At 44.9% G+C, this 70,655-nt stretch overlaps 2 protein-coding genes across 2 annotated transcripts; both read right to left on the bottom strand.

Annotated features, from left to right (window-relative positions):
* Positions 1-3,400: 3,400 nt before the first annotated feature.
* SIGLEC15 (sialic acid binding Ig like lectin 15) lies at positions 3,401-11,575 on the bottom strand. Its single transcript, XM_026865999.1, has 4 exons — positions 11,524-11,575; positions 8,449-8,832; positions 5,969-6,328; positions 3,401-3,522 (listed from the first exon to the last, which is right to left on the bottom strand). Exons 1-4 carry the CDS (start codon positions 11,573-11,575, stop codon positions 3,401-3,403), a joined length of 918 nt encoding a protein of 305 aa, XP_026721800.1.
* Positions 11,576-31,199: 19,624 nt separating this feature from the next.
* On the bottom strand, positions 31,200-64,198 carry LOC113489825 (urea transporter 2-like). Its single transcript, XM_026865851.1, has 13 exons — positions 64,110-64,198; positions 61,496-61,688; positions 60,497-60,644; positions 59,259-59,393; positions 58,257-58,306; positions 38,779-38,935; positions 37,861-38,050; positions 37,374-37,502; positions 36,070-36,262; positions 34,589-34,736; positions 33,839-33,973; positions 32,845-32,894; positions 31,200-32,178 (listed from the first exon to the last, which is right to left on the bottom strand). The coding sequence occupies exons 1-13, from the start codon at positions 64,181-64,183 to the stop codon at positions 32,002-32,004; spliced, it is 1,779 nt and encodes a 592-aa protein (XP_026721652.1). The 5' UTR covers positions 64,184-64,198; the 3' UTR covers positions 31,200-32,001.
* Between the last annotated feature and the right edge of the window lie 6,457 nt (positions 64,199-70,655).

The following is a 70,655-nucleotide window of genomic DNA, read 5'->3' as shown; positions in this document are numbered from 1 at the left end:
CTTTTTGCTGTATGTGTTACCCACAAACCAATCTTCTGCCTGCTTAGTGAGCATGTTAGGGGTAGGAGTCTGAACCGGCGCTTTCCTCACATACAGGGGAGCACTTTCAGGAGCTAACAGATCCACTGGCAGTTCTCTGTCGCAGATGTGAAATCGAGCCTGGGGTCGTCTTCTCCAAATGGTGCCCAACAGATTGAATTTTTGTTCTAGTTTTACTGGAAAGACTTTCACGTTCCCAGCATCTCCCACCCTCCCTCCTACCCTCAACTATTGTACTCTTGTTCACATCATAAATGCAGCCAGGTAATCTCAGAAGGAAAACTGAGTTTTGTGTTGTGTTTAGCATTGTAGATTGCAGTGGAAAGAGATGAAATTGGAATGTCAGGTACGTAATAACAAGTGTGCTGTCTGGGTAATCCCTGCAGTTTAGTTGGAGACTGAATAGCTGTGGCATTTTGAATGTCTGACTCGCACAGCAGTTGTTGAATCGGTATGAATTGTTGCCTGTGGATTTCAGCTGAAATATTTATCAAGAAAATAATGCCAAATAGGGAAATGGACATAACAGCTGAATGTGGCATTAACTTAAGTCAGTGGTACAAAAAAAACGTAAGATGCATGAAATGTGCAATCAGTGCTTGCTAGGCAGGCTGACTACAGCATCCTGTGGAGGCCACGGTGCTGTGCTGGTGGGAGTTGGTAGTGTTTATTCTGGAAGTTAAAGTGTTCAAGAGAGCAATGGCCAAACCCTGACTATGCATGAACTGGGAGGAAAGGAGGGGAGGAACTGGAACACACTTGTCAGGCCGAAGGTCAGTACTAGAAACCACCTGGCGTGTGCCCTGCTGCCTTTTGTCCTTCCAGTATATCCTGGTTTGAGTGCTTGGTTTGAGACCCCTGTGAGGACCAGGGCCTGCCAACATGGAGATTATTCCTTATGTACCTCCTGGGCCTGCATTGGGTACCCACCACACCATCACCAGTGTCTGTTGGCCCACTAATGCTGACCTGTAAGTTCTCAGCTGTCTCGTCATCCAGCCTGACCAGTGCCCTTTGCCTTCCTGCTGTGCTCATATAAAGGACAATTCCTCATCCTTACTGTCCCAGCTTGTCACAGAAACACAGAATCAATCAAGTTGAAATGATTGGGATCGAGTCCAACCCTCAGACCGACTCTACAAGTTCTCCCCTACCCCACAGCTCATCCAAACGGCTGTTAAACCCCCCGAGGGATGGGGACTCCCCCCTCCCTGGGCAGCCTCTTCCACTCTGACCACTCTCGCTGGGAAAAATTCTTGTCCTTCCTGAAGGAAGCACTCCAGGTTTGTGAGCTGTCCCACAGCATCCCATTACCCCGGTGAGATTGTAGCCCTTTAACTTCATGTGGACCTCTTAATTCCTCCTGCTTGTTCCCCCACTTGAGACACCTGGTTGTGCTGATTTCTCAGAAAAGCTTAAAGACATCCCTCACGGGGGAGAGGGGCAGGGTTCACAGGCCATCTCATTTCTGTGCCTTTCCTAGTGTCCAGGGGTGTGGTGGGTTCCTGTACCTGCACATCCTTGTTCTCCCATTTGCTGCGCTAATGTGGGCTGTGCACTGGAAGCCAGGTGAGTAAAAGTCAAACAGTGCCAAGCTGTGAGTTTCCTCACGTCTAAATTGCTGCAGCAATTTTGTGATGTGTGTTTGCTGGCAGCACTTGGAGCATAGGGTGCTTCTCGGGTGGTTTGGGGGCATGAGGTCTGACTCTTCCATTTGGACCCAAACTACTTGAGGTAAACAAGTAGTTTTTAAGAGGAAAATCATGTAAACCAAGCCTCAATGGGTTCTTGTTGCTTTAATGTATGTTTACAAATCATAAGGGCTCAGAAATTCAATTTAGTTTTGTCCAGTTAACATTTCTGAGGTCTCTCTCTTCCTGTGGCACCTGTGAAACAGCTTACTGGTCTGTGACTACGCTCTCTGCTCTAATTTCCTTTTTCTCTTTGCTTCTCTTCCTCTTTTTATTAAACCTGGCTTTGCCACTGATGGGATTTAGAAGAGCAGGTTCAAATATTTCCTTGCATTTTTTTTTTCTCCTTGTTATCCTGGCCAAGTTATTTAAAATTGTGCTTTAGTTCCTCAGTGCAGATGTTATGGAGAGGTGGGTTTTTAAAATTTCCCAGGCTGGGGCTGAGCTTGCAGGCAGGACTCTAATGGTAATTCAGTAGCAGCTTGGGCTCCTGGCCAGTGGTGGCTGTTAGCAGAAAGCAGGATTGTTAGGGGAAGAGTTTTGGAGCTGTTGCACTGGAATGATTGCACAGAGCATTGAATCCAGTGACACAAACCTGAAAGCAGGTTTTTCTCTTTTCATTCCTTCTCCTTATCCTCTATGCCAGCCTGTCGCTCTTCACAGCCCCCTCCTGGACCTGCCTGACCAAGACTCCAGGTTGATTTGCATCGTCCTGTACCATAAGCTGGGTCTATTCACCTGGTCTTGGAGCACGTTCATGGCTGGGTTAGAGACTTGTCTTGGAGCACTGGATGGCCAGTGACTTTACTGTAGTAGTGACTCCATCTCAGAAGAGTGTAAGAGATGGGTAGTCAGGCCTTAAAGGAACGTTTTCATGTAATACAGAGATGGAAGCTTAAGAAATAATTTTCTTTTTTTTTTTTTTTTTTTTGGTAAGAAAAGCCAATTTTGTTAGAACACTTTCACAGCATATTTTATCACAAAGCTCTGAGATTCTGCTCACTTGCACACATGGGCACTAGGAGCTGCAGGAGAGTTACAATACAGACCGCCCTTTACATGTCTTGCTTTCAGCTCTACCAGCTTTTGGAAAACCTCTTTTCCTTTCTGCTCGGAATCCTCTTGAAAGTTAAGATTTCTTTTAAACTCTTAAATAAGGAGTTAAGGAGTAATAAGAATAACAAAAAACACAGCAGAAATTCCAGTAGTGCTTTTTTTCACAGCCGGTATTTAAAACACAAAAATAGTTCACTTGCTGGCCCTAGCAAGCTGCATGTGGTTTGACAAGTGGAGTGGCGAGAATCGCTTTGTGAAGTAACATTTGAAAAATGCCAAAGCAAAAATATGTGAGAAAATGGTAGATTGTTACCTGCTTCTAAGCATTATCTGACAGCACAGAGGTTGGTTAGAACTGACATCCTGTATAGATCCTCTTCTGCTCTCCCAGCTCCATCCCTCTTTGTTTTCTCTTTTTTTCTGTTTTCCCTTTAAGGGCTTCTCTTGCTTGTAAGCACGGCAGCAGGGATGGAAGTCATGCACCTGCAAGGCCTGTTTGACCTTGAGTGCATCAGTCATCGTCAGTCTCATGTTCAGTGGGAAAAGGCACCCTTGAACAGGGCGGATGGGAATTTGAACTGTGCGAGCGGGTGTGGATGAGACCGCCCAGGTCCTCAGCTGTGTCTTGACGCTCGTCTTTCTGTCGGCAAAGTCTGGCTGCCGCCGTGTCTGCGGTCAAAGTTCTCGTAGGTGGAGTCCTGCAGCTGTGGCCTGGCAGTAGAAGGAGACGAAGACTCTTAGACTTTTTGAGTGGCTTCAGCTAGTAGTTAGGAGTGTCAGAGTAAGTGTCTGCAATTCTGGCTGACATGGATCCTCCCTTCTGCAGCAAGTAGCTTTTAAGTGTCTGAATTGCATCTAATGTTTTACATACTAAAGTATCCAGAATGATCTACACTGTTAGCATTAACTACTAGTCCTGTCCTGCTGCCCAGAGCCTCAAGATTGTGACAAACTTCCCTTGAGAAGGATCTTCTCACCTACAGCATGGAGGATCTTGGTTTTTAAGCTTTCATCTGTGTATGTGTCTATACAAATACAGTCAAGGGTGTGGTATGTTTTAGACACTGTTAAATCAGCAAAACTATGCTTTTACAAATAATTATTACAAATGTAAACTGTAGGATTAAATTCATCGTTGCCTCTTTGGCGGTGTCCCAATGCTGTGTGCTTGACTGTTCTGCTGAAATGATCATCTTTGGGTAAGGTGAGGGAAGAGGCATTCACATAAGGGTAACTCAGGTTGGAAGGGAGCAGCCCTGAGCAGGTGTCATTATACTGACATATTATTATAGTATATATAACGTGTGTATGTGTGTATATATATATATATATATATATATATGTGTATACAGTATTACACGGCTTCTTTAGGTTTAGCCTGAGGTTTGATTTTGGTTTTTAGTTTGATTCCACCCCTTCCTCCCTCCATCTTTTTTTAGCTTGTCCACCACAGCTGTCAGGAGTGTCCAGGATTGGTGATGTGCTGGGCAGTGAGAAATGCCAGGGTTACTGTGGGAGTGTGGGATGGATACCAGCCAAAGAATGGGGCTCTGCCACACCTGAGGTGGCTCTGAGGTGGGCTGGGTACCTTCTTCCACACAATGTAGAGCTCATCATCTTTGGTGTGGGCATTTTTACTGCCCCATTACGAGGCTGGAGTGCAGAGGGAGAAGATTTCTGTGGCACAGGTTCCCCTCTCTCGTTCATCCTTCCTCAGCCTGTCCCAGACCCCATCCCAGCCTGTTCCCCTTGCCCGTCCCTCGGGTGGGTGGTTCTTTTGCTAGTTTAATGTGGCTTCCTACCACGCTCTGGGCCTACAGCCCACCTAAACTTCTGCTAGCCCTTTGCTACTACAGTATCTGTGGTCTCTCCACCCTGCTGCCCCAGCCCCTTGTCCTCAGGTTGGTGGGGTCTCTTCTCAGCTGTACCCAAGGCAGAGCCTCCTCTCAGCCCTCACCAAGCCTTGGTCCCTCACACTGTCTTGCCTGGCCATCAGCCCAACCCTGTCTTTGTCCCAGGAGCCTGCTCTCAGGCCGGAATGTTGTTGCCAAGACCAAGGGCACGTTGCATTTTTCTCCTTAGTCATATCCACCTTCCTGCTGGATAACATAAGTGGAAGGTAAGACCTCCTTACCGGGCCAGGCTGGGTGGAGCAGAGGAGGGACCTGTGAAGTGGGAAGGAAGATGTGAGTTAGCAATGTGGTTGGAGTGAGCTGTGGAGCCAGGACTGACCTAGAGCTGTTGGGAAGCTGCACTGGAGGGTGGTTGTGACACTCCAGTGAATGGGGAGAAGACCTTTCATCAGGCATGTGGTCCTCTTCATGGGGGTGGGAATTAGGCCCTGGAATATAAGGAGCAAAGCATTTTTGGTTGGTCTTACAGGTTCTACAGCAGAAGAGGTGACTTTTGCAAAGTGTTGTCATCAGACTGCCCCTACAGATGAGTCACAGTGATGTGACATCTCACCCAGCCTGAGAGGCAGAGCCCAGCATCCCTCTTGGTCCCCTCCTCCCCATGCCATCACATAGCAGGGTGGTGGGCTGGGGGCCAGCAGCCTCTGGGTTTCTTGGGATGTCTCCTTCCTCGGTTCATGAGCTGATTCTCATCTCCTATGAGCTGTGGTTTCCTTGCTCTCATGGCCTTGGTGTGGTTGGGAGGTGGGATTTCGCAAACGATGGGGGAGCACCCAGGTAGCAAGGCTGGGGGACTGAGGCAGGTGGTCAGTAAAATGAGGATGTCCACCCCAGGAGATTAAACTGTTGTGTGGGATGCAGTGAAGGTAAATCCTGCCCATGGCTACAGGGGAAGAGGCAGAAACTAGTCTGCTTTAAGAAAGAAAAAAAAAAAAAATCTGGTTGTGTAGGCAGCAGTTTCTCTGCTAGTTGCCCATCTGTTAGTTTAACCTTTCTCCTCGGGTGCAAGGGAACTCCTCTCTGTGTTTTCCAAGGTCCCTTCCCTAAAGAGAACTCCTGACTGCAGACTGAGACCAGCTAGCCAGGAGGTCCCTCTTACTTGTTTCTAATGGTGAATCTAAGAACATCCTTCTAGAGTGGGAAATCATAATCATTTAACCCCCCCTTGCAAACAAACCCAACCCCTCCTTCCTGACTTTCTCTGCCACATCGCATTGCTGGTTACCGGTCTGATGGAGGAAGACTACCAAGGGAAAGAGTGATACGCACCTCCTCTTGAGAAAACAGTGAAGCTCAGTATCACCAGCAAAATGAGCACTTTAATTCCCAGCGGCACAAAGATCAGGATCAGGAAGAAAGAGGTGTTGGATGCTTTGAATTTATAGAAGTACACAGCCCCCTCTGCTCTCCCGTGGCTGTTGACAGCAGTACAGGTGTATTTTCCGTCGTGGGTCAGGTACCGGAGCTCCTTGGTGACACGGTGGTTCATGCTGGTGATGGAGGTGAGGTTGCTGTAGGGTGGTCCGGTCCAGGTCAGAGCGGGTGCTGGCTCACCCTCGGCGGTGCAGCGTGCCTGGAAGGTGCGATCCCCGTTGGAGCTGACGGTGATGTTAATGATCCTGGGGGCAGCTGCAGAAATTGCAACAGGGGAGGGAAAATGAGTCAGGCTTCAAAGGCAGATCTAATGCAAAACACCTTGGTCTTGGTGGACCCTCAACATGTTACATCAGGGTAGCGTTGGGATCGAACCTCCCCTTCCTTCTTTTTCTTGACACTTTCTTTCCCTAGATTTCCCCACCCTGCTGTGTTGGATAGAGGAGCAAAGGGATTCACCCAGCAAAGCCTGGGTGCAAGGACGTGTACGCTGTGTTTTATCCCTGTACTGCCTTACGCTGTTTTCTGAGTTTTGGTCAGCTTCAGCTGTTGTGACCTTCTGTGGTGGCAGATGGCAAGGCACTGTGCTGCGGCAGGGTGATTACCTTTGAAGATGGGCTGCTGTCTGCAGTTGCACCGCGAATCGCAGCCCAGTGCTGCCCGTGACGTAGGCACAGGTGCAGCTGGTGACCTTTTTGGACTGGCTGCATCTTCACATGGTCCAGGACAAGGCAACCACAGTGCTCTCCTGACAGCTTCTTGTGGCTCTTCCTTCAGATGGATTGATCTGCTTGTGTAAGCCCTTTGCTCAGTGCCTGAGACTTGCCAGATTTGGGGAATTATTGTCAGGGAACATCGGCATTCCTTGCTACCACCTATTTTTGATTTTTTTTTCCAACCCTGTAGCGACCACCCCACAGTTGGTGTAGGTTCCTGGTTACTTTGGGGTAGCACACCCATGCCAAGATACGGTATGCTGAATTTGTAGCGATTGTGTGACTGAGTGAACGGTGGTGAAGATCATTTTTAGGGGTGTAAAATGCTGAGAGATGTGCTGTTGAACATGTCATCTTTGGCCTAATCCGCTAAGGATATGACCAAGCTTCTCTTACCCATCAATCCTCTCTTCTTGGGCCTGTTGTCCCATTTAATGCATGTGGTTCTGAAAGGCATTGTGAAAACTGAAGGGAACTAACAGAAGAAAAGCAGGAGTTCAGTACTGATTTCATTTTTTGCCAGGCAAGACAACAAATACACAGCTTGCAACCACCTACTGCATATCTTCCCCCTTGCCTGTGTAATGCAGGAGGAATTTGATGCTGGAGGACTGATCCACAAGAAAGATAGCTGTGTTAGTTGTGTGTCCCATGGCTGTGTTTTGGTGTCTAAGTTAACATTTTAAGCGTTATTTAACCCCTCCCATTCATACCGCCAGGGCCCATTCCTGAAGAAGGGTGCAGCCTGGGTACCATATCTGTGTGTGTTATCATTCCTCTGGTGTTAAAATCTAGGCAGGCCCTGAGAGACAGATCTGCTGCCATCCTGCCCTGGTCATGCTGTGTATGTGGGTGTTTAGGAACTGCTCCAAGTGAAGGAGAGCCTCAACTACACAGAACTTCCCAAGCAGTAACCGAGCTCATCCTTGGGTCCCATCTGGATGCCCACAGTGCAGAGCAGGCGTAAAGCAGTTTCAGTTGACAACCGAAATCATCCAACACACGGGTGTGCACTCACGGGTAAAGTCTGAGTCTGCTTCTGAGACCACTTGGGTCTCCCAGCGCTCCCTTGATCTGGGAGATGGGAATAGCATTTGACTTTTGTTTATTTGAGCTGTTTTTTTTCAGGTTGTTTGTAATTACTGTTTCCTGCTCCAGAGAAGTCTGGACCTATGGCACATCAGTACCAGGTATCCTGGCTTTCCAATCCCCTGTTACCATCCAGGCCTTCTCGTGCTTGTGTGTGCTAACGTGTGCTCAGCACCCAGGCTCTCCAGTTTAGGTTCTGTTGAAGAGGATGTCTTTGACCCCACCAGATGGGCTGCTGACCCTCCCGTGCCTCTCTGCTGCCTGCACAGCTCCTGTGCTGCAGGGGCGGAGTGGGATGTCCAGAAGTTGGTTGGCTCTTACCCCAGCAGCCAGAGCCTGGCTCTTTCCTTACCTTCCTTGCCTTGTGCTCATCGCCTGATACTGGAAGTCTGTGGAAGGCAATGAGTATTCCCTGCCCAAATGTTATAAACTATCCACAGAGCAGGGAAAGCCAACCTTTGGAAGACCATCTCAGGTCAACTTCTGTTACCATCTCATCAGTTTTCACATCCTGTGGCTCTCGTTTCCCTACAGGAGGCTTTGCCTTGTTTGCCTCTCACGCCCTCTTACCAATCAAATGCAGCTTTATCCCATTCCTGCTTTCATACTTGTCGTGGATATCTCCAGACAACTCCACCCGGCAGAAGTATCTCTCACTGTCATTCCAGGTCAGATTGTCAATCCTGATGGAAAGGTCCTTGTGCCGGGGGTTGCCAAGCAGTTTGTATTTGTTTTTGTAGCTGATGGCAGTTTTACAGAGCTCACTGGCACTCTGACTAATGCACTTGAAAACTACCGTGCCATTGTAAGGTTCCTTGATCCTCCAAATGGCAGTGAGGGTCCGGTCAAATGTTTTGTAGGGGTGTGTGAAAGTGCAGGGCAGGATAGCCATCTTCCCAAGTTCACCAGTAACATCGGATGGGACGTGAACGGACCAGCCATTGGACAGCACACCTAGAAGCAAAAAGAGATGATCAAGGCTGATTTATCTGGGGTGTTTCAGAAGGAAGTTGGGGCATCCTTCCTGCATTTACTCTCTTGTTGGTCAGAAAAGGGATGCTGTGTGCCCGTGGTGGGCCCTGTGCTGCTTGATGTTCTCGCTGAGGACTTGCAGATGATGGAGCAGCCCAGATACTGCGTTTGTTACCAGGCTGCAGCAGAGCTCAGCAGACTGTCTAACTCATGTTGGAAGTGATTTAATTCCTAATCAGGCCTCTGTTTGTCAAGTGAATAATAACACCTTAAGTTGTGTAACAGTCTTTTGCCGTTAACAGATGTTTGTGTGCTTGGAGGAACAGACTTCTTTTTTTTTAAAAAAAGAGAAAGTTAAGATAAAAGTTTTGTATGTATTCAGAAATCTGGTGGCTTTATGCACTGAAGTGCACAGTAGGTGAAGCAGCCCCACATTTGAGCGCTCGCACACACACTCCTACTTTATAATATTTGTTACACTGATGCATTACCCCTGGGGAAGGCAGCAACAGCTGATGTTTCTGATGATCAGTGCTGCTATCATCACAAGGTGGCATCTTACTCGTAAGCTGAGACAGGAATCTCAGTGAAGACTTGAAGATACTCATCTTACAAAGGCTGGTGAGAACAGCAAGTTCCCTGTATCAGCTCCTGTCCTAGGAAGGAGGATGCCCTTGACAGTGCAGAAAGCATCTCCCCATTAGCAGAGCAGGTTGTTACTGTGTGGACTCTAGCTGACAGTATCTTCCCAGATAGTGAGGGAAGTCCTGAGTTTTCCAGCTGAGATGTTACCAACAGTTGGGATTTTTCTCTCTTGGCTAAATTTGGACACAGTAAATCCTAGTGCAGTCTGAGGAGCTGAACCTCACTGCCACCAGACCCAGTCTGATAATTTTTGTCCAGTGACAAAAATAGCCTTCGCCTGAATGGATGCTCCCCACCTTGAAGTATATAGGGAAAACTCAATGTCTCATCCGTTTATCTTTCCCAGGAACCAAGATCATCAACAAACAACACCTGTAGGCAGTACTTTCCATACTGGTATGTGTAGCTATCCACTGTCTTGCTAATTACAACAGCTGCAGCACCAGGTTGTGGCCTCAGGAACGTCTGTGGCTATGTTCGTGTTTTATAAAACTCAGTTGATGACTTCACGAGATCAGGAGCTTTTCCCTCAATAGCTGGGAATAGCTGCAAAAAAAGTAAAGGTGTCCTGTGCATCATTGCCACCCATCCCTGGTCTGTCTGGCTTCACTGTGGTCTGTGGGCATTGTCAGCTGTTGGGTTACTTGTGTAAACTCCAAGATAAGACTTGTTGCTTGTTCGTATATCTGGTCACCATGACTTTTGACAAATACTTCGGTGGCGGTGCAGCTTGTATTAATCTGTTGTGTGCTGCACAATAGACAAAAGCCAGTGTAGGACCTGTTCTTGCCATTAAGTTATTCATCTGGAATCAGTGCCAAGCCAGTATTTTGATTACTGAGATCTGGAGTGTCAGGCTGCCTTGTCGTTTACTGTAAGATATGAGTACTTTTTGCATCCTAGGTAATCTATATACTATAGATAATCTATATACTGAAGCTCCAGGAAGCTCATAGACTTTGAGCACAAGGACACCTGGCAGTAAAAACAGAACATGCTATTTCTTTCTAGTTTATTTAATGTTATTTTACAGCATGTCACTCTAACCCTTACTTTTGGAGAACTACAGATCATGTGCTTTTGAGTACATCATTTGCTTTTCTCTGCCACCTTTTTGGTTTGCATCTAAAAAAAATACAATCTTTAAGAACATTCTTTCTAGCACAGAAACATCCCCTTGCCTTACACATGAGAAATAATTTTTAAAATAAGTGCTTCTGATGTTATCAGCTCAACTAATTTCTGTGGAAACACAGTTTGCCTAGGTTGAGTGGAGGGAGTTGGCAGCATCGTGTATAATTTAACCTTAACCTTAAAGCTTCAGCATGGTAGGTCTTCCATGGCTTCCTCTTGCTAATATGCAGCCTCCATTTGTTCCTGGAATTGAAGCTCTCACAAGAAACAGAGAAGGTCATAGGAAAACAGCCTATGCACCTTACAGGAGGTAACTCCTGAAAGGAATTGTCAGGTCAATGTATCTGCTAGCTGTCAATGGAAAGGTCATGAAGACAAGATCAAGAGCTGGAGCCCATCACAGACACTGTCCTTGCTCTAGCAAACACTGTTTGACAGTATATCTAGGCAAATCCCATTGAGTTTAATGGAATTTAAGTGCATACTTGAGGTTAAATGTGACCTTAAGTGCTCAGTGCACTTAGAGTCTGTTGCATAGTAACTCCTAGGAGTGCAAAACATCACTTGTGGGTGGTGAATGGAAATGCCGCATCCAACTGACAATGCAGGGGGAAAGTTAGATGAACTCCCTGCACAAGTTTAAAAAAAATAAAAAATGAAAAAAAAAAACCAAACAAACCCAAACAGAGACTTCTCTGATAATTGCAGAGTCAAGCCTTTTGAGTTTTTCCAGTATTCTCACATGTATCTGGAATTTCAGGATTCTTTTAAGCAACATGATGGATGTGAAGTTCTTGGAGAGTTTATTATAGCTGGTCCTTCCCCTGGAATTTTGACTAGAGTGAGAAGAAAAGTCCTGATCAGACAGGGATTCATAGCAGGCTCAGAACTCACCCTTCTTGGAGATACGAAGGAGGCACAGGAGAAACAAGCTGAACTCTCTCATGCTGGTTGACGTTCTCCACTGAGGTGTCTCAGCAAACCAGACCCTCTCTACTACATCTGAGCTGCTGGTCTTGCCGGTCACAAAAGGTTTTTTCCAGGCATGGAAGAAGTTGTGGTTTTCCTCTCCTTGGAGGGAATGACTTGTCTAGCTGAACGAGCTCTGGATTCAGATATTAATAGATCTGTGGTCAGTCATGTGAAAAATACACCAGAGGGAATCAGGGTATTACCGTTTTCCAGCTAAAGGAAGGGGCCTGCAGCTTGGGGCTGTGAACACCCATTCCATATGTGTGATGGGGAAAAAGGGGGGTGGCTTTCAAGTGTTACCAACTCGCCAGTCTCGAGGAAGTCCTTGCCATCTGCCTAGGGAGGTGGCAACCGAGACCCTTGCTCTCCTGGCTTGAGGCAGTTCCTCCTCCCGAACCTGGAGTCTGCAAGCCGGCTTGTGCTTTAGCCCTTATGCTTACTGGTTGTTGTCACCTCTAGGTGTAAAAAAACAAAACAAAACAAAAAAACCCCAAACCCCAACCCCTCCTTTTTGGAAACCATCTGAGCCCTTGTGCCAAGGCTCAGTGGTGGCAGAGCGCTCTGGTGTCCCCTGGTACCCTGCTCCGTCTGGACTCCCATGACCCTGAGGAGTCACAAGTCGTTCTCCTCCTTCTTAACCCACATTTGAAATAAGCTGAGCTCCGGCTTTTGCTCAGAATCCTTGAGCAAGTGCTTGCTCTTTCCTTGTGGTTTTAGCGCGATTTACTGTGCAGTCTGCTGATCTGCAGAGCCTGGGGCGTGTGGAGAGCTGACCATCCTACACGTCATCTCCCGGACAGCGATCCCGTGGTGCTGTTAAATTTACCCTCGGAGCATGTATTCCCAATCTGGCTTTAGCCTGAGGTTTGCCGCTTTTGCTTCTGGCCAGAGGATGCCTGACTCCCTCTTCTCATCTCGGCAGCTGTGCTGCCCGCACGATTCCGTGGGCACCCGCGCCGTGGGTGTGCAGCCGCTGGAGGGCTCCCAGAGTCAACGTAAGGAGATGCTGCCGCCACTTGCGCTGTGACAAGAGCCAGCGCCTTCCCCCAGCAGAGATGCCAGGGCTCCCCCTTTGCTCCTCACCTCTTCACCTTAAACTTTCCACCTATGTTCCCTTCTTAACAAGAGGGACGTGGAGATTTGGTAGTATTAAGCGTGTTTGCTGCTTTCTGAACCCTTTCTTTGTTCTGGTCAAAGAGTGTCTGTGAAAGGAGGGATTTCTGTTTTCCCAGGCTTTTTGGAGGAGTCTCTGAGAGTACCTAGCTATTATTTACGGTGGCTCAGACCTGTTGCTACTCAGCAGAAGGTGTTATTATTTCAGCTGATGACTTAGACCCCCGCTCAGTCCCTGTGCATATCTATGCATACCTCAAGCAGGAGGATGAGGACCCAGCGCTTTAAATCCTTTGCAAACTGTCCTTAGTAGCGATAAAAATTAGTGCAAGCCATTGCCAGCAGTGAAGCCTGAGCTTATGGGTGGTGGAAACAACAAATAAAAAAACCTTATCCTTATCCCATCCGTGTTGTGTGCCTTTTCTGTGTACCTTCCCATTTTCCTCCGTTTACTGTCTGATTCTATTTGTGATGTAAACTTTTTGGTGTTGTGACTGTCATTAAGCATTTTGCCCCTCGTGGCACAGTGGGGCTCCGTGAATTGAAGTAAAAGATTGAAGTGAAATCCGTGCTAAAAACATGTTGTTAGAGTGAAGCAGAAATGATTAATGCAAAGAGTGGCTGTGGTGAACACTTAGCATGAACCTCTTCCTCTCAAATTTTACCCCAGCGTGTCCTAGACAAATATCTGGTAAATCAGTGCAGAAGTATAAATCCTTTGAGTTCTATCTCTGGAATGATCTTCTTTTCAGACAATGAGATGGCTATTTGCAATGAAGCATTTTAAATGTTTAAAATAGAGTTGAAAATGTATAGCTGAAAATGTTTATAACTATTTGAATCAGCCAGAAAATTTTATAAACAAAACTGTCTGCGGCTATATGATCCACAGTATCTCTTATCGGTGACTTCTTCCATTTTGTGCTTATATAGTATCTAAGATTTCTGTAAAGAAGGATGCTTCTGGTCCAACACCAAAACCAGGATGCCTTCCGTATTTGCTGAATACTAGTTTTCTTCCTGGTAAATCTTTTTTATTAAGGGCTGTAGGTAATGACAGCAATTATTGTGCTATTTTAATATTTTCCCTCCGAGCTTGTACAGAGGAAACAATCTCAGATCTGGCCCCAGAGACACCCCAGTTTCTGGTGCTTTCTTGTGCTATGAAAATATATGGAATCTGGAGAAGGAGAGGAGAATGGAAACTCGTAGGTTTTCACAATCAGAAAATGGATCAACCCATTCAAATAAAAAGAACCTGTAAATAAAAACTAGAGGAACCTGTAGATACAAGGAAGTAGCAATCAAATATAGGCCAGAAGCAAATTTTCAGCCAAAGACATGGAGACATCTGCCCTTCCTACCAGTGGTACGGCCAGCTCATGCCATGCTCTTGGGCAGCTTGAAGGGGAGCATCTCATATACCCCTCACCTTTATGGCTGAGTCTGGTCCTGTGAACAGCACTCTTGGGATTTTGAAGATTGCCTTTGGAAGATGGTACCGACTAAATCAGACTGCCTTCAGCAAGAGCCAACATCAACTTTTCCTTCCTGGGCTTTGCCTCCTCTGTCTGCCCAGAATACAGGTGATGGCCTCATGGGCACTGAGAAAGGCGAGAGATGTACGGTGTCTGGGTGTTGCTTTGACTCTGTTAACCATGTGTTAGTGGCACTGTAAGGAGTTATGTACCATACCCCATATAGGCTGCAACTTAAAAGCGCTGTCTGATGGAGAAAGCACAGAAGAAGGGGTGACTGGTGTTGAAATAATCTGATCGAGATGGCTGTATCTCGCTAGTGTGAATGTTTTACACGGCCAGCAGCATTTCCCAGTTCTTTTTTGACTTTTCCCAGCTGCCAGGCTTCTTGTAAAGGTGAACCTCTTGTCGAGTGTTCATCTCTCCTAACTCCCTGAGAAATTCCTGCAGTGTTTTGTGATAGGTGGTTCACAAAACTTGGAGGGCAACCCAGAATCGTGCCAGGATGATTTCTTAGCAGATGTGCCCTCCATTCGTGATACCCGTTGCACCACATGTGTTGGCAGACAGCAACTTGTTGGCAGAGCCCTTTGGACTTGTAAGAAGCTGCTTCATGGAACCTTGTGTCCTTCTCCATTGACCACCGTGTTAAACTGCTGTGATCTGAGCATCTGTCTGGTCCTGGGGGGTGGTGATGTCTGCCCAGGTTGCAGCATGTAGATGGAGATGAGCATGGCAGAGCTCACGCCTCCTGGTCCCAGGTTTGTCACTGAGAAACTAAGCAGTTATCTTTCCTGTGTGACTGTACCTGTACAGATAATGCACCCTCTTATTCAAGGACCAGAGTGAAGCTGGTTGTTCCCCCTCCCTCCCTTTGGGTCTTAGTTTCAGCTCCAAGGTTTTCTACTTCAGTTACTTCAGTGGCATGTGTAAGTCCTGCCCCTAGTCCTTTGAGTGTGCCAATCTGCACATGTTCGACGCAAAAGCCTTATGTTTTGTCAAATCTGGCACTCTTCCCTGAAGGGATTGGGTCTGTGAAGTAGCTGGGAGGTGAAGCTAGGAGGGCAGAGGAATTTTCCCTCTGACTGGTCTTTGCCAGTTGAGCAGGAGAAAGCTGAACCATGGTCCCCTTCTCGGGGACCTGCTGTGGGCTGCTGTTCTCCCCTGTGAATTCTCTTGATCCTCACCAAGCTGGACGGAGAAAAAAATCAACGGGTACACCTACAGTGCAAGGAAAGTAGGAGGGGTGGGAGGGATGGAGGGTGTCAAAGCCAGACACTATTCCTGTAGGTGACACTGATCCCGCTTGCTGGCATTGGAGGTTGCTACAGAACATGGTCACCACTGCGTCAAGCTCCTGCTGATCCAATTTGAAAGTACAGGTTCAGGCACTTGCCTGTGGTGTTTGTTCAGCCCCTTACAAATGTTCCTGACCTGGGAAACTTTCCTGGCTGCCGTATCATCTGGAGCTGTTCTACCACCAAAGCTGCAGTGGCGAATTGATGGAGCAGCAATGGGGGTGCTGGTGAGCCCTTGTTGCCTCTGGTGAATGTCAGCTAAAGAAAGTTAAATGAGTGTTAGGGTAATTTTCTCCTAGTGGGCAATTACTGTATGAAAAACATAGCTTGCATCTTGTTACGGGTAGAAAGGGAAAGTGGAAGCATCTCTTTAGTAAGTTGTTGTTTGTTGACTTCTGTGGTCACATCCACATACTGAGATGAAGGTCTGATCTCCCAGACCCGTGTGTTTCTGCCCCTGTCGATGCCTGTTCAAAGTCCAGATCTGCTGTGACCATGAAGAACTGTGTTTGGAACACCTGCAGACTCACAGTGACACGGTGTGCTTAATTTTGCCCACACCAGGGTAGGTCAAAGCCTGTGAGAGAATGAGCCTGTGGCCATGATAATGCCAATGTCCACCTCCGGGCAGCAACAGAGCTCAGGTAGGGCACCTGTTTACAACTATCCTTGCAAAGTGGTGTTGTCTAATCTCAGCACTGGACTTGGTCCCAGGCTTAGCCAATAGTGTAGATACACCTCATTTAATCACTGTTTTGCCCTAAAATGCCTGATGTGGCCATTTAGAAAGGCAACCCTGAGAGACCTTTGACTCACAAGGGATATATATGCACTTGCTTCGTGACAGCAATGGAAAGTTTTAGGACTGAACACAGTGCTCCTTGGACCCATGTGAACTCACCAACCACTGACTGTCCTCCCCTACCCTGGTCATCCTGTCATACAAATAATCACTGAAGGTCTGGTCTCTGTGTGACGCTGGGATTAGCCTGAGCAAGGGGCTGAGCCAGCTGGCAAAACAGAGATGCTAAACCTCTCCTTTAGCCTAATCCAAATGACGTGTCTGATTAAGGGTGCTTGAAATGCCAACAGAAGAGAAGACCCTGCCTACCCTTCCTACTAAAAGTGAGCATGTGGAGATTTATGTGCTCTGTCTTTCCCTGCTGAATGAGCGCAGCTGGTGATTTAAGAGATTTATGCTCTTTTAGCTGTAGATTTGATGGCTCTTCTCTGGGATGAGAGCTGCGCTCCTTTAAGCTGCAGCTTGGAAAGGAGTGTGTACTGGCTGTACCCATCAGTCCACATGGTATTTGAAGCAAGTCCCGAACTTTCCTTTGACACAACGCTCTCAGCCCGTGAAGCAGTGGGACTGAGGGCACGGTCTGAGCTGTGGTCACCACCACCTCTGTGGTGTCTCACTTCGCAGGGTCAAAGCAGATTCAAAAGACCTTAGATTTAAATCTGCAGCAATGAGGAGAAGCCCTTCTCTCTAGGATCTATCTCTGGAGAATACCTCTCTGCCTCTTGGTTTTGCTCACACCCTGCCTTGCCTGAGATCCCTTGGCCAACCTCTCTACAGTGAAGTTTATTGTGGCATCTTCGCCCAGAAACATACCATTCTGTTGTCCTTTGTCCTTCCTAATGTCTGACAGCCTATAGTGTTTCAGTGCTGCAAATACGAAACAACCATAATGTTGTTATTACTGGCTTGGGGTTTTGGTTTTGTCTTTTTAACCTTGGTGCCCGAAGCTTTCATGCTCCTGAAATGTGATTAAGCCTACACTGCTCAGCCGTTTCCCCTCACTTGCTGGCAAGCTCCAGCTGAATTTCTCCCCATGGCATTATCTGCTGCTGTGCAGCTCCAGGAGTGCTTTGACTGCTCCTCAGCTCACCCACCTATAAGCATCAACCACAGGTTTTCCATCCTGCACGGGTATCTTGCCACCATACCTGCTCTTAAATATGGTCCAACATGTGTTTGAAAGTGATAGCTCTCAAGGGTGGGTTGAATGGCCAGGGGAGACCACTGCACCATCTAATCCAACCTGGTATAATAACTTCTAGTATAACATAGATTGTTTTCATCCATTTTCCCCTGAGCTGAATTCCAATACTTGGATTTGATGTAGGTACCGAGTTACCATGTGTGGTAGGAAGGAGTGAGGGAGGGCGCAGTGCCCACAGCCCCTGTCCAGACAGGCTGGGCAGGTGTGGGAGGGAAGGTGAGTTGCAGAGATGAAGCCAAGCTGCTGAGGTAATGAATGAGGCAAGGCTGAGCAATCACTCTTTCCAGTGAGCTGTGTCCAGAGGCAATGTTCTTGACAGCCTTGACCTGATTGTCCCAGGATTGTCTACATCACAGTTAAATCTGCAACTGAGTCATAGGCAGAGGCAAGTGTATCTTAAAGGCATTGTAGACACTTTGGCCTTTAAGGGCTGCAAATAATTTCTGTAGCTAGCTCATGACCTGTATGGAGGGCAAGCAGTGTGCGTACTATGACAGAGGAGACCTTTACTTGACATCTTGGCAGAGCCTGTCAGTGCAAGATCAGCTCCTTTCTAGTTGGGACAGGAATTGGATGAAATAAAGGCAGCAACTCTCTTTGTCCTGATGGAGTGACCGGCCCCTGGAAGAGCCAGGAGAAGGGATCATTTTTGCTCTCTATGGCAATGGTTCCCCAGAAGGCAGATTGAAGATGGGATTGTGTTCCTGTTTGATCTTATTTGGGGTTGTTCTTCTAGAGTTTGGTTTGCTCAATGGGTGTGGTGTTTTGATCCATGCAGGCAACAGGGCTGGATAGGACATACTGATGAAGTATTGCTGCCTGTGTGTTTACTCCTTACCTTGAACTCCGGAAATATTTCTGGTTGTAAATGGAACATTTAGGGGCAATAGATGGCAAACCGTTTTCGGCACTTCTCCCGCACGCTCAATCCTGCCTCCAAACCACACCACTCCGCATGCCTGTGTTGGTGGGTGCCCAAGGCTGGCAGTTTCTCTGAGACTGAGATCTGCGGGGTTGGAAGATCCTAGCGGTAGAAGTGCCAGGGAGAGACATGTGAGTTGTAACATATAAAGTCATTTACTTTTGCTTCCTCTGGTCTCTGATGAATTGTTCCCAAAGAGCCAGTCCTAACACTTCCAGGCCAACGTAACCTTTACTTAATTGCACTATTGCCATAACCTCCTATGGCCCTTTAGATGCCAAGTGAGATAAGGCCCCTGCCTAGGGGAGCTCACGCTCATTAACAGTGATGGATTATGACATTGACTCCTGGGATTAAGATCAGAGGCTGATAACGTGGAGGAGAAGTGTTATGGGGAGTGCATTGTTCTTATCAGTTCTCACCACTCACAGGGTTGAAGCAAACAATAGATCCATTTACATCACTTAGTACACCCTGCTACAACCCTGCGTGCAAGTGGCTGTTGACTCACCGGCAGGACCTTGTTGAAGCTCAATGTTCCTGACCAGGCAAGATCAGAAGGTGAAGTTGAACCAGAGGAAGGAACATGCTTGACACAGAGGTCGCAAAGTGAGGGAAGCTGAGGAAACATGGTGGGAAAGTGGGGTGAAGATGACAACTTGGGGTTGGGCAAAGATGATGCTGCAGTGTCAGAGAACAGCAGAGCCTGGGAGATGAGGGCAGGATGGCCCTTCTGTGAGGTGGACAGTTACATACAGTCATTTCTCTGTTCTCCAATCCTGGACCCCCTTTATGGGTTGTGGCCTTTGGCCATGGTCCCTTTTGCAAATAGATTTCATTAAAGCACGGTAGGATGGAGCCAGGGCATCAACAAGATGAAATTTGATCACGCTGCAGGGTAAATAAAATCCCGGTAGTGTAAAGCTGAGAATCTGGTAAAGCAGGAAGGGAGGGGAATGTGCTGGTTAGGAGTGGACATGATGAATGGAAGGAGCAGTTAATGGCACTTCTTGGCTCGCAGGGCAGGCGGGTTTCTCACAAATTTCTGCTTGTCACATGACGTCCTAAGAGGCCTTAGCTACATGAACTAGAGAGGTTCTGCTGTCCTTGAAGGCCAGCACTTCCCGGGGTTTCCACAATCCACTTGGGTTGAGTATGAGTTTATCTTGACTTGTTTAAAAATCTTGGTGTGCCTTGTTGCAGCGTGCCCTTAAGTACCTAAAGGAGTAAAAATACATGACCCTAGGTTGCCCATGTTGTAGTTTTCAGTAGTAAGAGGCAAAGGAGGTTTCTGTTTCTGTTAGGGAGCTGAGTGGCTAAGTCCATCAGCTGGTAGGCTCTCAAGGAGTAGACTGCAGGTGACTTTGTCATAGAATCACAGACTGGTTTGGGTGGGAAGGGACCTCTAAAGGCCGTCTAGTCCAACCCCATGCCATGGGCACGGACATCTTCACTAGGTCAGGTTGCTCAGAGCCCCGTCCAACCTGGCCTGGAATGTTTCCACCTCTCTGGGAAACCTGTGTCAGTGTTGTAATACAGATTTTTATCTAGCCCATATTGATGAAACAGAGCCAAGTTCTTGCAGGCAAAAGACTTTGTAATAGATAATCATACAGTAGAAAGATTAGCCCATGGTTTAACAAAGGAAGGAAGAACAGGCACGTGTATCTTCTGATGTGCCATCACTCATGTGACTGTCAGGGTTGATTATTTTGAATACTCCAGGTCTTTAGCCCTTTTTCTCTGAGCATATAAATGATTCTCAGTTATCCTTGAATGCTTTTGGATAGGTTCCCAGAAGAACTTAAATCCCGTATGGTTTTGTGACATGTCTGTAAGCAACTGTCTTCTCCAGCACTGGTATGTGGTTGCCTCTCCCATGATCAGGAAAAATCTGGCTGTATGTATTTGGGGAGCATATGAACAACTCCATGCATCTGAAGTCAGAGCTGTTTGGGTGCATTTCTTTTGTTGCTGGCTCACAGCTTGATCTAAAAGCACGGGTTACTGCAAGGGTTACAAATAGCCATCATTCTTTGAAAGGACAATGGAACAAATAAACGTGCAAAACTTGCTGGCATGATTATGGGTCACGTCTCAAATGGGGCCTCTGTTACCTCCTTAGCTTTATGACGTAAATCTGCGACATACAGGTTAGCACCCTCCACTGGGAAAAGGATTGTTGTAAGGACAGTGTGCCTTTCCTGCACGGCATTCTTGCTGACATTCTTCCTCTGCTATCGTAGGCTTCAAAAATCCTTGGCCTGCCATGTGCTCTAGCTTGAAGGGTGGCACTGGTTTCGCCTGGCTGGTCTATGTGAGTTCTTGTGGATTCCTGATTGTTTGCAGGACTGACACCCCGGGAGGCAGTGAAACGCTCACAGCTATGGGTTTCAGCTGTACTGGAAAGGAGCTGACGGGTGGTTTAACATTCTGTGAAGGACCATTCCACATGATCCCAGCAGAGTTAAAGCTGGAGCTGTGCAGACTGCATCCCTGTTGTGTAAATCCTTCTTTGGCACCGGCTGCTCCTGAACCTTGCTGGTGCTGAAGATGAGAGTCAACTTCAGCTTCTGAGAGCTATCAGTCAGGGGAAAGATGTTTTCCTGGAATTTTCACTGCAGGCAAAGTATAAAGCAATAAACATTTTTTTTTTAAAAATTTTTTTTTTTTTTTTTTACTAAAGAATAAAGCTTTTGATATTCAGTGGAGAACGTCTGGATGTCTCAATCTAACTGAGCCCATATCTCAAGCACATTAGATGTAATTTATTCCTGTAACACCCCTCTGCTTCTTTTCAGCACATCTGCAAACATCTCAGGGATAAAGATAGATCTTATTTTCTGCTGTTCCTGCTATTCTGCTCTTAATCCGGAGCACAACTTTTAGTTCACAGCATCTATCATTTTCTATGTTAGTGGGCATTTGCCCTTTCAAAACTAATCTCATTCTTCTCTCTCTGCTTTGTATCAGCTTTCAGCCTTTAACTTTGGCTCAGTAAAATAAAAAATTGTTACATGGCAAATTCTTCCCAACGCTGTATCACTCATGTTTTGGCTAAATGTAATCTCATGCTCCATTATGTATAAAATCCCCACTACGTTTTGGATGGGCTGGTCTGTCTTCTGCACTGCTGTGTGGATCCTCTCTTTCCTGAATCCGTTTTTGGGTCTTTTCCAGTTAAACTAGTGTAATCGAACAGTTGTCTTCTGTATCATGTAGATGACGGGTGATCAAACGGTATGTAATCTGCCCACATGAAGCCTTTACTGAATGCCTCTGTGATAGTTTTTTTTGCTGTCCTAGCCCTCTGGGAATGCTGCTCCTGTACCTGGACAGAGTACATCTCTGGTGCTGTGGACTCTTTTGCCAGGTCACATGTCTTTCATCATTCTTCACCCCACAGAGATGAAATCCTATGCCTTTAGGTGTTTCGGAAGAGAAATGAATGGAATGTACTTTCCTACAAGCTGCTGAGGGCAGCAAGGGTTGAGTGAACTCCAGCAAGAATCCTGCTCATGGATGCCTTATGGATGGACACTGCTGTGACAGGAATGGGGGTTGAGGGAGCCCCAGAACAAGCTCTAGTAGGAGGGTGTTGTGGCTAAGGATATTAAAGAGTAAGTAAAATTCAAAGTGTTTGGTGGTGGTGGAGAAGATAGAATGCTTCCCCGGAGGGGTGCGTGCCCATGTACATCACCATCAACAGACTGCAAGCAAACCGGGAATGGGAAAATGAAAAAGGGAGGGAAGGCTCAAAGAGCCATTCATGGTGGGATGGCCAAAAAGGGAAGGGGTTGGTTGGGACAAAGAACAGAAGCTTTGGGACAATCCCTATGGGCTTGTTTAATTGACTTTTAATTGTTCCAAATTATTGCTGTGTTCCTTGTCTCATGGGAAAAAAACTTGGGTTCATTACACATAGCAAACCTCCTAGCTGCTCACAGTGCCTGGCAGAAAAGTTACACACAAAGGTGCACCTTGTTGCTAAGCCGCCACCACACAACACTTGCTGTTAAGTGGGATTTATCTCTCCGGGGAGGGACAGTTTGTATTTTGAAGAAATTCTGTGCGTAGGTAGGGTTGAGTCACCTACACAGTCTAGATAAGGGTAAGCTGAAGATAAGTGATCTGTTGGGTTATGCTGAAGTAAATTGGAGAGATGTGTCAAGGGGTTTATTGTTCTGGATCTTCCTATTCAGGTGAAAATTGCTGCTTTATGTGCAGCGAGTGCATGAACATAGGAAAGGGTTGTATCTTCCTCTGGCTGAGAGTAAAGTCAGGACATTCCAGGGAGCAGGAGGTGGCTGAGGATCCTGCATTTGCTGTCAGATGCTGCCACTTATTGTAGGTGTTCACTGTCGTGTGAGTAGAGGAAACCAACAGAAAGGAAAGGCAAGATGTGGATGAGCTGGGAATGTGTAATGAAATATATATAGGAATTCCAAATATAGGAAATTTTCTTATATTCTTGTCCTGCAGACAAGAGAAAGTTCAGGTCAGGGGAGACAGGTATAACACAAACTACTACTTTTGTGGCCTGTTTGTCATCACTAACAAAACCTCATCTATGTTTTTTACCCACACAAAAAGTGTTGAGCATCAGGATAGCTAATGAGATGAATGATCAGTTCACTGGGGCTGGCAGGTGAGGTGACATTTCTATAGACAAGCAGTGAAGAGGCCTTAGACAGATTCCCCTTGACTGCTTGCTGAGAGTCTTATTTTGGTTTTTAGCATCTCAGCACAAATAAATCAATGTTGTATTTGTTCTCCCATGAAAAGTTAAACCCCAGAAAATGTTGCAATTTGAGCGTGTAGTTCCATTCTGTATTTTCAAGAGCAGTAAAGACCCACTCGCAGTTTTATTTAGAGAGGAGGCATTTTCCACTTACGAGTGATGTTTTTGCTTTCTCCAAAGTAACGTGGCTTTCCACCTCCCTCTCTCTTTCCTTCTGTGAGAAACCAGGGTTCAGAATCACAACTTGAAACAAAACTAGATGGATTCTGCTCTCCTCTATAGGATCTAACTCTCTGGAGTGTGGTGCTGTATAGCATATGAAGGGTCTGTTCCCAGAGAGCAGGAGTGCTGGGATCCTTCAGTCATCCATCTCTTAACCCCCAAGTGTTTTGCTCATGATTCACTGGCATGACCAGCGAACCAAGAGAGCGTCATGGTGGGCAGGGAGTTTTCTGGACTGCCTGGTAGAAAGGCTTTGGGGAGAGTGTGGCATACTTAGAGTCTTTGCCTATTTCTTAAGCTACCACCTAGAATTAGCCCACTAGGCTGTTTCAGTGTTTTCTCAGGAGCCTTCCAGTGCTCATGACACAGTAGGGTAGAGAATTCAGTCTCTGTCCAAATGAGTACACAATGTGAGATTATTAGAGCATATAGCAAGGTAGATAAGGGTAGTATCTGCCTATGTGGTATGGTGCTGAGTACAGGTACCCGTTCAGGGCAGAGAAAGGAACACCACTCCTTCCTCCTCTTGTGTATGTGGGTCAGCGAGCACGCTCTGAGATGCTCAAGTGTCCTGCTGAATTAGACCTTTAGGCAAGTTAAGAGGAAGGAGCACTTCATTCAGGAGGATTATTGGCCAGGTGTGGATGGCTCAGGATTCAGATGGTTCTAGACATCTCCAAGAGCAAGGAGCTGTGCACATGGGTGTTGTCACCTCCCAGGACGACAAACTTACTTGTTGGTGTATGCGCATGAGTAGTCATCCAGGCTTTTGTTAGGATCAGTGTAGTTCTGCTCAGTAGTGTCCATGGGGTCTAGAGAATGATTCAGCATGCCCTAAAGTTGACCTCCACATCTGGCCAGCTGAGTTGCTGTCTGGACTCCATGGACTGCATTGACTGTATCTCCATTGGCTAGAGCAGGACTTTGACACTTAATACACATGTAGATGGCAACATGTAGACACCTAAATTTAGTTTTCTTTATCTGTGGTCCTCTGGTTGCTTTATAGGTAACACATAGTTAGGCAGGAATTTTGAGGATCTAATCTTGAATTTAGGCTTAAGCTGGGTATTAGCCAATGCACAGTCATGTCGTGCCTCTCGGGAGCTGTTTCACTGTGGGCCTAGAACATTTGTGGATCCACACTCACAGCCCAGATTTGTCCCATGTAGCTTGGTTGTCATTAAAGCAGGTGTCTAGTTGCCCTCAGTTCCTTCTGTGGTCAACAGAGAAAGATAGGCTGCTCCCACTTGGCTAAATATTTTAGAAAGTGGTGTACTGGTGTACGTGGAATTACTGAACTACTTCTCTCTCTACCTTAAATATCCCTCTCCACCTTGAATAATTCTCTCCCCCCATGAACTGTATAAAGTGTTTGTAGCTACCAGGCTCCAAAGGTTGGCATCTCAAGAAGAGTCTCTGAAGACAAACAGGGTGTATCTCGACCTTACTGGGACAGCATTTGGTGAGTACCAGACATTATTATCACAGAGACCACAGCAGGAGACAAGCATTGCCTGACCACAGAGAAATCTAAAGGGTAAAGACAGGCAAGTTAACAAAGAGTGTGATACATCTTCGTTTTAGAGATGAGAAAGAGAAATGCGGAGGGTTTGCCTGCTATGTGTGTAGTCACATCTATGTGTGTGTCTATGTGTGTAGACACATATATTGGATTCTTATGCAGGGTGTTCAGTACACAGTCGTGTTCCCATTCTGGTTTTTTTTTTTTTTTTAAGTATAAGTCCTAGAACTTTATGCACAGATCTTTAACGATAGTCAGGCTGTTAGATTTGTAGCTCACTGTTGTTCTGAAACATTTTTTCTTGTAATCTAAAGATATATTTGCTCTGCCCTGTTTGTCTTTCTAGACACATGTAATTGTCTTGCCCTGAACGTTTGATTGGACTTTCACGGACGTTGCAACCTCTGCCATACACATGCAGAACGTAACCTGGCATCAGGGCAGAGCATCCCACCCTCTGCATGAGGGTGAATTCCAGCTCAGCTTGCAATGACAGCGCAAGGGGGAGGTTGCTTTTACTCACCTCAGTTTGTAACTTCCCTCTCTGTTTCTTCGAAGCTGTTTTCAAGTTTTGTTATCTCTCTAAATAGCCTACTTCTGTGTCTCATAAACAGCAGGTATGGAAAGGAAAGGTATCATGAGATTATTAGAATGGCCTCTTTAATAGAAAAGGGAGTTCAAAGATAGAGATGCAACCCTTAATTTGTTTAAAATTAAATAAATAAATAAATAAAAATCTACTGTTAGGAGACCAATCAAAGATTTTCTGTAAAGTTGAAAACCACACTGCTGGGCTGTCCTGCATTTTCTTACGTCTGTGTGGTATGAAACCACAGACAGTGAAGGATAGAGCTATGAGTAGTGTCTTCACCTGTAGCAAATCCTTTGTGCAGGCAGCATTGCAGTCCAGAGTGGCTGGTTTTCTTGCAGAGTATCACATCCTCCCCCACCAAAAGTATATACTACAATGTGTTTTATAGCTGCTTTATAGCTGAGGCACCGGGACTGCTTGCTGGAAAATTCCACTTGAAAAAATTCCTTCTTTTCTTTCCCAGTGCACCATGCCAGAAGCATGCTTTCCCTAGTATGATTTCTTTAATTATACTAATTAACAAATCTGATCCTTAACCTCCCACTGATCTCAGCCTTATTCGATTAAACTGTTGATGAATCCAAGAATATTTAATCTGAAGTGAGGGGATTTGTACTTTGTCAGTATTCCAAGCCCACGGTTCCCATCCAGTTTCTAATCTATATATTTTCACAGGAGGCAAAAGAAAGGAAAATACAGATTTTCCTAGAAGGTGTTGGCATTTGAACTCCCAATTTTGCAATCATGTGCACATGCAGTTTTATTTTACTCAAAAAAATAATCTCATTGACCTCACTGGGCCTAAAAGTGGAAACAATTGCTCTAGCGTTACATACGCAACTGAGCCGTATTTCCCTGCACAGGTACTGCTATTTGATCGCAGGATTGATTTCATTGCTCACTTCTAAGTGCTTGAATTTGTTGTGAGAAAAACCTTCTCACAGCACTTGAATATGTTTCATATCTGGGGCCAGCTTTCCAGCTGCATCGCTCCCTGGGGCAGTTTGAAATACTGGTATTGTGGGCAGGATTTCATCCAGACTCAGACTGGATCTTGTTGCCTCAGTCTCTGAGGCTCCTGCCATAACATGAGGCAACATGACCTCCTCTGTCACATGTTTGCCCTTTCAGCTTCCCTTTTGCTGGCTCTCACTGGCATCCTTCTTCAGTGTGATGCCCAGAACCCTTGTTTGGTGATGTCCAGGACCACCAGGTTGCAGAGTTATGTTCCCTCCCCATCTTTATTTCCCAGATTCACAGAATCCTTTTGGTTTGAAAAGACCCTTGGAGCTCCTCCAGCCCAACCCTCACACTGACCGTTCCCATGACCCTCCCACTGACCGTTCCCAACTCCCTCAGATCCCTCAGCGCTGGGTCAGCCCGACTCTTCAACCCCTCCAGGGATCCCGGGGACTCCCCCCTGCCCTGGGCAGCCCATTCCAACGCCCAACAGCCCCTTCTGCACAGAAATCCTTCCTCAGAGCCAGCCTGACCCTGCCCTGGGCAGCTTGAGGCCATTCCCTCGGGGCCTGGCGCTGGGGCCTTGGCTCCAGAGACTCATCCCCCCTCTCTGCCCCCTCCTGGCAGGGAGTTGCCGAGGGCCAGGAGGTCTCCCCTCAGCCTCCTCTTCTCCAGACTGAACCCCCCCAGTTCCCCCAGCCGCTCCCCAGCAGACCTGTGCTCCAGACCCTGCCCCAGCTCCGTTGCCCTTCTCTGGCCATGCTCGAGTCACTCAATGGCCTTTTTGGGGTGAGTGGTGCAAAAATTCCCCCCCTAAAAGGGTGGCACAGCAATAAATCTGATTTTTTAAAGAGCTGTCCTTGCCCCTAATATTGCCCCTGTTTCTGTTCCTCTTTCTATCCCCAGACAAGTACTTCTGTGTCAGGCAAAGGGCAGGGCTTCAACACTGCTGTCTCCTGTGGTCTGGCCCTCGCGTGTGCCAAGGGGTGTCTTTGGCTCTGATGCTGGAGGCAGGGTGTGCAGCAGCCCCGCAGTGCAGGAGCTGAACCCCAACCCGTGCAAGACCGGGAGACTGCATTTACAAACAGTTGGGCACTAAAGGGTTCTCGCTGACGAGAAGTGCAGGAACGTTGTGCAGCAAAGTTGGTTTACTTTGCACGGAAACGCAATAGCAAGTCGGGAGGGCTCAGTGTCAAGGCAGGTGATTTCACCTTCAGAGCCCCTTTGCTAGTGAAACATCTTTAAGTATTAACTGATGTGGGAAGTGCTGAGGAGCCAAGAGAGGTCCATGCTGCTTGCTGATCTGTGTCTAGACACTGTCTGGGGGATGCTGGTTGACAAAGTCTGGGATTGTGCCAGGGCGTGTGTGCTTAGTCGAGCTGGGTGGGTGTCTGTGCGCCAGCACCTGATCCTTTTCATTTATCAGCATGGACGTAGCCTTTGGGGACCTAGCCCCAGAGATATGAAATATTAAGGCTTCCAACTCCTGTTTAAACACTTCCCATTTCTATGCATGGGAAACTAAGTACCTTGATCTATCTGTGCCTCTGAGAATAAGCAGAGTGAGGGTCTTAAGTCATGGGGATATATTTGCTTTGAGAGTTACCCCTGTTTCCCCATCTCATTCAAAATCTGGAGTAAGCTGAGCTGCTGGTAACAAAAAAGGCCTCACCACCTGAAGGCAGGTTTCCATGGCAAGACAAAGAGCATCATTCATCTGGGTCTAACGATTCACTTGCTGTAGTGGCCTTTGTAATGCTTAGACTTTGAGGGAGGGGAAAATAATCAAGTATTTATTTTGAACACACAGCCCTGATTTCTTGTGGCTACCGTCTTTCTTAGCAAGGTTAATTTTTCCTAGCTATGACCAAATTCTGTGCCAATTCTACCCTTTACACTAAATACGAAGATTCAAAAGATTAGATAATTATCAACACTAGCATTCTTTATACTGTTTATATCTCATGTACAACGTGTTAAAATGAAAGAAAACCCACCGCAGTCCCAGAGGATCAGATAAAGGAGATTGTATTATTGCATGTCCCCAGATTTAAGCATCTAGAATGCTAGTGTGCTGCACTCATACCTCTTGCTTTTGGTCCTGTTTCTGCAACCAGCTCTTGGGTCTGGTGCTCAGGTAACCTGGGCTGAACGTTTCCTCCTCCCAGTTCAGCATCATCAAGGGTTTATGGTCTTCACTGCATGGCTCAATATTGACCTCTTCTGCACTTGTCCAGATACTGGTTTGCTGGGGGAAGGGGAAATGAAGGCTGTAGCCTGTGTTTTGATACTGCTGATGGTGCTTTCAGCATGCCCCGGGCTCCGTGAGGAAGCAGAACTGCTTTGGGAAGGGAGAGAGGTCTGCTGACCTGGTCCTTGCTCAGCATCCTCCAATTTCTCATCTGAAGTTGTCATTTCCACTTTCCCTTCCCTTTCCTCCAACAGCAAACCCCGTGCAGGTCTCTGAGGTATGTGGCTGCAGCCAGGGCTACTGGGCAGCTGAACCATAGCAGAAGGTACTGGAGGGCAGGAGACACACCAGTGTCAAATGGTGGAAACTGGGGCAGTTGCTTGGCATGGAACTAGGAGTCTTGGACAGTATTATTCACATCAGACAAGAAGCAATGAAAGTGGCTTAAGAAATGGCAGTGAGGCAATTGATTTGATTCAGACTTTTGGATAAATCTGATTTCAAGCAGATGTTTTCAAGTGGGTTGGTGTTGTGTTTTTAATTTTTTAATTTTTCTTTTTAGAAATGTTAAACTCGGTGACATCTCTTTTGCTATGTTATGCTGACACTGAGAGGGAAATAGTCTAGGAAAGAACCCTAAAACTTCTGCTCAACACAATATGAGTCTGATATCACATGTGGATTAGAAACAAGAATGCAAAAAGAGTGCTTGAAAAAAAAATTGTGACTTGAATAGCATTTATTTGATGTAAAGAAAGAAAAAAAGAGAACACTTTCAATAATAAGATAAATTGGTTCTGTTAGCAAAGACTGTGTTATGAACGATAATGGGAAAAAGCATGCTATGCATATTCTGACTGATATACATGTCAAATTATCAAATAACTGTTATTTTGCATGGGGTGATGGGAAGAATGAATTCTCTGGATAGCGTAAAATGAAGAATTAATTCTGAATGATGTGCAAAATCTTTTTAATGGCTGAGACATGGCACTCATCTTTTGTTGTTTTTCTGTTCTATGCATATGGTTTCTTTATGGTACTGCCAAAATGTCCCTGTTGCTCAGCAACAGCAAGCTGAAATAGCACTAGTCGGAGGAAATCTGCTGATTTACACTGGTCATAAAGCGTGTACTCTTACTTGAGTGCAGATTTTGACGTTAGAGTGAAAGCTAGACTTTGTGTGTTTGCCTCTCTGGGACATGCATGGTCCTGGGCGGGGAGATGTCAGTTCAGAGAGCAAAAGATATCCTTTTCCATCACAGTTTGACAAATGGAGAGGTGCATCCTCTGGACAGAACGTGACCTCATCGAGTCCCAGTCTGGGAGCCGGTCCAGCATCTCCCCTAGGAACAAGTCCTCATCTGGTCTTGAGGAGGTTTCCAGCTCTGCCTGCAGCTCTGCAGGCATGACACTGCGCCTTTGGCTGATTGTGCCTCCTGTATGGAAGCAGACTTTGCACTTGCACATTTAAGAAGATAATGGTGCACCAAAATGCCGTAAGTATAAAGAGCAGAAGTTAGAAGTTTCGTAAATATCCCCCATACACTGATTTAATAATTTTATTTTCCGATCTCTTCTAGACTATTCATTCAAGAGAGAACCTGTCTTTGAAAGACCTTAGTGATGATAAATAGAGGAGAATTTATACCAAACTCAAAAAAATTATGAATATTTTCTCTGAAAAACTAACTCCACACAGTATTATGTAGTTATTTACCAAGTAAAACACAGGAAATGGTACATTTTTACAAGTGATCTCTGGTGTGTCAGTCATACAGAAATACTGTCAAATATCTGAAAACCTAACACTTCACCAGAAAATACTGCCAGCAGTTAATCTCAAATATTTTTTACTCAGATCTTTTTGATGTTCTTAAAAAGATTTTTTTTTTTTTTTCCAGTCTCAAAAATCAGGACTAGCACTGTTCACAGGCTTCTTTTTATTTCTTCTGCTTAAAGAACAGGTTTCGATCTGCTTTCCCAGGAGCAGCATTAATGTGTGTAAGCTAATGCCAACTGAAGGACCTGATCCTATGGAGTATTTGTGTTGAAGATGTCAGCTTCATCATGAGATGGAGTATCTCGATGAGCCAAGCCGAAAGGTGGCTGAGTTAACACCCACTGAGGTGACCAGCACTGCTGGGTGTGAAGTCAGCTTCCCCCTTCCCTACCTGCAGACCCCAGGAACCTGTGCAGAGGTGGCACAAGAGCTCTTCTGTGTCCTTCAGTCTCCCCAACCATCTCCTTTCCATTGCAGAGTGGAGAGAAACGGCAGAGCAGCAACTTCAGCAGCAGGCTGGGAGAGTGCAGCATTTTGCTATTGACTGTTTGTGGGCTGAAGGGGACGGTGTAGGGAGAGAAGTCAAGAAAATCAGCTCGAATTAATTCTCCTTGTGTGTGGACTGAACAGAGCCATTTTACTGCATAGGAAAGGGACAGCAATGAATCTTCTGCCTTCCCCTGCTTTGCTAACCCATGACCAAGTTCAAGTATTAATAAAAATAATGAGATTAACATAAAACCATGAAAGTTTTTTGTTTTGTTTTGTTTTTAAGAAAAAGATTCTTTTCACCAGCATTTTCTTCCTTGGCCTTTGGTTTACAGACTTTTCCCTGCAACTGGGTAAGCCTGAAATTTTTTTTTTTTTTTTTTTTTTCATGAAATGTTAAAGCCTAGTGCAAACTAAAACATCCAAATGGTGGGGCTGGTAGACACTCCCTCCCTGACATTATTGTGATTTTTACCACAAGTCTTGCGAGTGTTAGCAATGCTGCCTGCAGTTTGTCTCTGTCCATCTTGTGTGTGATGATGCTAATGCACATCTCTCTCCACTGGGCTTGAGAGATCCTGCAGGTAGAATTCTTCACTACCCATTTTCTACTTAGCAAAGGGTACTCTTTATTCCACTTCTCTGCTACTATCAAGCTCTCTAAGACGTATCCTATTACTGTTGTAAGATGGTTTTAACCATTAATTAGGGAGTCCCATCAGATGATGAGAGATGCTCTGCTCTTTATTGCTTTATGTCTGATTGCCATGACTTGGATTTAACAACTACTATAGATTTTTAACTTCTATGTCATATCCCCACTGCTTAAAATTCAAGTGTCTTTTCAGACATATGTGTTTTTAAATCATTACAGATTGGTCTTGGGAAAGGTCCTTCCAACATAGCACAGTCCTATCTAATCAGAGTAGAACAAAAGAATGTGGTGGGAAAAGGCTCTCCACTCAGAAGTTGTCAATTTTTTTTCAGTCTTTCGACTTTATAGCACACAAATCACACTTTCTGGGGAAACAACTTGCACTCTTGCCTTAAAATCCACCAAGTATCCCTCTTCTTGGGTATTTATACCTCACAGCAAGACCTCTGATGCTTCTTCATCTTCAGGTAATAAGCTCGGTTGGCTTCTGGATAGGTGACTTTGGAGAGTGGCAGCTTGTAGATAGCAGAGTTGTTTGTGGTTATTAATAGGAAGGTCAATGCGGACAAACAAAAAGACCAAGTTCCTGATGGCACCCCAAACTGCAAAGAAAATCACAAACCACCTGTTTACTATGTGTTTTTCTTTCATTTGATCCCCCAGCCCTTGAACAAAACTCAGAGCCAGGCAGCTTGGAACAGGCTTTCTCCATGAAGTCTTGGCTTGGTTTTGGATGGAGTCTCTCCCTGGGAGGGCAGGATCTCATTATGAGAGCTTGACATTGTGCATTAACCTACAACATCTACCAGCTCTAGTGAGAAGCCTGCCTTTTCTTTGAGCGTCTGCTGTGGTCTTGGATGGAGATGAGACAGGAGTGGATACCAGAAGCATTCAGCTTTTCCCTGGACTGTTGTACTGACTGCTTTTTGGCACTTGAGCAAGGCAATTAAAATTTAGAGTTTCTTTGCACATGTAGAGGGCCTTTTTCTCGATCACTTCAGTCACAAAATACAGACATAGGAATGATCTTAGAGGTGCTGAGGGCTGAGCTGTGGAAGGGCATGTAATCACCAAGGATGAGAAGTGGTGATGATTTTAAGTGGCCTGTTTCAGTGGGAACAACACCCAGCCCCTGGGCAGGCTATATCTCCTCTCCCACGACTTGTTCTACCTTCGGCTGAACTGTGCTCTTAGTGTTTTATTCCACAAGCCAGGAGAATACACAGTGTTCAAATCTGTCTCTGGAAAAAAGCTAATATACTACTTACCACAGACAACATGTTAGACAACGTTGCTCCCAGGTAGGCACTGAAGAGCGCTGTGGAAAAGAAAGGTAGTTCCTGGTGAGTTCAGTTGTTCATGGAAGAGACCAGCAAGGACAAACATCTCTCACACTGCATTGGATCACTCAACCAATGTTTATGACCATGCCTGGACAGCCCCCTATTAAAGTTCTTTCCTTTGCACTGTGTCCCCTCTAACCTGGAGCTCATGGAAAGGGCAAAACAATAAAAGAACTGGAGTGATGAAAAATGTGACTATGGAAACAGGGGCTTTTGAAAAATGCACTGACATGGAAAGTATGTAGCTTGATGGATGGGGTTAAATAGGAAAATAACCCTTCCACCCCCATCTCTCCTGCCTCTAGGGCTAGAAGGTGGGTCAATGAGATACAAAGCTAAATCTTTTTTATATGGGCACTGAATGAGCTATAGTTTCACTCCCAGCTCACTGTGATATTGAAATTTTATGTGAAATTGCCTTATAAATAATTCTTCATTTTGCCTAGCTCATGCCTTTGGTACCCATTTCAGTAGACTGGGGAAACTGTACTAACTAATCTGTGGACTGATCTTGAGCTCTGATTTTCTCAAAGTTTAGATACGTGCTTCTCTGAAGAAAGAATTTGACCTGTTATGTATGATAAAAGCATATGAAAAACAACACGGTTCATCCAGCACCGCTGGACAAACAAATTTAATGCCTCAAAACTAAGCATCTAATTTCAAAGACCTCAGTCCACTGATCACATCTCTTGTGTTGACCACAACTCTTGGCTGAAAGTGAAAACACCGCTTTTATTTTGTCAGGCTGTGTTAGAGCAATGGCTCCAACATCCGCCTCAATCATTCGTCAGTCCTGCCAAAGTCCATCTGCCTGGCTAGGGGTGGCCATCTGGCTTCAGCCCACCTCCGGTATAAACGCATCTCGTCTCACTTCAAAAGGGAACGGGACAGTAATGAAAGTCTGTGGGGTACGTACCGCAGGCAATTGCCAGCAAATGTGTCTTCCAGGTGAAAGCGTAGAACATGCCTCCGATTGCAATGCACGAGAGGGAGCTGTTGTAGCCCCACAAGCCGGAGTAGATTTTGCTGAAAGGTGTTGCTAAGCTCAGTGCTGGAAAATAAGTCAAAGATGCGTCATTCTTTGGCCAAAGAGATAAAAAACAGCTAAGAAATGGCATGAATCCAGCTTTCTAAAGGCTGTAGCCCATATACATACACAGAGTTCCTACTTGCAGTTGTGTTACTGTGGTCTAAGACTAAAGCCACTTTAATCTAATGTGATCAGAGCAGAATTTCCTTGGTGCTGCTGAGCTGAATTTAGCCATGCGATTTCAGCAGAAGATATATGAGTGAACGAGCATACGTATGAACCTTAAATGCATCCCTGAGGCCTGCACATTCAGACTAATGGCTATGACTTTTATTAAGCCACTCTTAAACCCATCAGAATATATCTAGAAATGAAGTATTTCATGATAAAAAATCATTTCATCCAAAATATACGCTTCTTTCTTCTGAAGATTTCCACCATCATAAAATGAGGTAAGAGAATATGGAGGTCAATCAAATGAATTCTTGAAACAAAAGTGTATGTATATATTTTTTTTCAAGCAGTCATTCTCCAATGGAAAAAATACATTTGTGACTTTAAGTGCTCAATTCACTGCCGTTCCTCTTTTATTCTCCATGCTTTCATATAAATCTGTGACACAAGTCAATTCTTTACCTGCCAACATCCCCACAGCTGATCCGATTGCCGCATGCAGGCAAATGAGTGGAGAAGAGATAAATAAAGCAATCAGAAAAATTCCTCCAGTCCAGGGGTTATCACAGCCATAAACCTGACCCACCCCAACTGGAATGGATTGCAGGAGCTGCAGGAATTATAAAAATAAAAACAAAAAGAAGAAAAAAAAAAAAAGACAATTTGTTATTTTCTTTGTGTTTTTTTTTTTTTTTTTTAATCTATTTTTCTTGCTCAAGCTCATGTTGATGTTTGTTGGATGCTGTTTCTCTTTCTGGACTGTAAATGGAAAGTTTGGACACTTCTCTGGATTTCCACAGGGTTTCTCCTTCAGTGAAACTGAGTCATGCCTTGCTCCCTAGCCATGAGGTCCTCTGATATTAGAGCGAAAACCTGGCAACGGTAAATTTCTTTTGTGAAAGGTTTTGCTCATCATTACATGTGCTGCTGTCTTGGCCATTTTTCCAGGCTGTTATGGACCATGTCAGTGAATCTAGGGAGCAGAAGTTGTAGCTGATACCTTTGAGAAGACATTTGCTTCTGAGTGGACAGATACAAGGGTGAAATGACCAGTAATGTCTTGGCCAAAATTACAAGACCTTAATCAGGTAAGGCTATTGCCCTCATCTACTTATATACCTGAAACTCCCTTGGGTTTCACTAGGAGTATGAATGACACTTGTTGGGTTGGTGGGACAGAGCCCAACTTGGTCACAGCTTAGAGACGGTTTTGAGACACTTTCCCTCAAAAAGTTGTGCTCCTCAATGTGGAACAATCCATTTATGGTCTCCATAAAATTATGCACGTTCTTTGAGAAACGTCACTTGTGGATTGTTGTTTAGTGTCAATTAACTTTCTTTTCTTAATCACTCCCTGAGAACCCCTCAAAATAATCCTCTGAGCCTTAGGGGAAAGCTATTACTCTAGTATCTATATTTTTATGGTGCTATGCAGGAGAATAAAATGTTTATTTGGAAAGGTCCCACTTAAATGTTAGCTAAAAATATCTGAACATGTGCCTGCACTCAAGTTTGCAACCATTCTTCCACAGTAGTATCTACTTGCTCACTTCTAATTAGAAAGATGCAATTTTAAAAATGCAGCACTCTGTACATGGAAAAAATGAATCTGTCAGTGAAAAGGTAGTCTCAGCACAACCTTAGCCATGGGTCGCTGATCAATATGTGCACAGTGATGGGTGATTAGATTCTAGAGACTCTTTGAAGATTATAATATATACATTTAGATCCACTGTAAGTGAAAGATACCAAAGAGATTCTCATTTTCAGGCTCTCAAAAATGTAATTTCCTAGAGTAAACCTTTACCTTTCAAATAATAGCTATGTTATAAATGCAATTTTGCATTGCCAGGCCACAATGCAGTAATATAAAGGAAGACAATATGATTCTGTACTGGTTTTCTTTGTGAATGGAGAAGGCCGTTATCTTTAAGATGTCCTACCATTGGCATTTCAGCATCTGCCCAGGTGATGTTTGGTGTTGCTGTTGCAGGCTGAATGACAGTTGTTGGGAAGAAGAGGTTATGGGGTCCTGATGCAGCCAGGTAGAAGGTCAAGGCCAAGTTGAAAGGCAAGGTGAAAACAGGCAGATCCCACTTACAGAAGATTGAGCTTAAAGAGCTGGTGAAAATAGGGCTGAAAGAAGAACAAAATGATCTCACCAGGAGCTTGACAGCTAGGAAAAATACCCAAACCCAACAGAAAAAAAAACCCAACTGCAGGAAATTCACTATTTTTTTTTGTGAAAAGCTGTTTATTTGCCTCAGTCTTTCTGATAAAATCAGAGGTATGCTGGGGTTACTCAGTAAACTGCTTACCCTTCCCAGGACAGCTAGTGAGGTACGGATTCCCGTTGTGTTATGCAATATATGTGGGTGAATTTGGTGACCATGAGGGGGCCAAGATCCTCCTCTCATGTGGAGGATCCAGCGATTAAAGGAAGTTACTTCCCAGCTCAGTTTCAGTGTTTACTGTTCTTGAAGTGGATTGAATTTAGGACACTGGTGTCAGGTCTGAATGAACAGTGAGGAAGGCTGTGTGTCCTTGTTCAAGCTTGTGGATCAGGGTCATTAGAGGAAAAGGCTGATACCAAAGGTCTGCTTAATTAAAGTGAGTATAACACCACATGGACTCCAGGCAGACTGGCGATAAGTGTGGTTTAGCAATCTCCAACTAGACATTTGGGGGCCAAAGACCAGCTTTCAGAATTTTTGCTGTCCAAATACCTAGCAAAATACATATGTCCAAATACCTGTCATATCTATGAGTAAAGTATTATTAGTTGTTTGTTTTCATTAGCATCAACCACCGTGTCTTGGGACCACTGAACAGCTTCTGTGCCTAGAGACGTAAATTTTCTTGACATTTTTATATGATGGTTTAAATAGATGAAACACTTGTGGTTGATAGTGGTGGGGAACAGTGAATATAGTGTTCCTCTTGAGAGAAAAATGAATTGACGCATCGCTGCAATATGGCTAACATTTAGGTCATTGAATTACATATGATCAGCCATCAACTTTCCTTTCCCCCATCGGGTTTATTTGTGATTGTGCGGGTATTTTATTTGTTTTGGGATTACATTTGAGTTTAAAGGTGCAAGTAAGGATATGGAATTAGTAGCACATAGGTGCCAATTGTGTTTCTTTCCCATTGTAGTCTATACAGTACATAAAAATACAGCGGCTCAGTCTCAGTGCTGGGACGCTGGAGCAGGACTGAGAAGCAGAGGAGCCATCTGACTTACCACATCATGGACACCAGTGTTACCGGCAGTAGAAGCCACCAATAGTAGTCTCCCTTAGCAGAGAAGACGGCCATGAGCAATCCCACCAAGACCCCGTTATAGCCGTACAGGCCTGCTGCTATGGCTGATCTGTGTGAAGGAAGCAAACACCTTGAAATCTTCTCCCCTGTGGGCGCTTTGCTCACATCTCCACCTCCCTCCCCATGCAGTCACGACTCTGTGTGATGACGATCTGCCGAGGGTTACACATCAACCTCCAGCTTCACATGCTTGAGTCCCATGTCCTCTCAGCCACTGCCCCTTCTGCAGTTACATCCAGTGTCCCTTTGCATCAGATGCAGGGGGTGGGAAGATCTATCTGGTCCTACCAGACCAGATACATAGCCAGTGAAGGCTAGATACATGTTTTCATCGATGGTGCTTGTTTAACATATAAGTCAGCATTAAAGTGACAGTCTGGTTTTGGAGGAGAAAAGAATGGACTTACCTGTCCTGACCCAGAATAAGTGCTGCAAAAGTTGAGACAACTGTTCCTAAACAGCCTGTGAGTGTCCACCAAGGGTTCTGCACTAGGAAGCCAGCAACCACGACAAGCCCACTGAGGGGATTGTTGACAAACATCACCTGGGATATCCCACGCAGCACCCAGTCAATAAACTGGATCATGAGAGGTTTATCTAGAAGAGATCAAATTAAATAATAATTAAAAAAGAGCGAACCCACAAATATGCAGATGATACTGACTTGGGATATTTTTTTGAAGCTCAGGAAGAGTTTTGGCAGTGGAACTTGGCAGCATGGCTGAAACAATGAATCAACAAGACTGTAAAACCTGACTGGGATTTTTTTTATGGTCTATACTGAAGTCTTACAGCTGGAAATCTGACATGAACAGTGTGGTTTCCAGAGTCCCCTGTTATAAAGTACCCTGGACTGGTTTCATATGAACCGTCTAATTTATGATGTCTGTGCCTCAGATGGCAAATCATGTATGTATACTGTTGCTGATTTATTATGGGGACAAAACATATCTACCTGTGTGTAATTTAACTTCACAGTGGCATTAGGCTTGACAGAAACTGCTCAGCTGAAAGGACAGGGAATGCTATGAAGAATGGCAGAGCACAGAATAACCATCCTGGGCTATGTTCTGTGGGACTAAATTAGCTTTGTACATGGCATGTTGGGAGGTAAATCTCATCTCAGTCATCCTCAGGAGTTCAGCAGTGTGTGGATCTCAGCACAAAGCTGAGATTTTTTTCCTTACAAACCAGAAATAAATCAGGGCAGAGATAAGTTTCTGTACTACTCCAACTTGAATCACATTACTGAGAAGTTAGTTATTACTCCTTTGATGTAATTTTTCTTTGGAATCCCCTAATTAGTCATGATAAAGTAGCTTTACCTTTCAGCCAGGCTCCAAATTCCTTCATGTCTCCAGTGATGTACCCAACAGCTCTGCAGACTCTCTTCCCAGCTTTGCTTAGTGGATTCCGCTTTACTGACTTTCTTTCCCCCTTGGTTTCTATCTTCACATCAACACTGTTTTCCATTTTGATGTTCTAACCCTTTGGTAAAATTAAAAGAAAAAAAAAAAAAAGACAGTTAATTACAATACCTTTTACTGATCCCTGTTTATTTTCTCTACCATGTACTATTGCTCACCACGTGTTATTTTGGAGTGAGAAAGAGGAAAATCCTTACTCTGAACACCTGATTGTCATGTCTTCATGAGCACATTCTCTCTTCATGTGCTCCTGGGACCCTGCACTGTCCTTCCAGACTTTCACGCGTCATAGATGTGAATACCAGAAGGAACCACTGAGCCTTGTGTCACAGGGGTATTTCACCTGGTATTAACACCAGGCTCAGCTATACCGTATTTTCTAGAGATCAAACAGCTCTTGATTTAAAGGGTGAGTTCAATAAGAGCAAGACAGTGGCTTCACAGGGGTTAAAGCCTACCTCATGATTCAGCTTGATAGAAGCTGAAGGCAGAAGTTGGTAGAAGTTGAACCACAATGTAGGAAGATGCTTCAATGATTAGGTTTCCCCTGCTGCTTAAACCGTATTTCCAGTTTGAATTTATCCATCAACCATCAATAATAGGTATCTACACTTAGGTTTATAGGTCAATGTGCTGTCAACTATTTGGATCAGTTCAGCCTTTCCTATGAGCGTGGACTTCACTTGAGGGTTGTTCATGGTGTCTTACTCCATTATTCACATACAATATTTTTATTTTTTTTTCTCTATGGAATCATTCTTCTAGCTGCCCCATCTTCAGAAGTACTCCATGCAAAATAAGAGATTAAAGGCTAAATTCAGAGTGCTTGTTTTCCATTCTGCCTTGGTCATGTTGCCTCCTTCTACCTGCCAGCTGCCCAGCAGGCTGTTAGGTGGTCTGCACTGGTCTTTTGCTCTTCAGCATAGACATGACTGGTGACCACATATTGGGACCTGTATTAAGGAACCCTCAGGGACTAATGAAAAGACTCTTATTAAATTTATCAGGCACTGTATCAAGACATAAATAAGGTAGGGGAGAGTTATAGACCAAACAGGTATTTAGGCCTAATTAAGGTATTTGGGGCATCCACAGAGGCTTAGCAAAAATGGGATCCACTATGGGAGACCTTTGAATTAGGAGCTGCCGGAATACTCTTTGTCACCTCATACTGCTCTAGACAGCTTCATTCTGGCACAAGGATCAGGGACTTACATAAAACTGTAAACAACAAATTTTAAAACAATGTCTTATAGCCAAGTTATTATTTTTTAAGGGCCAATTCTCGATATTAGGTCAGCAAATTAAAAAAGAGCCAAACCTTTCCCTGGAGTGTACTCAGTTTCCTGAATAGCAGGACTAATTCCTGGTAATTGTCTAGACAAAGAAAACACAAGACCAGGTACATTGTTGAGTGAATACAGAACCAGAGCTGCTTCAGGTCTCACTGGTGACTAACAGCTTGTACAATAAATAAAGAATTTAGGTTGTGAGTTAATGGTCTAAATAAAATTATACAAGCACGTGATTATTGGAGTTAGTCCTTGACTCTCCACTTCAGTAAAAGCCTTCTTGGCAGCTGGGGAAGAGAATTCATGCTTCAGAAATACAGGTGCTGAGTAATTGAAAGCAGCCTTACCTCTGGGCATTACACTTTCGGACCCAGACATATGGTTAAGCAGCTCTGAGTCTGTATAGAGGAATGGCTGGTTAATGTACATCCTGGCCAGTTTCTTACTGTATGTTATTGGAAGGCTGATGGTGACAGTTCAGGAAGCAGTAAATATTAGCTCAAGTAATAAATAGACATTTTCTGCCTTCTGGAAGGGCCCTGCTAATGCAAGGATAGGTTCCGCATGGAAGAGACTGAAGACAGGACCAGTAAGAAGTAGAAGAGTGTTGAATTTGACTTTGTGTAGGACACAAAGACAAGGAGCTTAACTAGAGAAGGGAGAAAAAGATAAGAGTGTTGCTAGGGATGGTATCTCAGTGCTGGAAGGCTTTTTCCTGGCTCAGTTATAATTCATTACCTTGATTCATTAACCTTCGCTTTTCTCATATTTTATTCTGAAAAAAATAGAATAAGTGAATTGGATGCACTTTCACTTAAATCAAAATTTCCAGACAAGATAAATGATCTTCATTCGGTGAAACTGCATTTACATTTTCAATTTAAAGAATCTCTCTTCCTCTTTATGTAACTTAAGCTTTCTCTGATGCTAATCCATAAAGTCAAGGGCCATTGCATTTGCATTTGCAGAGTGATGTTACGTGTCCTGTGGTAACATGCCCCATATGTTTCCCTGCACACTGTGTGAGGAGCTGTTTGCACTGCAAGGCTCTGGAGATGTTTTGCACGGTGGGATGTGCAGTTTTGCAGGGCATGTGAAGAAGTGTCAGTCGCTGTCTGGCCTGCTTGCATGCTGGAGAAGAAAACTGGTTGAACTGGAATACATAACTCATCAAAACTTCGAGTTGCTTTGTCGTATGAAGTAGGTTAAGCATGTGCTTACTTAACTTCCCGGTGAAACCATGTGAATTCAGTGTTTTGCTGAATCAGGACCAGAATGAAGGGGAAAGGACTTCTCCCTTGGTGAGTACCTGAGTGGAGTCTTGCTTCTTTCTTGTGCAAGGTAATTTTTACCCTGCGATATATAATAATTACACGCCCTAAGTCCCTGTGAGATGTGAAAACTTTTATCTGCGTTTGATGTATGGGCTGTGCTGCTGGCACGGCAGCTGTGCGAGGCAGTCCTGCACTGTGCAAGTCCAGAGAACTCCTTTGCTCTGGGTTTTCATAGGCAGAAATGAAGTCAGCTCGATGCGTTTGGCATGGCAAAAAGACCAGGTGACCAGGTTGAGTCACTTCCACCAACCTGGCTTGAACTTAACCCCTGATGAAGGCTGCGTCAATGCCCTGCATACCTGTTCTTCCAGAATACTCAAAATCAGAGTGCTCGAGGGAGTGATCACGGGTACCTCCTGGCCGGTGGCCAAACTCGTGTTCATTATGTCCCTGTCCACGTGTCTCTAGAGAGGAAATGCATGAACTTCGGTTCATCTTTCCTATCAGCTTATATATGCTAAAGGGGAAGGAAATAATTACAAAACACCTCCATCATCTGCAGGGCAGCCTGCTATGTAATGGGTAGGCTAAGAGCACTCCTAGTTTCAGGTGGGGTCTTCATGACACCGTAAAGACCCAGATCCAGCCCCTTTGGCTTCACTGCCCCCCCGATCACACCCCAGGTGCTGTGTGAGACCTGACTCCTGTGTGCAGTGGTTTGCTGTCACCACAGCCCTGGGGCTTGTCCCATCTGTCTGGAAAAACAGACCACGGAGGACATACACTGCTTCTACTTAGAGGTCCAAAGGAAGTATAAAGGAGCAGAGAACCGGCACCAGCAGAGAATTTTTTTTGGCAATATTAATAGTTTTTTTGCATTGTAAAAAGCCTGTGAAAAGCTGATGCATTTGCTCAGATTAAAGATCCGCTAACACATTGCCTTGTTTGAGGAGGTAGGTCGTAGCAGCCGTTTTAAGAAAGGACAGAATACATGGAGATGTTCAGAGAATTTTAAGACAGTGATTGAATTTTAATTCAAGCTGAAGCGTGCATGTTCTGATGGGAATTGCTTGAAGTTAAGTTAACATGCAGTTTTCAGTCAAAGTGGGCTTTTCTTCTTAGTGGATAAAGGAGGGAAATGGAAATAATTGTGAAAGGACTGTTCTGCTGGAACAGACTACTCAGCTTCTGGAGGGGGCAGGATTTAAAAAAAATAAATTCCTTATTTCTATCAATTTGAGGAAAGTATTTCTTTATGTCAGATTCTTAACTGAAGACTGTGTAAGTCCTGCTCTCAAGGCACACAGCTTGAAGTGCACTGTCTGACCTCACACAGGCTCTAGAGAGGTGCTCCAGACATGCATGTGGTAGGAAATGCAGTGCTGGTGTGCAACCGGTGTGATACAGGAGCAGCAGCAGGGCACAGGCAGAGCGAGTCGGAACGTGATTTTCATCTCTGTGGTGCAAGTGCTGATTTGTGCTCTGCTGCAAGTGCAGAGGAATTGTCTAAAACTATTTTCCCATGGTGTACAATGGAAAGTGAGAGCTTGATTTGGGGCACTACTGCTTTTTCTAAGTGATTCCAGATGTCTGCTGCTTCCCTGTGCCTAGATATCTTTGTGCTGTTGGATAATACCTCTGTCATCCCCACTAAAGGATGCTCATGTAAGCACAAAGGAGCTTTGCCGCTAAAAGTATCTAAATACTTTTGTATCAGCTGTGAAACGGAACCCGTGAGAATAGAAAAGGAAAAAAAAAGGGATGTTTTTTTTTTGCAGGACAATGAAATCGTTACAGGGCCAAGAAGCTAATCTCCTGTTTTTTTAATCATCTTTTCAGAGTTAATAAATGTCCTGTAGCAAAGCACTGATCTTATGCAACGTAATGTCTCCCTAAATCAATTTCTCTTCCGCTTGTGTACACTTCTTCCATGTCACGCCATACCTACGGCATCTCAGTAATGCCTCGTTCAAGCTGCAGTGAAGCAGACTCCATGCCGGTGCTGCACTCCTGCAACATCTGGCCTGCAAATACTTTTTTATTCATGTGCTGAAATGGAGACAAGCCTGGTCACACATTCGTTATGTGTTATGCACGGTAAGAGTGGTGCTGTGCTGGCAGCAGGGAAAGGAACCGAGGCTTTTCTTGGCTGTTTTAATATTCCCAGGCAGTAGTTATTTCCAAGCTAGTGCCCGTGTTGCTAGGCGTTGGGCTTTTATCTCTGAAAATGTAGCAAAGTTATCTAGTACTTTCTCTTCTTTCTGGAATTTTCCTCTCTCCCTGACAAAATTCAAGTTACTTTGTAAGTGAAGAGGATTGAATTACCCTGTGGTGTTTGTCCAAGGAGCTGCTACTGCACAATTACAGTCATTGTATCTTGCATTCTCTGAATTGTTGATGTGTGCGGGCAGCCAGCTCTGGGTGCAGCATGTTTTCAGAGGAATTCCTGCATCCAAGTACAATAGGAGGAAAGGGCCAGATTCTCATCTACTCTGATTTCAGCACAGCCTGTGTAATGTTGGTAAATCTGGGTAAGTATGGTGCTGTGGTTACGTATAGGAACACACGCACGCACAAGTACACTCCCCAAAACAGAGCGGTTATAACGCGCTTGACCCTCACTGGAAAAAGAATTTCAGGTTTTTCCCATAGAAGATACATTTCAAAGCATGAGTTCAAAAGAAAAGTTATCCCTAAAATTCAAATATTCATTAAGCACATTCACAATTCAATTATCAGAGATCCGTCTCTTGGGGGCAGAGAAATCCAGAGACACTATCACATTAATTGTGTGTTATTACTATCTGAGCATTTTTCCTTTTGCAGATTAAAATGGCGGTAAAAGGAGATGTTAAAGAGTTCCTTTTTTTTTTTTTTTTTTTTTTTTTTTTTTCTCAGAGGTTCAGCCAACTAGGCTAAGCAGTACTAATAAATCCTCACCCTGCTAGAAAATTCTCAGTAATGGAAAAATCTTGTGACATTGACTAACCTCTGTGCTCCTCTTGAGCCTTAGCTGCTGCCACTCGGGAGGACTGTTCAAATACTGTTTATCAGGTATTTTGTGGGAGAAAGGAGATCCAGGTAAGTCAGTAAGTCAGTAACAGGGTGCATGTTTTTTGCTGTGCATTAAAAGGAAGTAACAGAGTGCTCTTACCTCTCTGATGAGTTCAGGGGTAGCTGTTGCTTTGGTGGCCGGGACAAAAGGAAAGCAGGGCTAAGAAAGTGGGAAAAATAAAATGCCACACCAGCTTATATAGGCTAGCATGGCTCCTGTCCTGATATTACTAATTAGTTTGTTTCTCCTCCCACTTGGTGAGCTCCAAGTGAATATTAAGAAGGTTCCCTCTTGAATTCTCCACCTTTCCTCTTGCTCTGTCCTTGGTCTCTTGCCAACAGCCTCTCCAAATGTCCTCTTCCCTGCTGCTTTTTTTTTTTTTTTAATTATTATTATTATTTTTTTAACTAGCTCTCCTTTAACTCTGTCCTTCCTCCTTCTCCAACATTTAAAGGGACTCCAGGCTTCAAAGCACACACTCGGTATACCTGAGCTCGACCTCTCAAGTGCTATTCTCCTTATCCAAGACAACTCAGCATCCTTTCCTCTCACAACACTGACATGGGAGTGTGCAACACAGTGTGTTGTGTTCAGCAGCCTGTTGAGTTTTCCTGTTTCTTGGTAGTTTCTGGAATCACTGTTAACACACCAGAACGAAGGACATGGTGACCTTCCATTTTTTAATTGCTTTTTTATCAGCCATTTGAGAAATTCAAGGTGTTTTTTTTTTTTTTTTTTTTTTTTTTTTTTAACCTGGCCTTCCTGGCTCACTGAAGGAATCTGGAACATCAGAAGTGTGTCATATTTGAGAGGTTTATAAGGCTGTGAAACCACTGTGAAGGGCAGTAAGAAGAGGCTGGAGAGGGAAGCCTTGAGAGAGTGATTTATAAGAGAAAGGACAGAGAAAAAACTAGTGAACTTAAGGAACCTGGCAGGCTAATTTAAACCACAGTTTAATTCACTTTAGGATTCTTTCACGGTGATCACTTAGAGAAGCAACCCTGCAACTTCACTCAAGTGCTGGAGTGAATGGTTCATTGTTGAACCAGAACCCATCTAGCTTTATGACTTTGCTTCCTCCAGCCCTGTGTTAATAGCCTCAGCATCTACGTGAACTGCCATGATGTTATTCTCACTGTGTTCATTCCTAGGGTGCCTTTCTTTTGATGGACATGTTTTTAACAGGAGACTGGAATTTTTTTTTCCCTCCTAAGAGTAGGGTATCTGCTAGTGATTGTTAGTTTAACATTGCTGCGTAAAGCAAGGCTTCCTCTACTCAAACAGGCATCAGCCATTGTGAGTGAGCCAGACACTGATGTCCATTGACTTTGCACCCAGTGGTATGTGCTACATGAAATTTTGCTGGGGAAGCTACTTCACTTCAGTGCACTTAATTTTTTTCCCTTTATTGTTAATTTCTCCTTGGGCTGCCTTGGCTTTCTCACCGGTAAAATGAATCCTTGCATCTCAAAAGGGAAATACATTGAGTAATTTGGATGGGAGATTCCCACAGGGAATCTGACTGGGTTGAGTTTTGGGCTTCACATCTTTGATGTTTCAGGGATGCTCAGGCCTGGCCTCAAGTCATTTAAGACATCTTTTCTGCTCTTCATGAAAGGGATGCAGCACAGGGGACAGGCAGGATTTGCTGTCAGGCTGTGCTGCCTCCATCTGCGGAGTGGTGGGGTGGCTCGTTCCTCCAGGGAACCAGATTCAGGGCCACCCTGTCCAATTCTGTCACTTTAATGGGGCTGTTGACACGTTGGAGGGGAATTGACAAAAAAAAGCTGCTGGCTTGCAGGTCCGTGATGGATGTCTTGGAGCAATGCTTTGTTTAGATTATCAGAGCGGGTTAATAAGTAACAGGATCACAGTCTGCTGATGTCTACATGGGAATGAGGTCCCTGGCAGCAGCCTGCTCTGTGAACTAGAGACAGAGCAGTGATGATCTCCACTGCCATGTGACGGGTTCACTGGATCATAGGTGCAGCCAGCTCCGGGGAGGGTTTTTAGCTGCTGCAGCAAGTGCCTTAGGGAATCCCTAAATTTCCAACAATTCTGAAAAGGTCTGGGACAGATCCCAGACTGCATATTGGAGTCAGGTGCAGGAGTGCCCACAGATATCTGCCTTAGATGGCCAAAGCACTCCTTGTTGCATGAGGACTGAGATACCCTACAGGACTGGTGCAGAGGGATGGGAATGACAGAAAACCTCCCAGGTATAATTCAGTCCATGCTAAGTCAGGTGTCCATTGCTAACCTCTGGGCACTCAAGGGCATAGGTATCTATTCCTGTTTTTTGGGCTTTGGAATTCAAGGTGGGAAGATTAAAACAGCAAACGAGATGTGCCATGTGCCTGTCACATAGCTGTTGGGTGTTGTCTGCTGGGAGTGGGCCACCAGCTCTTGGGTGAGCTCTGGACAGCCCTGTAATGATGTGCAGACCGAGCATGCAGGTAACATTTAGAGGTAAGTTTTAGAGGTAACTAGCGAGTTACCTCTTAATTTTAGGTTCGTGTGAAGGCTACTTGGTGCAGAGGGTAAGGCAGCTGGGGCTGGTGTTTGGCAGCTAAGTCCTGTGTGATTTGTGAGGGCTGAATCTATGGCTCAACTCATCATCTCTCTGCCGGCGAAACTGGTTGATGTGTTTCTTCTGCCTGCTGTGCTCTGTGGGAAGGTGGCTCTGTGAATGTCCCTTGGACTGACCCCAGTGATGGACATGGTCAGAACAGGGTTGCTGGTTGGATCCCAACCAGACTTAGTACCTGAGCTGTCCCAGAGAAATTTCTGAATGATCCCTGACTGTGTTAGCTCCCCAGGCAGGAGCTGTCTAGCTGCATTAGCTGGGTGCAGCGCTTGAACTAGTCAGCTCTGCCAGAAAAGATGCCAATGGCTCTAATCCATCTTCACACGCTCTGTCTCCACACCCTCTCAAGGCTCAGTGGCCTTCAATAGGTGCATTGAAAACCACTCAGTAGCAGATTGCCATTATACTGTTGGTATTGCCTGGGTTCCTCAGCTCAGGTTGCACTGCAGGGATCAGGTCTGTGCAGGGAGGTGCATCAGCTCTTGGACTCCAACAGGTGCTTTAACATGACGTAAATCCACGTATGGAGCTCTGCAGATTGATGAAACTCAAATCCTGGTCTGCCTTTGCTTGGTTGGGCTGTGGGTGTGGGAAATACAGCCAAATGTTTGTGGGCTCCTTGTCCTTACTGATTGGTGGGTAAATCACCCCCCGGAACTGAGCTCCTGTCACTGGGCAGCACTGAGAAAATTCTGGCCTGCCTTCTTTCCCCTATCAGACTTTTGTACACATGAACAGGATCTCCCTGAGCCTTCACATCTGCAGGCTGAACAGTCCCAGCTCTCTCAGCCTCTGCGTGTATAACAGATGCTCCAATCCCTTCACCATCTTCATGTCCCGTTGCTGAACTTGCTTGGTATGTCCCTGTCTCTCCTGTACCAGGGACCCCAAAACTGGACACCACACCCCAGATATGTCTCACCAGTGCTGAGTAAAAGGGAAGGATTACCTCCCTTGACCTGCTGACAAAGCTCGTCCTAATGCAGCCAAGGGGGCTGTTGACTTTCCTTGCTGCAAGGGCACATTGCTGGATCATGGTCAACCTGGTGTCCATCAGGACCCCCAGGGCCTTTTCTACCAAGCTGCTTTCCGGCATGTACTGGTGCATGGAATTGTTCCTCTCAAGATGTAGGGCTTGTTGAACTTCTTGTTCAACTTAATGCTGTTCTCAGCCCATTTTTCCAGCCTGTTGAGAACCCTCTGGTGCATCAGACACTACTGGTTTTGTATCTTTGCCAAATTTGCACTCTACCCCATCGCCCTGGTCATTAATTAAGATGTTAAACAGTTTTGGCCCCAGTATAATCCCTGGGTTACATCACTGATGGCTGGTCTCTAGCTGGAATTTGTGCCACTGATTACAGTTCTTTGAGCCCAACTATTCATCCAGTTTTCAGTCTAACTTGCTGTCCACTTATCTAGCCCATACTTCATTAACTTGTCTATGAGGATGTTATGGAAACAGTGTCAAAACCAGATGATGCTCCAAAACTTCTCTGGTAGGGTAAGGGACCTCTGCAGTTCATCTGGTCTAGCCTGCTGCTGTAAGGATCACTGTGACCAAACCCACTGCTTCACTTCCAGAATTTTTCCTAATCTGTGATTTCTCCGGAGAGGAATGGAGAAGCAGCAGTGGAAATGGAAGTACAGCAGAAAGGGGAGATAACCACATGGTGTGCTGAGGGAGAGTGATGCTCAGCCCATGTGCTGGCTGAGGAGGCAAATCCTCTGGCCAGGTAAGGACTAAGCTGTTCCAAGAGTAGGGTGCTCAGAGGAGCAACATCAGCAAGTCTGTTCCCATCAACATCTGTGGCCATGTTGCTTTTCATCGTCTTGTTTTTATGAGCAAATGCAGAGTGGAAAAATCTGTTTCAACACAGAGCACCAAGGGGTCTGTATGTTCTGCACTTATTCACTGAGGGAAATGATTTTGGTTTTATACAGGGTGGACCAAAGGCCAAGCTGGCGTGGGCAGCTCCTATCCCTTCATTTTGGCCTGTAAAATTTCTCTAGAGAAAGCTGCTCTTTGACATTCCTCTATGCAACAACTGGATGGCGTTTAGCAAGTGACTATCAGGATGGCTGCAGAGGAGTGCTGTCCGGCTCCGGTGTCCCGCTCCCTCTCGTGGTATGTCTCCAGCACAGACACATGTGGAGTTACGGAAATCAGAGCAAATATTGAGATGCCCATTTTTTAGAGGGCTCATAAATAGCAGTTCCCTGACCCTGGCCCAGTCAAAACTCACCATGCTCTGAGCTTGTGTGAAGCTCTGGATACTGCTGCTGATCTATGCTGCCAAAATAAGCATTTCTCCTAATGCACACACATCACTTCCCTCCTCTGCCCACATGCTCTGGAGACCCACTATCCCTTCTGTCCAGCTTGACATGCTCTCAGGACTCACCTTCTCAGTCCATGCAGCTGCAAGTGTGCACAACTGCTCTCTGGAAACCCATTTATTGATTAAGAACAATAGTCTCTGTCTCCTGGGATAGGAGCGGGCAGGAATTTGTGAAGAGCGGGTTGTAGATGTCTTATGGGTAGAGCAGGGTCTAAAAAAGCTCTACTCTGTCATGGCAAGTAAGTGCCAACTTGAAGCAGAGGTTCAGACTCTCTTCCTGTAGGCTGATGCTCTGAATGTAGGAGTGCTGAGTTAGCAAACAACGCATATCTTCTAGTTGCAGGTTTTTTGAGATATTTGTTTAAAACATTGCTGCGAGTGCGAGTGGAGAATTACTTGGAAGTGATGTAGTGGGCCAAGGCCAACCCATGCCAAGGACTGTGCTGGTGGTTCAGCATGTAGGTGATGACAAGCTGGCACCTGGCACCGTTCCATTCGCTAGTGTAGAGGTGGCTGTGGTGTTCAGCACAGGAAATGCCTCTGAGACACCAAGACCAGTTAGTCATATCTCTCATGAAACCCAGTGGAATACAGGTCAAAGAAAAGCCAGGTGCATTCATCTGGCTGGTTCCCCTTGTTTGGTTTTGTGCTCCCTGCCCTTTTTCCAGGCATCACTATCACTTTTCCTATCAGCAATGGGCATTTCTCTAGGCTGGCCTGATGCCTGTGGAAATGAGATTGAGTTGCAAGCACCTCTGGGACCTCCACTGGAATCTGTTCTTTTCACCGTCATGTTCCTAGCTCCAACTACTTACTGTGGCAAACTGGCTCCCAAGATAATGTGCACTTTGGCTGGAAGACACTGGCCTCTCCTCTGGTTGTCTGCAGCTTCAGACACCTTCAGATCTTCTCTTCTCTCGCTGTTGTGTGCATCTATTCTGGAAGACGGAGTATCATTTCTGCCCAGGTCTTGGCATGTTCCTGTTTGTTTCTTTGCCCCAGGTCCTGGTAGTGAGAAAAGCTCTCTGCTTCATGTGTCTGAACCTCAAGGCTACTTGATTTTCTGGTCATCGTAGCATTACAAACTCGATCAGTCATATTGAAACATCCTGAAATACTAGAGGGTTTTGTAAGCCTGAGGTTAGATGTGTCATTGTATTTCAGGACTGGAGAGGAAATTGCAACTCAAGTAATTCTAAATTTCAGCTTCAACCCCCTCTCCCGTTCTCCTGGTTCCAGGGAAAAATCCAGATCTGAAAAGGCTCATTTTCCAGACCTACCTCAAGTCAGCAGGATCCCCATAAGAATGACTAAGCTGGCCAGACTTGCCTTAGTTTTATGACACAAGTCAAGGTGGTTTTTTTTTGCTGTTTCATCCACTTCTGCAATTTCAGAGTCAGTTCAGTTAACTTCCCTGCATCTCATCTCACCTTGGTAAAGTTTCATGCTCTTTCCCCTTCCTTTATCTTGATAGTAGAGGCGTGAGTCTCAGCCAGGGCATGCCTACTTTCAAGGAAATAACCCATTCTCACAAACCTACAGGGTTGTAGGGAATGAATGTGTTAGGCCTTAGCGAAGAGTGGAATATTATCATAGTTCCCACAAGAAATTCTTTCAGCATGTAAGTCCTAATGATTACTATTTTCTTGCCAAATAGTTCTTAATAGAGGTGGAAGGTGCTGTACAGTGCATCAGCTGCATCTCTGATTATCAAGAGAAAGAAGACTGGTAGAATCCAGAAATGAACTAGCAGACAGTAGGAACAACTGAAAACGAATAATCAGTGGAATGCGTAGAGGTGCAGTTACAGTGGCTGTAGATGCTTATGGGATTTTGCAAGCAGTAGTGCAGGGCAGCATTTTCATGAACACCCGCAAGCAGACATAAATCCATTTGCAGTAAAGACACATTTTGTAGTAGACAAAAAAAAAAAAAAAAAAAAAAAAAAGGAAAACGCTCTAAACAGGCTTTAATTTAACATAAGTGAAATAAACTCACTTAGCTACAGTAAGAAACCATTGCTGGCTGCTAGTTTGTCATCATCTGTGCCTTTCTGGTTTTCTCCACAGCCAGGAAGTGGCTGCCTGGTTTCTGGCTGAGTGCTTTTGCAGAGTGGAGATTTGTGGATGACAGAGCAACAGAGCTATCAGCACTTGGTTGAAATGAGGGAACTTTGAGAACCGGGGTCAGGTACACACTGGGGTGCCCTGGAGCAAGGGGAAAAAAAGACTCCAGGTCATCCTAAGTTTCACAGGTCAAGGATGTCTCTGTGTGTTTTTGCTTTTTGCAATTCAGTGCACAGCCCTGTTTGACTTGCAGCTGCTGAGATGTGCTAAGCAGCCTGAACCCTCATGCATTTTAGGCAAGTGAGGTATTTGGATGCTTTTAGAAGGGATCCTGCATGTACCTCACGCTTCATCCCTGCTGTACTGAGTGAAGCTGCTGTACTGTGAAGCTCAGGAGCTGCTGAGCTGTAGTTGGAGGTCTCCAAGCTCATTCCCAGGGAAAATGTGGTGGAAGAAACCTTTGCTTCCCATAGAGCTATCCCAGGCCTTTTCATCCCACCACTGGGATGTGTGAATTCCAGCTGTGGCAACAGCTGCAGGAGTTTGTAAAAGACCCTCTGAGAACTGTAAAATCAACCACAATCAAGGGTTTGTTTGCTGTTTGAACTCCTTCCATATTCCAAATCAAAACACACCCTACTTTTGAAAGGGGAGTGTGCAGACAGTGTTTGGTAAACAACTCTCACCCTCAGAGCGGTGGCATTTCTGTAACCCTGGCAAATGCGATCTACAAAAATAACAAGTCAGCCTGCAGTGTTGGGGAATATGTCTGTAATTGCAGACGGGAGATATCAGGCATGGACAAAGCACAGAGCAACTTCCCAGCAGCTGGAAATTTTAGGGACTTATCTTATTTGGACATGTTGTAGAGCTTTGGGTTTTTGAGCTTGTAGAGAGGCCCCGTGTTGCTGGAGTGCCCCTCTGGAGCATAAAGCCTTTCCTGACATCTGCTGGGATGCTGGCTGGCCTCATGCGCTGGCTGCCTAGGGGTTTGGAGGGGGCTGCCTGCTCTCCCTGTGTCTGACAGCTTCACACTGCTAGTTGTACCCATCTGTAGCTGCAGGTATGGGAAGAAGACATTCTTGACATTGCAGAAGGGCTGAAAAACAGACAACATTTGTTTTAAGCTCACAGCAGTTTTGAATCGAGCAGGGAGAGAAGGGCCCAGGCTCTGCTGCAGAGCTTGAAAGTAAAGACCAGCACAGAAACCTGCTCTGTGACAGGTGACTTTAATCCATCACGTTTTGCTTGGATTTTGCTTCCCATACAACAGTACAGCTGCTCTCCCCATCACTGTTTGAAAGCATAGCAGTAGGTTTTCCAGCCCTACAGCTTTGAGTATCTTCCCTGGGCTGAGAGGTGTGACTGCCTGTTTCTGTCTGCTCTGGATTCCTGTAGTATGTGAGGGGGTTGTTGGGTCTCAAAAAGGATCATCAGATGCAAGAATCAGGAGGTAAGCATGATGCTCCAGCAACTAAGATGTTCTGATGCAGATGACAGCATGGCTCTGACCTCTGCTGCAGATAATGTCCATGGAAAAGGCAAATCCCTCCCCTCCAGATGCCCTCAGTGTGGCTTTGCTGGTTGTTCATGAAGAGTGATTAAACAGGTAAGTTAGTCTGGAGTCATCAATGCCCAACCCAGGACATCTAAAGCACTTTCCTCAGCTTTTTCTGTAAGAGCTTCTGTGACTGATCTTATCAACAGAACCACCTATGTTTATGGGAGAAGAGCTGGGAACATGCTCTCAAAGAGCAAAGTTGGGTTTTTAAAATTGATTTTAGGGCGCATGGAGCAAATAGAAGAGTAAGAAAACTTACATTTGGAGCACTAAAGAAAGCATTTTTCTTAGAACCATGTAGTATATGTACCGGTTTTACACTGGACTCCAGTTAGAATAGATGGTCTTCTCTGTTCACCTGGGAGGTCTCTTGCAATTCCTTTGTGTTGTTTAGGCTTCCCTCATTTGCTGCTGCTCCTCTTTTTGAAAGCAAATATTCAGGAGGTTGTTTTTATATGCCTTTATTTTATTTTTTTTTTTAATGGACATATTTGTTGTATGTTAGATCTACGGGCACTGTCTCAGAATTATTAGTCCCATTGTAAAACTGTACATTTTATTTCTATTAATGAAAATTTCTAATAGAACTCAATCCACAACAGGCTGCCAGGCTACCATTGATAACTTCAGCTAGTGCTTTTATTGTCTACTGCTCCCTTCCAGGTGACTCTTTGTTTGTCTTGCTTGTTTTCCAGAATTAATAGTACTATAGCTACTCACATCTTTTGATTAGCTAGAGACTTAATAAAGCTATTTATATCCTATTTTTTATGGATGGCTTCAACTCTAGAAATTGCTTACTAATTGATTTCAGGATGGATTTGCTTGTGGCTGAGGAATTAATGTCTGCAGTGGCTCTTAGATGACAAATTCTTTCCAATAACCATATTGTGTTTGGACTTCACTCTTATTTTTAAGAAAACAAATAATATGATTGGCATAACTAACCACAGTTGAGGTATTTCTTCAAAAATATGGCTCTAACATTATTTTATGTATGTAACGTTGTGTTGTTACTATTCAAATCTTTCTCTAATGCTGGACTGGGTATGAGCTAAATTAAACTGTGCAGAGCAGATGACTGGATATAAGGAGGGTATTTTTCCTCATGGGCGTGTTGAAATACTGGCAGAGGTTGCCCAGAGAGGTGGTGGATGTCCCATCCCTGGAAACATTCCAGGCCAGGTTGGACGGGGCTCTGAGCAACCTGACCTAGTGAAGATGTCCCTGCCCATGGCAGGGGTTGGACTAGATGGCCTTTAGAGGTCCTTTTTACTCAAAACTATGATTCTGAAAAATCAGCTATGAATTTGATCAGATAATCAAATATGAAAAGCAATGATTCTATGAACGGGTCCTGATAGTTTGCACATGCTTAGTATTTCATTGACTGCTACAGGGGAAGTGTTCAGGCAGCCATGTATCACCTCCAGCGCTATTCTGCCTTTCTTTGTTTCTCTACAGCAGCAGTAACATTGAGTTGTCCCTGATCTTGCAGTCTGTAGTGACCATATGAGACTGTTTTTTTCACCTGCATTGATTTGCCGGTATCATGGCTCAAAGGGCAGCTTGGCAGCCTGTTCTGAGACTCTCTGCTTTCTTTCCCACCTGCTGACACCTTTTCTGATGGTGTCTTTGCCTTTTCTAGAGTCACCATGCAGGAATAAGCAGCTACATAGGCAGCCTAAAAATACCCTTTAACGCTGGCAGATCCATTTGGTTCAGTCCTCTGTGAGACCTTAAAGGCATAGCTGCCTTTGTCCAGTGCCTGGATCCTGGGTTGTTTTTTTTTGCAAACAATCTGTTTCTCCTAAATTAGTGGTTTTTGTGCCTTGCTCTTGTGTAGAAATGCAGCTGTGAGTCTGGGCTCCTGTTGCTTGTCAGAGATCAGCATCTCCAGGAGGCTGCTGGGATTTGCATGGGAGGTTTTGGCCACTGTAGTGTGTTTGTTTTTCTGCTTGCTGGAGTTGTGCATCTGCCAGATCTTCCTCCCTCTAAAGAGACAGGTTACATATGGAGATGCGGTCAGTCCCATACCTCTTAGTTTGCCCTGGGCCAACAAAAGTCTAATGCTAACGTGTCAGGCAGACTGCTGGGATTCTTAGTCTTCTGTTAATCTCCAAGAAGACTTGTGGCATGTGGGGATGGCAGTTTATTCCCTTGGTGCTTTCCTGGAGGGCATTTGTAGATTTACAAAGGCCTCCAGAAAAGGTTCAGAGGTTAGCCTGAGGTTTAAAATGGGACAGAAGCGTAACACAGGTGCTGAAGTCAGAGGTTGGACCAGGTTTTAATGGTTACAAAGCTCACTGGATCCCTAAATTTTCAGACAAATTATCTTGGTTATTGAAATTTAGACTTATCTGCATGCGTGAAGCTGTCCTGCCAGGTGGAATCTCAAATCTGTTGTTATCCAAAGAGGGGAGTGTCCTGGGTCAGCTGGGATAGGGTTAAGAGAGAGATGGGGAAGGGATCTCCAGGTGGGTTATTCACACTATGCTGATGTCAGGTACGGGCGCGGGAGCACGGGAACTTTTTCCTTTGTGGCTTTGGTAGAGGGGAGCATGCGAGTGAGCTGTCTGTAACCAATTGTGGTATTTCTCTTTATATCTTTTGTCTTGTTCACTGTTATTGCTGTTTATTGCTGTTATCGTTGCCACTGTTGTTGTTCAGATTGCTTATCACACGTATTAAATTTCTTCTTATTTTAACCCGGGGTTTGTGCCCTACTTGTGTCTGTGGTCTCCGGTCCTGGCAGGGCTTAAACCACCACAGGGAGGAAGTAGGACTTAAATTTTACCAGAGTTCCTGGGATGGCCCAACCTTTTTAAAAAGCATCTGAACATATATGAACTTCAATGGCACTATATTTTCACCTTCCAGGCTGAATTCAATATTGGATGCTATTTCTAGGGGACATGTAGAGGTCTGGCAGTTGCTGGTGCTGTTGGTTTTTTGGTTATAAAGACACAAGCAGTTGCATGAGCAGCACTCAGGCCCCCTTTTCCTAAAAAAGTCCATGTGCTTGGTTAGAGCTGGGCTCTCACCGGCTCCTAAGATCCTCATATAAACCTGCAAAACAGCCCTACATAAAGAGGCAGGAAGGACAGCATCTGTTCTGAATATTTGTGGTTGCATAGTCTCTTTGGATTTTAAAATTTTAAGCCCTTTGGGTCTGCTCATGTGAAATAACTTTAGAACGAGTAAGCCTTTCTGTCAGGCTTCTTTTGTAGAGGTTTTGGAAAAGGTTCCCAAGAAAAGTCCTCTTTAGGGCAACTGGCCCCTCCCTTTTGTAAGGACTTGGAGGAGGCATAAAGTGGCAGTGGTCCTCCTCTCACCTTATGGCTGTTAGAGAACAGGCACAGGGGAAACATCAGCAAGAGGGTCCTCAGCTTCCCAGGACTCGTGAGGTTTCTCTGGGACAGTCGAGACACAATTGTGTGCAGATCCCAGCCTGACACCCAACAGACATCAGGGGGGGCCTTTGAATTGTTCATTGCTTGTGGCTCAATGCACGGGGACTGAACCCCTAGGGAAGAGGGAGAAAGAACTGCAGTAACTGCCACTAGAAGGAACAAAAAAAAAAAAAAAAAATCATCTCATTCTTTACATGAAGTTTTCCTATTTCCCACTGGGGGAGTGTGGGGATTCAGAGCTGCTATCCTGCATTCAGCAGGAAAGACATCTGTCTTTAAGACAGAAAATTATGCAAGGAAAAGAGAAATGCTTGATCATTACTAGCTAGTCACTTTTCTAGTCTGATTAAAGCATATTTATTCATACCTTCATTGTCTTTGTACTTAATGAGGAGTCAGGAGATGGCACTAAAAATAGTAAGCACTTTGTACGAATATTTACCTGTGTATGCTGTAGCTGTTAAGACACATTAAGAGGGTTAGACATTGATGGGACACAAGGAAGGAGGAGATCAGTCTGTTTATTCCACTTTCAAATACACATGTTCTTAATTTGAAGTGCAGCTCTTGACGTAGTTCTTACATTATTTATTATTATTAGATACCAATGCCTTCTCAGCATATTTATTTTGTTAAATTACATCTGAAATTAAATACAGCCTCTTGTCAACTTTAATGTTCTTCTGCCTATTCTTATAATTATTATTGATAAGAGGTGACCTTCAAGTTAACAGCATGTGGCTTGGTAAGGCAGTCATTATTATGTTACCTGAGTGCTCTTTGGAAAGCTGAGTTCAAGGGCAAATAGTGTTTCCTCCGGAGTGTGGGATGCTGAACCCCCATCCTGCAGACTGCTGCTGAAGGTGCTGTTTGTGACTGTAGTGTGCTCAGCTAGCATCTGAAAAACTGCCCCAAAACTGTACCCTTGTGGACGTTTGAAATCAGTAAGCATGGCGGTTTTTGGGGGTGCACAGGGGGGTGCCTCCTGTGTTTATTTTTGAGTCGCCGGAGGGTTTCTGCTCCTTCCGTCTCTGCTCTTCTCTCCTGCTCTCTGATGCTCTTCTCCTTATATATATATATATTTTAATGTATCCCAAAAGCAGGTGTGCTTAACAAAGCAACCCATCTGCAGGGACCTGCATGGTACTGAGTAGATGCCAGATGAATACATTTAATGCATGAAGCTGCTAGTTCTAAGTTTTCCTTCTTCTAAGTTAATAAATCAGTTTTATTAAAATATGATTTTGCTTTAATCTCTCAGATCTTAAAGAAGAAATAAAGCTTGGCATTTCTGGCTTCACCTCTTTCTTGATCTGTTCAAATATGATGATTTTGTATTTAAGAGAGCAGTCACGCCCTCATTTTAATTCTCATATCCAGATCAAACTTAAATAATATCTGTGGGTACGGTGGGAGAAAGACCTTGGAAGAAGTAAGTAAAAATTCAGACCATTGGGAATTGTTCAAAAATACAGCCTGCAACTAAGTATTGAACATCAAACCGTATGCTGTTGCTGAAATTCACATTACATACACAGTCCTGCTGTTGATAACATCCTCCAAAGGTGTTTGAAATCTTATTATCATCTATAGAGTCTGCAAGTACACAGTTCAACTGGCACAGAATTTGTACAAAACCTGCCACTGGCTGCAGCATTCTCTCTTCGATGCTGTCAAAATTGACGTGGAGAATTTTGGGGCCTTTCCTTAATGTTATATAATAACAAATCAAAATATAGTTGAAACAAACAAACAAAAAAATCCCGCAGCCCCTTCCCCAACTTACCACTGACAGGGCATTAGCAAGAGCTGCTCCGGAGTAGGCACAAAATAATGCTGAAAAAAGAAGACCAAAGACAGCTGGAGGTGAGGAAAGTCCCGCTCATCTTTCCAAAGAAATTATCAGAAATAGTAATATTATCCAAATGCACTGTGAAGTATCCTCGCAGCTACCTAATGTGAGGGATAATGTTAGAATTCAACAATTAGTTAAAATGCCCCAGTGCTGCATCTGGTCATGTGGACTAAATTTGGTTTTATCTGGTCTGTAGACATGGCTGATGAATGAAGAGTGTGGGTTTGGTTAAGAGTAAGTGACGGTGGTATTTCTTTTATCGGTTGGCACGACCTGTGTGCAGTGGGGGATTATTGAAATTCTCCACCAGTGTCTGTCCTGTGGCTGCAAACCACAAGCGGCGGCCGCAGGATGTCAGAGGTGGCGAAGCAGGAGGTAAGGAACCCAAGGACAAAGCCAGGGAAGGGAAAGCTACCGAGAAATCCAGAAACTGCACAGGACAGAAAACTACTGAAATGCAAATGGTTGGAAGCCGGGTGAATCTTCATGGGAATTTTATGTATGCTACGCTGTTCTTAAACTCTGTCCATAGAGTCTGTTTCTGGATGCTCTTGAAGATGGGATCTTGGGGTAGATGGGTCTTAAACTGACCTTGTGCAACAGCTCTCTTCTTACGACACTCTTCCTCTAATGATAGCTATTGAAAAGTTCCTTCTATGAATCTTTTGAGTTGCTAATTTGTTAAACTTCTCATGGCATAGCCTGTGCTGCTGTCACAAACAGTACCTCCACCTTCTCTAGATGTTTTCATGTTATCGGGGCCTAAAAGCCTTTGTCTGCACTTGCAGCTTGCACAGCCAAGCTCAAACCTGATGCCATCCCAGAAATAGCTCTTGTGCAGTACCCAGTTTTGCAGCAGAGTGGTAGTTTGAACGCGCACTACTCCTAGACTGCCCGCCTGCATAAAGTTTTGTCTTCCCTTTGCGTACATACCACAGGCAAGTGACAGCAAATGAGTCTGCCAGGTCAGGGCGTAGAACATGCCCCCAATCGCAGTGCACGCGAGTGCGCAGTTGTAATTGTGTAAGCCAAGGTAGATGCTGTCAAATGGTGATGCAATGCTCAGTGCTGCAAGACAAAAGGCAAGGCTGTGAGGTCAGGTATGAGAGGTATCTGCGGGAGGACCTGTCACTTGCTGGGGATCTGTTGTCTCTTCCCTATGACATCTAGACAAATGTAACCACGCTCACACTTGCGTAGCAAGCACGTACAGAAAAAGGATGATATCAAACGGAGTACCAGTAAAAAGGAGAGCACAATATGTAGTGCACAGGCCACCTCCATATCACGCTTAAGATTAATAAATTTCCTGCTATAATGCCTTCATTTGCCTTCTGTTTCATCACCATGCTTCTTCCCAGATACTTTCCCCTAGCTTTTGTCTTCTAGATTAAATGTCAGACCTGTACAAAATCTGCCAAATGCTCTTAATCATACAAATTGTGGGTAATTTCATTGAAAAACACAAATATAAGGCAGCTCACATCTTGTACAAAGTGCTTCAGAGCACAGGGAACGTATTGTTGGATGACTCTGACTTTTCTAAGGTTGTTGTCCCAGACTACACTTATTCCATCATATTATTTTATTACAATTGGTCACATAAGTGGCATTAATCTCGTCTAACTTCAAGGGTAAGATTTATCTCTCAAGACTGTTTCTCTGGTTAGTGGAGAGACAGACCGTTTTGAGTGGCATTCTTTTAGCTATTTTTACTGATCTGCAGCAGGATAGAGTGAACTGCATCCTAGAAAAGTCTGTTTCTTTTCATTGACTGATCAGCTCTGAAGCAGACATCTGCTTATCGTGGTAATCTAAAACAGCTGTGGTGCTAAGAGATCAGTTCTGAAACTGTTTCTCTAGGTTTCCTTATCATCATCTCCATGGGATTCATCACATCCAATGGCAGGAGGGTTAAGCAAGGTGGAACAAAGCACCCGCCTGAGTTACAAATCTTGTAACAAATTCAAAGCTTAAGGAAAATCTGCTTCTGTTCTTGCCTTCACCATGTTGTGTGACCTTTAGTAAGACCTTTAAAATATAGACACAGTTTAAAAAGTGAGAGTGTTTTCTCAAGTACATCCAAGCCTATAAAACTGTAAAGTCTGGACACAGTCATGGCTTAGGTCAAGATACCCTAGTTACAAAAGTGTCTGGTAAATATTTCTTACCTGCAAACATCCCCACTGTCGATCCAATTGCAGCATGTAAACAAATAAGCGGGGAGGAGATAAGTAAAGCAACAAGGATGATGCCTCCAGTCCAGGGGTTGTCACAACCATACACTTGACCAACACCGACTGGGATGGACTGCAAGAGCTGCAGCAGCCAGTAGAAGAGGGCATGTTATTGTATCTCTGTACTCAAAAGGACACAGCAGTTATTTTGTCCAAGCTATTGGTTGAAAAGGAAGGAAAGGAACTCTGGGTCTGAGTTGGACTGCTGGGAAATGTGGGCATGCATGTCCTTCAAAACAGAGTTAATTCATTGTGTGGTTTGAACTTCATCAGTCCAAGATGGACTTTTGTTTCTCTTGGGATGGCAGTATGGTGGATAGGGGATGGCAGAGGGCTTGAGGGTTTTTTGGTGACCTCAGTGGAGGAGAAAAACTGTAACCTTCATAGGCAGTGATACTATGGGGGGGGCTGGTTGGTTTGAGTTCCTTGTATGAAGTATATTGGTTACCCTTATGCTGCTTTGGGAAGGTGATCTTTCAGTGCTAGAGCTGAACGGAGGGGACTGGGTATAAACGAGTCTCTGTCCCTTTAGGATAATGATGTTCCTTCTGTCTTTTCATACTGTCACTGCTCGTTTTGCTGATATCCTTTTAACCACATCTGGAGAGTGGGAATACGTTTCCAGATGTGCTTCGCCATTGGCAATACTCAAGACTTGTTTCAGAGCAGTACAACTTTAGGCAGAATGAGAGGTTCAGCATCTCTGTTCACTCAAGCTCAATCAGCCTTTCTGCTGGATCAGCCAGGACTGTCTGTGGGGCTTCATGGCACTGCCCTCTATGGACTGAACCAAACTCTGTATTTCTGAGAATTTCTACTGGCTGTTCATATCATACAGCCATTCTGACCCATGTGAAAGTGTTATCCTGAGCTGAATGACTTTGTGCTCCCCTTTTTAAGGAAATAACATAAACTTGTTGGAGTGAAGCTTACCAGTGGCACATTGATTGCCGACCAGGTGATATTGGGCACTGATGCTACAGGCTTGATGAGGGTTGTAGGGAAGAAGGGGTTGTAGTGTCCTGTGGCTGCCAAGTACAAAGTCACGGCAATATTGAAGGGCAGAGTGAAAACAGGAAGGTCCCATTTATTGAAGATGGATCCCAAAGCACTGGACAGGATTGGACTGAGAAGAGAAACAAGTATAAGTTGTTCATAACAATTATAGCAGTGAACCGGCCTACCGTTTTGGTCATAAGCTCTGGTAAATGGAAGCTGATGACATTCCTTTTAGAAACATCAGGTGGTGAATACCTTAATATGTTAGTCTGCATGAGACAAATAGTTTCAGAATGCTGCTCATCAGTTTGAATAACTGTCCCATTCATTCATGGAGGGTAAGAAATCCACATCCTTTTCCCAGGACAGTTGGCTGGTGTGCAAGGGCTCTGCTTAAGTTACGCTGAGCTCAGGGAGCCAACGAAGAGATGCAACCAGTACAGTATTTAGGCACAGATGGAGAAAGGTGAACTGGTTTCTTGTTCTATACAAAAAATCTAATAGGAAATAGAATTTTGGGAATGCCACATGAAGAACTTTGGAGCACTCTGGATGATATAAAAAGCTCCCGTCTTGATGAGGCAAGAGAGAGTTGGGAATGATGTAATTTGCTTTTTGTGTGTTAGTTTGAAGGATAACAAAAGATAGCCCTAGAAGAGAAATAAAACAGAAGAGGTGATCAAAGGGGATGGAAAATCTTCCATTAAGAAAGGTATAAAATATTTGCTATGTTAAACACTATTCTGGGGGAATGAGGAGTCCTTAGGACACATGGAGCCTGACAGAATGCAAGATGAAGTGACTGCTGTAACAGAGCTGTGAAAGGCATTGTGACAGACATGACCCAGACTTTGGTTGGTGTTTCTGCTTATGTCAATGAGATTGATGTGCTGCCCAGGTACCACCCAAAATCATAGAGTATCTTCTGAAAACTGAGCTTAGTTCTTAAGAAACACGACTGAGTACATTTAGCATGTAAGGTATTTGGGGCGACCCTTAAAATATTTAGAGATCGAACACTAAAAAACATGCAAACCTTGAGATACCGTGACTTTTTCTAAAGCTCTTGGATGTAGAACTTCACCAGATTTACTTTCCTTAGGACATTTCCAGACTGCCTTATTTCCACTTGAAGTGGGTGTCCTGCATGAATGACTTTGTGGGAGCATATTGGCAAGACCGTATCTGTTTTTTATGGGGGCCAGAAAGCTCGTGGAAGAGAGTGAATGGCCAGGCCCTGCCCTTGATGGAAATGGCCTATGTTCTGCTGCTTCCAGCTGAGATTTTCTGGTATAAGTGAGCTTAATAGCTCTTATGGTCAGCCTCCACGTAGCAGTGGACCTTGCAGTTTACAAAAAATTCAATTTAAAGACTTGAACTTTTGAAGAAGCTGCATTTGAGTCCTAGAAGGTCATTAAGCTGTTTCTAATAAGAAAAAAACCCCCACCCAAACTATTTGGCATTTCAAAAGCAACATCTTGCGTCCTGTTGTGTAGATACTATCAGTGGAAAAAATGCTTTGTTCTCCCTGTATAATCTCAGATGAATCCTATTCTTTTATGACAAATTTGGTTCCCAGAGCACTTTACAAATTTCCGTGCTTGTAGCTGTAGGAAAAGAAAATCAGCATTTCAGTGAAAATGGTGTCCTAATTTCTGTGCTGAAATACAAAGCTTCTGCCAGTTATACATCTTGTCAGAAAAAAAGAGAAACAATTAAAGAAATGCTGACTTCTAAAGCTGAAATTCAAAGTGTTAGTTAAAAAGATCACTGAAATGTCTAATTTTAAAATCTTTTGGCTCTAGCCTTGCGTCTTGTGAACTGAAAGAATGAAGAAAAGTTTGAACAAAAGGCCTTAAGGAATTCTGGCAGACAAGACAAAATAAACATTCTTGCAACATGTCCTGGGTTTTGAAAGGTTGTTACAAAATGACCTTTGCTGAGAGTGAATAAAGAAATAAAATATAAAAACCCCTGATCTTAAAAGCAGTGAAATTCAAAAAACGACTTGCATCTTATCGCTAACAGTGATTAAAATGTGCATCTTGAATTAATTTTGGTTAAGGCTGTTAAATAGATTCTGCAGTGCTGCTGAGGTTCATATTTATAAATGGTAAATTTAATCCTGAAAGGACATTGTCTGGCATTTGGAGTTACTGGGAGGAATTAATTTCGCTGGTTGCATATCTGAGAGAGGGAATATTGAATTCAGCCCGAGGAAGAGCACGGGGGTTGGTTCAGCACCTGGATGAGGAAGGGTTGTTGTGGTGTTGGGCACGATGACATCCACCCTGAGTGTGTCCTGCTCAGGAGGGTCGTTTGCAGAGTGTTGAAGTGGGGGCCCTTTGCCTGTGTGCTAGAATCAGCACTGTCCTCCTACCAACGTGCCTCACAAGGTCTGTGCATCAATGAATGCCTCTTCCCAGAGCCACCGTGGCTGGAGATGCTGGTGTAGGGAACTGGGCGGAGGGGACTTCCAATGTGTTTAAGCTGTACGTAGCAGGACTTCTCATTCCCTGAGAATTGTCCCTGGAGAAGTAGCACTTACCAGGCCATTGATATAACTGCCACAGGAGGAAGAAGCCACCAGTAGTAATTCCCTTTGTCAGAGAAGACGGCCATGAGCAGTCCCACCAAGATCCCGTTATAGCCGTGCAGCCCAGCTGCAATGGCTGATCTGTGATGGAAAGAAATGTTTGCAAGGGAGAAAGCTGGGCTGTCACAGGGACCCACTGAAATGCAATTTATACGTGTCCTACTCCTGGTGAAGGGAGGGTAGGGGAGGGATGAAAAAGCAGTGAGGTGGCTGCAATATTGCATTGCACTGGTGTGTGGAAGGGGAGAGTTTGGAGACTGTTGAATGATGATGACCTAGGGGACTCCGTGTGACCCAAAAGACCTGTGTGGTTGTGACAATGGCTATCAGAGAGAGAGAACTGTCTGGTCTCACAAAGACAGCCAGCTATGGGGACAGGCCAGCTCTTCCCGGACCACAGATCTGTCCTCACCTAACTGCTTCCAAACCATCCATCAGGAAAGCTGGTTTGCTGTCTCTAGCATAATCAAATGTGGGTGTGTGACCCTTCAGTGGGTTCCTGATGCCGTAATGATAAATTTTTATTAAGTACCTGGATGTGAGGTATCACCTACCTGTCCTGACCAAGGGCCAGCGCAGTTAATGTCGACACAGTCATTCCAGTACAACCTGTGAGCATCCACCAGGGGCTCTGGATGAAAAGCCCTACTAAAATGACCAGCCCGCTGAAAGGGTTGTTGACAAACATCACCTGAGAGGTCCCTCGCAAGATCCAGTCCACCAGTTGAATCATTAGGGGTTTATCTGGAGGAGATCAAATGAAAATTCTGATGATATGGCATAATTTCAGCAAGGCATGCTCTTTTCTACAAGTCGTTTCCTGGCCACAGAACAGAGGCGATGTATCAACAGGACTGTAAAGCTGGTCTCTGATTTATTGCTGTCTGAGCATATTTTGCATCTGGCACTTGAAAAGATAATAGGGATGGACTGGGCACTGCTGTAAAGTTCATGGAAGGATTAATAAAAACGTGGTTTATTTATGGTGGTCAAAGAATGGTCTTGCATGGTAGATTGCTTAAGATTCTGCTATAAATTGAATGAGGAGATAGTCCCTTTTTAGTGTATAATTCAGATGCAGAGAGAGGCTTAGGCAAAGATTGAAGCTAGTTTGTACATAGATATGGAAATATGAAAAGGAAACACTTTTGCTGTTTTAGGTACCCAGAACATGGATATACACTGTACATAGGAGATGAGGTCAAGCTGTCAAAGGTGCCTAAAAAAGTACTTTGGGAACCAAAGAATCTAAATTAAGAGAACAGTTATTATAGCTCAGACTGTACTCAGGAGAAAGAGGCATTTCCAAAGGACAAAGAGCCATTGCTCTTTAGAGAAGACTACTGAACCCAGACAGAGCAAATGGGCACCAAGCTTGGGTACCCCAGGTGAGTGGAGGGGGGAGATGGGATGTGTGTGGGGCTGGGAGCAGCCAGTCTGAGGGCATCTATGTACAGTGATCCTAGTGCTCTCCATGGGCACAGGAGGGTCTTCAGCGTTGCAGTGACATTTTGCTGCTAGCTCTTCTACTGCAAATTGACTTAATTTATTTATTTTATTTTTTTTTTTGCCACACTTCTGGGAAAGGTGTAACCACTTCTGTACTGCTGTGCATTGTTAAACATGACGCAAGGAGAATAAATGAGGAAGAGGGGCTGCTTGCAAGTACAATAAGTTCATGCAATATGTATATGCAGCTTTTATCTTCTTAAATATTTTAAAATAATTCAATTAGTTTAGAATATTAATTAGACACAGCATAAAGTGCTAGACTTTTTGAATCTGGACAACAACTTATTCCTAAAAATTCCTCTCTCCCCCTCTCCCTCCCTGCATTGTGTTTACAGTCAAGGCTCAAGTTCTGCTTTCTGATGAAAGCAGCTGAAACAGAGGATCTCTGAAGTCCAGGTAGCACTCTGCATCTCTTCAGCATCTCTGGGAGACCCTTCCCAAGAGGCTGGAGTGCAAGTTGAGGGTGGCTTCACAAGCATATCTCAGGCTGTGCATTGTTGGGGAGCCAGGAAGTTACAAGTGGGGAGGAATGAGTTCCTTAGAAAAAAATGATCAGACTTTTCTGGAATAATTATTGCTAGTATTTGGTGTTGAGCTATGAAATATATCAGCAGTGCTCTTGCTTTCAGACAGAAGTATTAACTATAAGTACTGTTATATAACCAGTGGCCAAAACTTTTGGGGACTTTGAGTAAGAAAAGCTGTCTACCAAGCATGGACCACTAGAGCAAAGACAAAGCAGTAGGAGATGATCCCCTGGGGCTGGGACCACACTGCCAGCCTCCTCACCTCCCTGCCTGGAGGCATCTCAGCCCACATCCTCCACTAATGATAGCCAGTGCACAGCCTGGCTATGTGTGGCTGTCTCTTATTTCCTTCCCATTGCTGGAATTGTACTGCTAACGAACCTAACCTTGACAGAGGACCCACAGTCTTACACAGCCTGTCAAAGCCCCCAGCCCCTAATAATTCTGGGTAACACGGACCATCTGCTCATGAATCGTTCCTCTCTGGACAGTAAACCTTTGAGATCAGTACTTGCTTTGTGTTTTATAGCAACATAACAGCCACAATGCCTATTGCTCCCCCAATGCTGGTAATACAAGAGCCTTTGCCCACACAATCAAGAGACAAGTCCCCTTCGTCAGCCCACACACGGATCAGGAGACAGTTGCTGATCCAAAGTACTTACAAACAAGACTAAGACCCCAGCCCTGACGTGTGATTCTGGGCACTGCTATAAGGAATGTGATGCTAATGGCACATAACTGATTAAGTGTAAAAGATGTCTTCTGCCTGTGCCGAATTATGCGTGCAGCCATGGTAATAGCAAGAGGATGTAGTGAGATTCCCTTCCTGAGAACGAGATTTGGGTTAAAAGTCCAGAAGTTTGCAGTGAGCTTGGACTACGCTGCCTCTGCTCTGCCTCAGGAGGTGAAATGGCCCTTGCATCTCATGCCCCAGCACTGAAAGCACTGTTGGCAATATAGATGTTCTCATCTTGCTCTTTCGAGCCAGAGAGTCCCGAACATATCCCTCTGCTTACTTTTCATCCACTCTCCATATTCTTTCATTTCTCCTGTGAGATACCCCAAAACTTGGTGGATTCGATTTCTGCTTCTCCCCAGCAGGTCCTGGGCTCTTGGTTTCTGCTCTGCATACAGCTGCCTCTCGCCAGGACGTTCAGCCACAACGATCTCTCCGAGCTCCATCTCTTTTGGGTGGTGAGAAGAGGTAACTGTAAATCACAAAGTCCATGTGTTAGAAAACCTTTTGGGTTGTGCCCTGGCAACTTTTTGCTGTACTTTGGAGACCCGTGGTGATACCCCTTTTCAAAGATGGGATTTTTCATGGGGAAGGGATCTGCCTGAACCCTGCCTGAGACTGATGTGTGCTGCTGCCCAGGGCAGTGGTGTCTCCTTTTGGGGATGAGGACCAGATAATGACTCGCTGCTATCATAGAGCTGTGGCACAGAGCTACAGGGGGAGAGAGGGATGTGGCATAGGTGCCTTACAGCACCCCACCCTCATTCCAGCTCCTGATGCAGCGTGTGACCAGCTACTGGTTGGACAGGAGACATCACATTTGCCACGTAACCAAGTGGTACCTGCATACTGACCCGTGCTGCTTGGCCAAGTATAGCTGCTGGTTCAGTTGCTGAGGAGGAAGCCTGCTGATTTTTGGCTAGCAGTGAGCTGGAAGGAAGCAATGCAAATTTCCAGTACCGTAGAAGCCAGAAGGAGACAAGAAAATATGAGAGGAGAGGCTGAAGACTGCAACCCTTTTGATGTTTTTAGCGGGTGCCTTTCCATGTTCCTCATTCCACATCTGCCTTTGATAAACCATCAAGAGCAAACTGGGGTAGCATCAAAGTATTGCACAGAAATCAGCATCCGCATGTGACTTTAGACAGAGATAAGCACTTGGCTTAGGGCTGCATGCTCTTTAGTTAGCAGGTGACTATTCCGCGGGACTGCGGGTTTATTAACCTCCCATTCACAGTTGCAGGGCTCTGTTCATTAAAAAGTCCGTTAAGATATTAACCCGTAAGAAAATACACCGCGCTGCACCCTGGTGAGCTGCACTGCAGGTTACATCTGCAGAAAGGCCACCCCGCTGTCTAAGGGAGTCTCTCATCAGCTGTCCCGCGGTTTCGCTCTCAACGGTTTTGCAGAAGTGTGGCTGGGTTTCCAGGTGCGGTCCGAAAGTGGACTGTGCTGTGAAGATCTCGCCCTGTGTTTCGTGGAATATGGACACCACCTTCCGGTAGGAGCCTGATTTTCGGTAGCTCAGAGTCTGGCTGTCGGCGTTAAAGCCTGCAGCAGCAACAGGACGGGCTGGGAAAGGGATGCCTGGCTGGGGGGAAGGCTGTTTTGCAGAGGGGAACACTGACAAGCAGACGGTAACAATAGCTGTGGCTTTGAATGCCCTAATGAGAAGGCCCTTGAGCATCAGAAGATGTTTTCCTTTCAGCCCTGGCTCCGTGCAGCCGTGCAAATGCGTTCTGCAGAGCCTGTTGTCTGGCGCGTTGGCTCTCTCTGCCGGCAGCCGGTCCCCACAGCAGCAAAAGTCTTTGTGATGACCTTCACGCACCAGGACCAGCATCAGCCCGCGCCTGGGTGTGCTGCCAAGCGATGCTCTTAGGGGTAACTATAAAAACTAAACCTAAGCATCACTCCCTTCGCTTGATCCTAAGAGTGAGGAGGGTGGTAAAAGGTATTTGGTGGTCTGAAGCAACAAATGTGGTCGTGCAAGGAGGAGACACCCCCAAAATCTTGCTCCTGAGTGTCTCACGGGATCGTGAGTAAGGAGGCTCCCCGGTTCTGCCCAGATGCACTCACTGCAGGAACGTGCAAGGAGCAGAAGGAGAGGGAAGGGGTGGGTTTATTGTCCCTCTTCACTTTTTGCTATCAGTAATCTGATTCTGGCCAGAAGCTGAGTCCAATCCCTCATTTCAGTTTAAGGCAGCCTTGGTGACTGCCATTTTTGTCTAGTTCCTTGTGGCTAATCAAGAGGACATTTGTGTACGTAACACTGAGCAGGAGTCTCCTTTCTCCTCCTGTGTGTCCTCTAGGCTGAGGGAATTTGCAATGGTCAAATATTGGAAAATATCTAACCCACTGGACTGAAATATCCAGTCCTACTGGAAAATCAGGTGTTTGTCTGCATACATCTGATAAACACTGGGCTGTGTAAGATGCATTGTTGTCTGGGCTTCCTGGTAGTCAGTGTAGCTCTGGGCATCTTCAGATGGAAGCCAACGCATCTCTGCTCAGAACTGCTCTCTAAAGTTCCTGTTCTTCCCAATGACAGCTCGACCTGGGTGTGCCAGTCGAACACTCAATATATTTTGGGAGGGAAACAGGGTCTGAGGTCAAGAGCACGAGCAGAGAAGAAACTCCAGAGCAATGCCAGGCCAGCACCTGGCTATCATAGAGGTTGCTTTCCCTCCAGAGCTTAATAGTTATATTTAACAAGTGCAACTGGTATCAGAGATAGCTATTCAATGTTGTCTATTTTGTTTGTTTGCTCATGTTCCCCCAGAAGACTTTTCCAAAGAGTTTCAAGAGTTGAGGCGGGCTCAAGACAACTGCAGTGGATCCACATAAAGGAAACTGGAGCATCTTCTCAGGGTCTTGAAGTCTCAGGGAAGCATCAGGAAAGAAAGGCTAGTGGCCCCTTTGCTGTGAACAGTATCCACCACCAGCAACGGAGCAGAGATGTTACCGACAGGGAGAATAAATACTGAGTGGTTGTGCCTGTGTGTTCACAGCACCTGTAAAGCTCATACTTACTTTAAACCTCACCAGGAGATATTACTGTTGGGTTTTACAAAGCTGAAACATCACTGCAGAGCTTCTAAAGCCTTTGTTTACAACACTGCCCTGCTCAGTTCCCTCTGAAATTGAGACATGGGACCTGTAAATTTTAAAAATTCTTGTCCTTACTCACATAACATAACCACTAGGGGTTAAACACAAAGCAGGCATGTTAGAGTCCTTTGCAGTCAATACACAGAGAGGCGAGTAGGGGTAAAAGGGTGCCTGTCTCTCTCTTTCCACCGGCTGCAGAGGGAGCCTGCTTGCTGAGCTTTTCAAGGGGTATTTTCAGGCAAGAGAAATTTCATCCTAAGAGATTTTGCCAAGGTCAGCCTTGAAGTTTATGGAAGTGGGATCTGGAGTCCCAGGCTAGTGCTTTAAATCACTGAGCCATCTGTAACAGGCCAGTAATCTACATCAAGAAGGACATCAAAGCTCTAGGGTTAAGAAAAAACAGTCAGTCTCTTCTTATGATTCCTTCCCTTTGACTGGAAGGGAACTAAATCTCTGCTTGAAGGGAGCACACCCACCCACCTCAGATGGGAAGGCAACCTGGGACATGACTGGGGGAGATTGCTGAAGAACTACCAAAGTCTTGGGCAAAGGGGGGAAAGGAAACAGTGCAAAAAAAAAAAGGTATGGGGATGCTGAAATCCTCTACACTGT

Source organism: Athene cunicularia, assembly GCF_003259725.1.
Source record: "Athene cunicularia isolate RWA chromosome Z unlocalized genomic scaffold, athCun1 chrZ_part1, whole genome shotgun sequence".
NCBI lineage: Eukaryota > Metazoa > Chordata > Aves > Strigiformes > Strigidae > Athene > Athene cunicularia.
This window is presented reverse-complemented; position numbering and strand designations above follow the sequence as displayed.

What these genes read in the sequence shown, in the direction of transcription:
- LOC113489825 (XM_026865851.1), bottom strand. Translation starts at nt 64,183, where the DNA reads ATGGCCGTCTTCTCTGACAAAGGGAATTACTACTGGTGGCTTCTTCCT. An exon ending in ATTTGGAGCCTGGCTGAAAG is followed by an intron (nt 38,051 to 38,778) that starts GTAAAGCTACTT and finishes GATCTCTTCTAG; the next exon opens with ATAAACCTCTCATGATCCAG. An exon ending in AGCTGTGGGGATGTTGGCAG is followed by an intron (nt 33,974 to 34,588) that starts GTAAAGAATTGA and finishes CTTATTTTCCAG; the next exon opens with CACTGAGCTTAGCAACACCT.
- SIGLEC15 (XM_026865999.1), bottom strand. Translation starts at nt 11,575, where the DNA reads ATGAGAGAGTTCAGCTTGTTTCTCCTGTGCCTCCTTCGTATCTCCAAG. An exon ending in CCTTCGTATCTCCAAGAAGG is followed by an intron (nt 8,833 to 11,523) that starts GTGAGTTCTGAG and finishes TTTTGCTTCTAG; the next exon opens with GTGTGCTGTCCAATGGCTGG. An exon ending in CACTGTTTTCTCAAGAGGAG is followed by an intron (nt 3,523 to 5,968) that starts GTGCGTATCACT and finishes AAAAAGTCTAAG; the next exon opens with AGTCTTCGTCTCCTTCTACT.